We start from the raw sequence: 72,089 nt of genomic DNA on the forward strand, positions 1-72,089 counted from the left end.
TGTTTCTTTTTCTGCTGAGTTTACATATTACCTCGACTAACCTGTACCCCCGCACATTGACTCAGTACCGGTATCCCCCGTATATAGCCTTGTTATTGTTATTTTATTGTGTTACTTTTTGTTTAACTTTTTACTTTAGTTTATTTAGAAAATATTTGCTTAACTCTATTTCTTGAACTGCGTTGTTGGTTAAGGTCTTGTAAGTAAGCATTTCACGGTAAGGTCTACACCTGTTGTATTCGGTGCATGTGACAAATACAATTAGATTTTATTTTATTTACATTGTACCTGTATGATAAAAGTCTGATACGGAAAAGAAATCACAATGCATTTAGATTAGATTTCATTATGCTGCCTGATTTTCGAACTCTGGTCGTCTAATCAAAAGGTGAACAATTGTGTGAAGGGTAGGAATGGGCGGATTTCTCCATCCCCTTCTTTGGCCATTGTATTGGGCAGTTCAATGGTGAGAAATGTCTCAGTCCCTGGAGAAAAGACGTTGTGCTATCCAGGAACACGAGTACAGGACATCAATAAGCTGATCCCAAAAAAGTGAAACCTGCATCAGGAAATTGAGTCTATTATAGTTCATGTGGGATTCAATGACATTATGAAGGGCAGCTCAGAACAGCTGAATATGGATTTTAAAGAACTGATTGGGTCTCTGCTTGACACCAACCGACTTCCCATAATATCTGGCCCTGTGCCCTCCCTAAATTGTGGCATTGAATGTTTCAGCAGACTTTTAGCCCTCCATAACTGGCTACCTGACTATTGCAGCTCTGTGGATGTAACAATTATTGACAATTTTGATACCTTCTGGAAACAAAGCTTGTTTTATAATGAGGATGGGATCCACCCAAATAATTTGGGCTCCTGGATCCTTTCACAGCATTATCAGGCTGTGTTGAGACAATGACTTATCAGTGACCCAAGCCCAGCTCAGTTAATCCCTACCATTGTGTCGCTGAGTTGTCATAATGGTTCAGCAAATGTACATTATCCCATGGACATTGGTAGACACAATGTAAGTAAGCTCATTTTTGTCCTTCTAACTGCCCTGAATGCCTCTGCTGATCATACAGCTATTGTATGCAGTAATCATGAATTGAAAAATTGGGGAATTGAAAAATTGTATGTTTGAGAGGGATGAGGCAAAAGGAATGGCAAATAAGTCTGGCTGTACAACCGATTGGCAAACGTACCGCGAATGAGAAATCATGTGATTAAACTGAATACAAAGAAGAAGAAACAATACTATGAAACAAAGATAAATTACACAAAGAATTATAGTAAAAAGCTTTGGAGCATCTTAAATGACATTTTAGGCAAAAAGGCAAAGTCAGCTCCATCGTTCATTGAACCAGATGGCTCATTCATCACAAAACCCACTGATATTGCTAATTACTTTAATGATTTTTTCATTGGCAAGATTAGAAAAAACTTAGGCATAACATTCCAGCAACAAACGCTGATACTACACATCCAAGTATATCTGACCAAATTATGAAAGACAAGCGTTATAATTTTGAATTCCGTAAAGTGAGTGTGGAAGAGGTGAAAAAAGTATCATTGTCTATCAACAATGACAAGCACTGGAGTCTGACAACTTGGATGGAAAATTACTGAGGATAATAGCGGACGATATTGCCACTCCTATTTGCCATATCTTCAATCTAAGCCTACTAGAACGTGTGTGCCCTCAGGCCAAGAGGGAAGCAAAAGTAATTTCGCTACCCAAGAATAGTAAAGCCCCCTTTACTGTCTCAAATAGCCGACCAATCAGCCTGTTACCAACCTTTAGTAAACTTTTGTGTTTTGTTTTTTTGACCAGATACAATGGCACCGGAGGGGATGGCTGCCATTTTACGGGCTCCGAACCAACTGTGCTATTTTTATTTATTTTTCGCATTGTTTGTAACTTATTTTGTACATGCTAAATGGCATATTAAATAAAGTTGCTGCTACCGTCTCTTATGACTGAAAAGAGCTTCTGGACATCAGAACAGCGATTACTCACCTCGACTGGACTAAGATTTTTTCTTTAATGAGTCTCTCCGGAGACCAAGCCAAAATCCCTGTCTTTTGCGTGAAGAAAAGGCGGAGATACAGAGGGAGAAGGTCGGGGTGCCTTGTTAGGATTCGTAGGCGAGTGAGTAAATCGGCATTACCATCGGTTCTATTGGCCAACGTGCAATCACTGGAAAACAAACTCGATGATCTACGGTTGAGACTATCTTACCAACGGGACACTAAAAATGGTAATATCTTATGTTTCACAGAGTCGTGGCTGAACGACGACATGGATAACATACAGCCGGCTGGGTTTTCCGTGCATCGGCAAGATAGAACGGCTGCCTCCGGTAAGACAAGGATGGCGGTCTGTGTCTATTTGTCAATAACAGCTGGTGCAAAAATCTAATATTAATGAAGTCTCAAGGTTTTGCACGCCTGAGGTAAAGTATCTCATGATAAGCTGTAGACAACACTATTTACCAAGAGAGTTTTCATTTATGTTTTTCGTAGCTGTCTATTTACCGCCAGAAACCGATGCTGGCACGAAGACCGCACTCAACAACCTGTATAAGGCCATAAGCAAAGAAGAAAATGCTCATCCAGAGGCGGCGCTCCTAGTGGCCAGGGACTTTAATGCAGGGAAATTTAAATCAGTTTGACCTTATTTCTACCAATATGTTACATGTGCAACCAGAGGAAAAAAAACTCTAGACCACCTTTACTCCACACACAGAGACGCGTACAAAGCTCTCCCTCGCCCTCCATTTGGCAAATCTGACCATAACTCTATCCTCCTGATTCCTGCTTAGTAGCAAAAACTAAAGCAGGAAGTACTAGTGACTCGCTCAATACGGAAGTGGTCATATGACGCAGATGCTAAGCTACAGGACTGTTTTGCTAGCACAGACTGGAATATGTTCCAGGATTCTTCCGATATCATTGAAGAGTACACCACATCAATCACTGGCTTCATCAATAAGTGCATCGATGACGTCGTCCCCACAATGACCGTACATACATACCAAAACCAGAAGCCATGGATTATAGGCAACAACCACACTAAGCTAAAGGGTAGAGCTGCCGCATTCAAGGAGCGGGACTCTAACCCGAACGCTTTTAAGAAATCTTGTTGAATGTGGCTGGACTTGCAAACTATTACAGACTACAAATGGAAGCACAGCCGCGAGCTGCCAGTGACACGAGCCTACCAGACGAGCTAAATTACTTCCATGCGAGCTTCGAGGCAAGCAACACTGAAGCATGCATGAGAGCACCAGCTGTTCCGGACGGCTGTGTGATCACGCTCTCCGTAGCCGATGTGAGTAAGACCTTTAAACAGGTCAACATTCACAAGGCCGCAGGGCCAGATGGATTACCAGGACGTGTACTCCGAGCATTCGCTGACTAACAAGTGTTTTTACTGACATTTTCAACCTGTCCCTGAGTCTGTAATACCAACATGTTTCAAGCAGACCACCATAGTCCTGTGCCCAAGAACACCAAGGTAACCTGCTTAAATTACTACCGACCCGTAGCACTCATGTCTGTAGCCATGATGTGCTTTGAAAGACTGGTCATTGCTCACATCAACACCATTATCCCAGAAACCCTAGACCCACTCCAATTTGTATACCACCCCAACTGATCCACAGATGACGCAATCTTTATTGCACTCCACACTGCCCTTTCACACCTGGACAAAAGGAACACCTACGTGAGAATGCTATTCATTGACTACAGCTCAGCGTTCAACACCATAGTGTCCTCTAAGCTCATCACTAAGTTAAGGACCCTGGGACTAAACACCTCCCTCTGCAACTGGATCCTGGACTTCCCGACGGGCCGCCCCCAGGTGGTAAGGGTAGATAACAACACATCTGTCACGCTGATCATAAACACGGGGGCCCCTCAGGGGTGCGTGCTCAGTCCCCTCCTGTACTCCCTGTTCACCCACGACTGAATGGCCTAGCACGATTAACACCATCATTAAGTTTGCCGACGACACAACAGTGGTAGGCCTGATCACCGACAATGATGAGACAGCCTATAGGGAGGAAGTCCTCCCTATAGACCTGGCAGTGTGGTACCAGGATAACAACCTTTCTCTCAACGTGATGAAGACAAAGGAGATGATCGTGGACTACAGGAAAAGTATGGTTGAGCACGCCCCCATTCTCATCGACGGGGCTGTAGTGGAGCAGGTTGAGAGCTTCAAGTTCCTTGGTGTCCACATCACCAACGAACTGTCATGGTCCAAACACACCAAGACAGTCATGAAGAGGGCACGACAAAGCCTATTCCCCCTCAGGAGGCTAAAAAGATTTGGCATGGGTCCTCAGATCCTCAAAAAGTTATACAGCTGCACCATCGAGAGCATCCTGACTGGTTGCATCACCACCTTGTATGACAACTGCTCGGCCTCCGACCGCAAGTCATTACTGAGAGTAGTGCGTACGGCCCAGTACATCACTGGGGCCAAGCTTCCTGCCATCCAAGACCTCTATACAAGGCGGTGTCAGAGGAAGGCCCTAAAAATTGCCAACGTTTCCAGCCACGCACAGGAAGCTGAACTGGAGCGCCAAGTCTAGATCCAAAAGGCTTCTTAACAGCTTCTACCCCCAAGCCATAAGACTCCTGAACAGCTAACCAAATGGCAACCTGGAATATTTGCATTGACCCCCCCCACCCGTTGGCAGTCCAGGATCCGGTCCACAGTAAAAGCCGGCTGCTCTCCGATGAGGCGCAGCGGGGGAACAGGACAAGGAGGGGAAGCCAGGGGACAGGTGGCGACGGGCTTGAGGAGGGACACATGGAATGTGGAATGCACCCGCATGGTGGGGGGAAGTTGCAGGCGGTAGGCCACTGGGTTGACTCGCCAGACCACTCTGAATGGCACGACGAACCGGGGGGACAGCTTCCTGGACTCCATGCGGAGGGGAAGATCCATCTGTCCCGGGCGAAAGACCGGGGCCGGGCGACGCCTGCGGTTGGCCTGATGTTGAGACCTGACCGAGACCAGCTTAAGCGCCGCCGGTACCTGCCTCCAGGTGCGGCGACAGTGACTGATGTGGGCTTGGACTGACGGGACCTCCGCCTCCTCCTCTTACTCGGGGAATAGGGGGGTGGGGTTGGTAGCCCTATTGGCACTGGAAGGGGGACAGGCCGGTGGATGAGCAGAGAAGGGGTGTTGTGGGCGTACTCCGCCCACGCCAGTTGCTGACTCCACGTAGCTGGGCTGCTGGAGGCGTAGCACCTCAGCATCCCCTCCAGATCCTGGTTGACGCGCCTCGTCTGCCCGTTCGACTAGGAATGGAAGCCGGAAGACAAGCTGATGGAGGCGCCGAGGCAGGTGGCGAACGCCCTCCAGAACCTGGAGGCGAACTGAGGGCCACGATCCGACACCACATCTTGGGGAAGACCATGGAGCCGGAAAACGTGCTGCACCACCAACTTAGCCGTCACCCGGGCCGACGGGAGTTTGGGAAGAAGAATGAAGTGGGCAGCCTTCGAGAACCGGTCCACAATGACCAGGATGACTGTGTATCCATCAGAGGGGGGTAGGGCGGAAATGAAATCCTGCGAGATGTGGGACCAGGGCCACTTGGGGATAGGCAGGGGTCGGAGCAGCCCTGCCGAAGGCTGATGTGAGCTCTTCGTGTGCGTGCACACCGGGCAAGCCCGAGGACTGGGGTTGATGTAAAGTGCCGTTTCAGCGCATCAAATGCGTTCCCCGCTTCTGGGGGCTAGACCAAACGGCATGACTTGGTACTCATAATGCTCACTGGGTGTGTTAAACGCTGTCTTCCCCTCGTCTCCCTTCCGAATCCTCACCAGGTTGTAGGCATTACGTAAGTCCAGCTTGGTGAAGACCCGAGCTCCCTGCACCGACTCGAATGCCGTCGTCATCAGGAGGAGTGGGTAGCGGTTCTTAACCGTGATGTTGTTGAGCGCCCGGTAATCAATGCACGGCCACTGCCCACCGTCATTTTTCCCCAAGAAGAAGAAGCCCGTGCCCGCGGGTGAGGTAGAGGGATGGATGTGACCCTCGACGAGTACCTCGTCGATATACTCCCTCATGGCCAGCGTCTCCGGCCGGGACAAGGAAAACAATCACCCTCGTGTAGGCATGGCGCCCGGCAGGAGATCGATAGTACAGTCGTATGGCCTATGAGGAGGTAGGCCCTTGGCACGCCTCTTACTAAACACCTCCCCCAGATCCCAATACTCCCTCCAGGATGAGCCGCCCCGTGGACCAGTCTATCCGGGGTTTGTGGGCGACCAGCCAGGGGTGCCCGAGGATGACGGGACACTCTGGAGAGTCCACATTGAAAAACAGAATATCCTCCCATAGCCTCCCCGCCACTCGGCCACGCACGGGAACAGTGCGCCGGGTGATGAAGCCCGACCCCAACGGCTGGCCGTCCAGGCCCATGACCGGAACCGGCTTGGAGAGGGAGAGTAACGGAACGCTCCACCCTTGGGCCAGCCCCGCATCCATCAGGTTTCCTGCGGCCCCAGAATCTACCAGTGCATGCGCCCGACGCGCAGTGTGGGCCCACTGAACCCTGACGGGAAGAAAAGTCTGGGAGTCTCTGGAGTTGGGGTTTTGGTTCCGGCTTGCTAGCACCTCTCCCGATATTAGCAAGCCCTCCCGTTTCCCGGCTTCTCCGGGTATGATTCACAGTGGTGACCTGTCTGGCCGCAGTACAGGCAACGTCCCTGGTGCAGACGCCTCTGCCTCTCCATCCTGGACAAGCGCTCTAAACCCAGCTGCATAGCCTCCTCCTGAGGTGTCTCCTCCCTGAATTGGCGGAAAGCCTCCGGGCTGATAGGGGACGCGGAGGTGTGCCTTGCGTCATGACTCTCGTGCACCCTCTCACAACGCCGATTGTCTACCCGCACCGAGATGTTGACGAGGCCGTCCAGTCGCTCAGGCAGCTCCCTGAAAGAGAGTTCATCCTTCATCCCCTCCGATAGCCCCTGAGCGTAAAGGACGACCAGGGCGGCCTCCTCCCAACCTGCCTCTCAAGCCCGGTTCCGGAACTCCACAGAGTAGTCCGCCACCGAACGGTCACCCTACCGACAGGCCGTGAGCCGCCTCCCGGCGTCGTGCCCCGACACCACCCGAGAGGTGTCGAACACCTTGCGTAGCTCCCGGGTGAATAGGTAGGAATCGGAACATGCCGGAGTTTGGCTCTCCCACTCCGCGGTAGCCCAGGAAAGGGCCCGACCCATCAACATAGTGATAATGTAGGCCACCCGGCCCTGCTCTGTCGGGAAGGAGGAGGGTTGTAGGCTGAATATCAGGGAACACTGGGTGAGGAATTCCCTGCAGCCCTTTGGACGTCATCGTACCTCTCTGGAGGTGGTAGGCGGGGTTCCCTCAATGGCTCTGCACGGCGATCGTCACCTGGCGGAGATTCTCAGTGATCTGCTGCAGGCTGCGGTCGTGCTGGTACAGCATGGCTCCCTGCGTTGCCAATGCAGGGAGCCTCCGCTGGGTCCATAGTGGCTCAGTTTTCTGTAAGGGTTGGTGTGAGGTGTGACCCAGGTGCAGTGCAGGTTAGACAGTAGGCAGTAGGCAGAGATGGTGAAACAAGGAACTTTACTGATGGTCCCGAAGCCAGGATACAGAATAACGGACTTTACACAAAAAATATAGGCAGCGCAAATAAGACTCCAAAAAACAGGCAGACAGCCCAAAATACAAAATGCTAAGTATGACTGAAATAATAAATAAACAGGGAGAACACTTCTCACGTACCTGTCCAGACGTCCCGTGATCAGACACTGATTAGTACTGCTTGGCATGGTGAAACTAGCAGAGAAAACTGAGCAAGGGAAAACAGGGAAGTGAGGGTATAAATACACAGGTGAATCAGATAGACACAGGTGACACCAATAGGAAGATGATTAGTCCCGACTGTGAGTGAGGAGGTGCCTAAGGTTGTCGGAGGATGACACCTAGTGGGTCGCTCCGGAACTGCGACCCCCTCCTGTAACAGTAAATATGTGGTAGTAGAGAAATGGCCTGAGGGAACACACTTAATGTGTTGTGAAAAGTGTTATGAAATGTAATGTCTTAATAATAATATGGCATTTAGCAGACACTTTTATCCAAAGCGACTTACAGTCATGTGTGCATACATTTTTACGTATGGGTGGTCCCGGGGATCGAACCCACTACCCTGGTGTTACAAGCGCCATGCTCTACCAATTGAGCTAGAGAAGACCACATGCCTTGGCAGCAGCTAACGGGGATCCTTAATAAATACAAATACAGCGATGGTGATAAGTACTGTTGTGACATTAGCTTCAAACAACTTATGTTCAAGCAAAATATCAGCAATTATTTAACTGGCTAACTGGCTGCTGACTGGTCGAACCCTCTTCTGCCAGGAAGTCCTTCATAAGAATTAGTGACACGTCCAACACATCGCCTTCAAAACAGACTGACTGGAACCTCTGACTGGAAGCAATACAGACACCACCCCCTGGGAGTTTGTGCTGTATCGCCACCATCGCTCTACGACACACACACTCATACTCCCTAGCCATTATCTGGCAGCACCCGCACTCATACCAGTTTGTGTCACCTCTGCTGGCTGAGGTGTCGCAGGCAGCCTATCTGTGTTGCTACTGCTACGAGAACAAACTCTCTGATCTGAGGCAACGATTGGCTCAAACATGAACGGTTTTAGGTTTATTGGCAATTTTGGGGAGTTACAAAACGTTTTGTTCTGCCAGTGACGCAACAATGCCAATATGGCGATTTACAATTACAGTTAGCTGGTGTTCTAAAGCCTATTTTTTCCATTTCCCTTTAACAAGGGCCCCAGGACCAGTGCGAGCAAAATAGCCCCATAACATCAAAGATCCACCACCATATTTTACAGTAGGTATGGGGTTATTTTCTGCTTATGCATTCTCATTTCGACGCCAAACACACCAATGATTACTTGTTATACAAAATCTCTTTCTCTGAGCAATTCTATCAGTAAAAATTGCATACAATATAGCTTGCTATTTCAATCATTTATTTTATATAGCCTGTTTTGCTGATCTTTATCAAGGATGTCAATAATTTTGGACCCCACTGTATTTACATTGCTTGCAGGGAGATATGTTGGCACACTTTCCAATGGGCTAATGGGCTAGACACTAGTTGTCTTATGACTTGCAAAACACATTGCCCTTGGAAGTATATAGGGAAACGTTTTGAGCAATAAAGTATGTTGAACACTGTGCCTAATGATGTTTGTTAGATTGAATGACTGAATTAATGAATGAGCAGTACATGACAGAATAACTTAGCCCCCTCAAGCCAATGTCTCCAAGCTTTCAGGGCTTTGACCACAGCCAACAGCTCCCGGTCCCCCACATCATAGTTGCGCTCTGCCGGGCTGAGCTTCTTCGAAATGAAAGCACAGGGGCGGAGCTTGGGTGGCGTGCCCGAGCGCTGAGAAAGTACAGCGCCTATCCCAGCCTCGGACGCGTCCACCTCAAACGTGAAGGCCAAGGAGGGATCCGGATGAGCCAGCACTGGAGCAGAGGTAAACAGGTCCTTCAGCTGACTAAAAGCCCTGTCCGCCTCAGCTGACCACCGCAGACACACTGGTCCCCCCTTCAGCAACGAGGCAATGGGAGCCGCTACCTGACCAAAGCCCCGGATACCTCCGGTAGTAGTTGGCAAACCCCAAGAATCGCTGCACCTCCTTCACCGTGGTTGGAGTCGGCAAATTGCGCACGGCCGAAATGAGGTCACTCGCCATCCTCACCCCAGACGCGGACATGTGGTACCCTAGGAAGGAGATGGACTCCTGAAAGAACAGGCATTTCTCTGCCTTAGCATACAGGTCATGCTCCAACAGTCTTCCAAGTACTTTACGCACCAGGGACACATGCTCGGCCCTTGTAGTGGAGTATATAAGGATGTCATCAATACACACCACTACCCCTTGTCCGTGCAGGTCCCTGAAAATCTCATCCACAAATGATTGGAAAACTGATGGAGCATTCATTAACCCGTATGGCATGACAAGATACTCATAATGTCCAGAGGTGGTACTAAATGCCGTCTTCCACTCATCTCCCTCCCGGATACGCACTAGGTTGTACGCGCTCCTGAGATCCAATTTTGTGAAGAAGCGTTCCCCGTGCAATGATTCCGTCATACTAGCTATCAGGGGTAATGGATAGCTGTACTTGATGGTAATCTGATTTAAGCCACGGTAATCAATGCACAGGCGTAACCCACCATCTTTCTTCTTCACAAAAAAGAAACTCGAGGAGACAGGTGAAGTGGATGGCCGAATGTATCCCTGTCTCAGAGATTTGGTGACATATGTCTCCATAGCTGCCCTCTCCTCCTGAGACAAAGGATACACGTGACTCCGGGGAAGTGCAGCTCCTACCTGGAGATTTATCGCGCAATCCCCCGGACGATGGGGTGATAATTTAGTCGCCCTCTTTTTACTGAAGGCGATAGCCAAATCGGCATACTCGGCAGGAATGTGCATAGTGGAAACCTGGTTTGGACTTTCCACCGTAGTTGCCCCCAAGCAAACTCCTACACACCTCCCTGAACACTGACCGGACCATCCCTTGAGAGCCCTCTGTTGCCATGAAATCGTGGGGTCATGAATGGTTAACCAGGGAAGTCCCAACACCACAGGATACGCAGGAGAATCAATCAGATAGAGGCTAATCCTCTCCTCATGACCCCCCTGCGTCCTCATGAGAAATGGAGCGGTGACCTCCCTGATTATGCCTGACCCTAACGGGCGACTATCTAATGCAGGCACAGGGAAAGGTTTATCAACAGACACAGTAGGGATCCCTAAACTACGAGCATACTGGCGATCAATAAAATTCCCAGCCGCGCCTGAATCTACTAGTGCCTTATGCTGGGAATGGGGGTAAAACTCTGGAAAAACAATATCAATACATAGATTAGCAACAGGGGGCTCTGGGTGAGTCGGGTGCCTACTCACCTGAGACGGTCGACCAGTGCTCTGCCTGCTGCCTCGACCTCCTGAGGACCCTCCCCAGCACTGACCAGCAGTGTGTCCTCTGCGGCCACAGTTGGTGCAGGGGACGGACCCTCTCCCCGTCTCCCTAACCGCAGCACCTCCGAGCTCCATGGGGGTAGGCTCGGAGGTGCTGGAGGATGGAATGGACGGTCCCCGATCAGAACTTCCGCGGGCTGCCAACAGGTTATCCAACCTGATGGACATGTCCACCAGTTGGTCCATTTTGAGATCGGTGTCCCTGCAGGCCAGTTTACGACGGACGTCCTCCCTTAAGCTGCAACGATAATGGTTGATCAGGGCCCTCTCATTCCATCCTGCACTGGCTGCTAAAGTTCTAAACTCCAGCGCAAACTCCTGCGCACTCCTCATCTCCTGTCGTAGGTGGAACAGACGTAACGGCCAGTTCTCAAGTCTATTCCTCCCCACTCGGCGTTGGCCCATTCAAGCGCCTTCCCCGATAGACAGGAGATTAGGGCGGACACGCTCTCGTATCCAGAGGGCGCCGGGTGAATGGTGGCCTTGTAGAGCTCTACCTGGAGGAGAAATCCCTGGCACCCGGCAAGTGTACCGTCATGGGAACGATGGGAGCGAGAGCCGAATCCCACTGGACCCAGGTGGCGGAGTGGTGACCAGTGTTGTAGGTGGTTGAGTGGTTGGAGATGGTGACGGGATACCACCTCTCTCCCATTGTTCCATCGTCTGGAACACTCGTTCCATGGTGACACCGAGAGTCTGAATCATCATCTCTTGTCGTTGGACTCGTTCCTCCATCGTCTCAGTTAATCCGGCTGTTCCTGCTGACTCCATTGTGGTGCGTGTTTCTGTCATGAATGTCTGTGGAATGCAGTAGGCCAGAGTCAAGCGCAGGACACAGAATGAAATGAAAATCTACTTTACTGTATAGTAAAGAAACAAGCAAATACCTCCAACACAGGGAGGAGCAAACCCGCTCACAAACGACACTCGAAACAAGTAACAAACACGCACAACACACAGTGGGAGCGAACAGGTTAAATAGGGAAGGACATAATACCATAATGGGAAACAGGTGTGCAACACTAGACAACAACCAGATGAACATAGAAACATAAAACATAGATCGGCAGCAGCTAGTATTCCGGTGACGACGAACGCCGAAGCCTGCCTGAACCAGAAGGAAGGGCAGTCTCGGCAGAATCCGTGACACAGGTTCACATGTTTTCATTTGTAAAAAACAACCCTATTTACACTTAAAATGCTCAAATGATGTCTTGTGCATATAGTAACCTAATCAAAAGTTCAACTTTCTGTCCGAATTCCTTATTTGAGATACAAGCGAAAGTCTGAACCTTTGCGCAAATCTAGTTTTTAATGTCTGTGTTTTTGCATGTACATTGATTGATTAATCTTAAACTACAAATAGTGAACGAGTCTGCACTTCAGGAGAAAGGAGATATTACCACCATGTAATGTGTGGCCAACACTGGATTTAGGAGGATGTAGTGTGTTCCAGTCCAAATGAAAGGGATAACTCACCCCAATTACAGAGCTGCATATTGATTCCCCTACCTTGCAAGTAGTATGGACAAGGTTTGTTTATCTGGCCACTGTCTACACATACTCAGTTTTTTGCATTTGTAGCACATAACCAATGCAAGTCAATATCCCTGATAATCCCATTTTCGCACATCATGTCCAAATCATCTACACAATCAGAACTATTATGTAATTTGGGTAAACTATTCCTTTAATCATGGTCTCTAGATGAATGATATTGTGACACCCACGAGGACCAGGCTTGGCCACCCCTGGTGTAGGTGCTAAGGAATGGGTCTCTCAAGATCCAACCTGGTGGACATAATGCATAAAACATAATACGTAACTGATATATTGTATGCTCTCTTTTCTTTCCAGATCCAACATTGCAGTTGCCAGCATGACCATGCCTGGCTCCACTACGGGCCCCACCCTGGGGTTTGATGACTACACTCTCTACAGCAACCTGTCAGATGACGAGCTGATGCAGCTGGCTATCGAACGCAGCCTTAGTGATCCCCACAATGCCACTTCACTGGGTGAAGCCGGCAAGACCTCCACAGCTCTAGGCAGAAGAACAGTCCAGTGCAGGGTAAATCCACCCGCAACTAGGCCGAACCCATCAAATCCACCAAGGGAGGACCCAAGCCATAGGCCGCCTACTGCCAACCCACCTGACGCGTATGTGCCAGCTGAAAAGACCCATCATTGTTTTTTATGATCCACTTTGGGTTTTGGGCCCCCCTTTACATGAAGTTTAGGCTACAGATAGTTACATGTAATTCAAATTTCTTGGCATAATACATGTAGCACTATAACTGTCCTTATTACGTACCTTATCTGTAGTTACAGTGTACAGCTAAGTAATTATCTGGTCATTACTAAATAGCTATAAAGTCAATACATGGCATAAAGGCAAAGTTTTTCCAGTCAAGGTATGTTCAAGAAAAGCTTTCTCTGATTATTATATGGATCTCGTCAGTAATGTGTGTCTATGGATCACTATACAGACATCTCCTTCAAAGCAAATGTATGTTTCCAGAGTTATACAACTCTGAGAGTGACGGTTTTCTCAAACAAATGACTTGACTCGTGCAGTGTTTACTTACAGATGTAGGATCTTAATTTGATCACTCTTTTGTTGGTGAGAATTCCTGCGTGGCAGGAAATGCAAATGAGCTTTGTGGTTTACATACATTCACTGAAAATCCGCTCTAACACATGGTTATATTAACAGTATTGCACTTTTCATGTAGCCTAATTTTGGCCAGCTAATAGCTTAACCACCGATCAACAACATTGTGGATTAAATGTTCAAATCCTGTTGCTGCAGGATTATTTTGCTGCAACAACACCAGTCAAATTAAGATCCTTCATCTGTAGCTAACTTGACTAATAGTGACTCGATATTTTGTCACAAAAACTTGTAACGTGGTACCAAGGTTTATAAAAAGCTAACTTTTTAGTGGCCTGCAACTGTACATGTTGGATATTAACTATGCACATGCCTTAAACCTACCACTTAGAAATGCTTTCGGAGGAACACTAGAGCAGAGATATGAACTAGGATTGTGATAGTGGACAAGTATTTTAGATGGGTGTACTGTATTGATTGATACAGAGCTGTTCATAGTACACATGTTAGCAATGAGAATTGATTAAGGATTCAAACATTTCACTTTGAAGAAACACACAATATACAATTAGATTAGGGTCCCACCATGTTAGTTTAATTTATTTTATGTACACATTTGCAGCAGTCAGCTCTATGACATTCAACAGAATATATCTCACTGTTCCTGTAGCAGGAGAAGGAAATGTGAAGAAAGAAGGAAATGTGAAGACATTGTGGTGACTCATTTTGTCACTGGCAATGGAAAGTGCATGCTGGCATATCACAGAGGCGATGGCTCGATTCAGTACGTGCCGGAGACAGAGGAGTAAGTGTGTCCTTTCACAGAGTGTATTTAGCAACACATATTGCCTTCACACCAAGACATAAACACTTTAGGATATGTAATAATGTTTGTATAATATGTAATGACATTTGTTGTACTTTGTACATAATTTTTCCTCCTGAAAGGATACAAACCTGCTGGGAAACCTGCTGGGAATTCCACCACTTTTCAACCTCAAATGCATTATCTCCAGCAACGTACCAGAGTTTACATACAGTGTGTGAAAACGATGCATTTCTTTGTTCTGTAGTGTAAAAGATAAGAACAAAGGTCCTACAAATTGCAATTTTATAACTTTAAAAGTGAACAACAGTGCACAACAGTGATTTTCAAAACCTGCAACAAGTTTCTAGCCAGGGGAGGGCATTTTCCTGCTCACCACGTGACCGCGAGTCTTTGAAAATCACTGTATTTAAAAATGTTTTTACTTTGATGACATCATCAAATTTCACTTTTTTATCGTATCTTTTTAACCACAGCGGCATTTTCACATAATTTATGTAGACACTGGTATGGTGCTGGAGATAATAAATATGAGGTTGAAAAGTGGTGAAATTCCCGATTTAAGTAACCAATGTCTTTCCATCACCATAAACCCTAACTAAGGATGTGTGTATTTAGTTTGAATCAACTTTCTAAACTCAAAGTTATCCCCCCCCCAAAAAAATTTGGTTCGAGAATGTTTTGGATTGCCCCTATATTGCGAGATTCTGGCAATTAAGCTGTTTCTCTACTTAGCCAGAGTCAGATGAACTTGTGGATACCATTTTTATGTATCTGTGCATTGTGAAGGATGTTAGAGGTAATTTTCCGAGCCATTGCTAACTAGCATTAGCGCAATGACTGGAAGTCTACAGGTACAGTAGCATACGTTAGCTCTTTTGTAGTTTATGTGGACTAGGGGAAAAGGGCAAGTGGATGATGATGGGTATGTTTGCCTATTAGGGAACAGGACCCTATTGTGAAAGCCATCCTGAATGGTGATGTGACTACGGTACGAGCTATGGCAAGAAACAGGGGGAATAACATACTGCAGCCTGACAAGTATGGATGGATCCCGTTGCACGAGGCTGCATATTATGGCCAAGACCAGTGTGTCAGAATTCTTCTTGGCGGTAAATGCAATTCAATTCTTGTACATTTAGTACAGTCATTCTTTGGATAATTGTTGTTGTCCTTTTTATAAAGACTGGTATATTTATATTTGACAGTCCCATTTAAGATGGTACTTACCTGTTATTTACTGGGAAAGTGTGTGGTGGTAACAATTCACATTTTCTAGCCTCACATCAAAGAATTTAACAATTGATTACAATAGCAGTCCATACCAAATGGTACACCCATTTTACCATGTAATTACCAAGTATTTTACCATTTTACCAAGTAAATGCCAGCTAAATAGCAGACTGTAAAATACAGTATAAAATAAAGTATAGCCTAGTGTTCTTTCCACTTTTCAAGCTCAACCTGGTGTGATTAACAAGTGCGACCTGAAAGGCCGGACCGCTCTCATCTTGGCGGTGGAAAGGGAAAAGGTGGCCTGTGTAGAGGCACTACTGGAGAAGGGGGCTGACCCAGACCTTGCCAACAAGGACAGAGAGAGCCCCCTATACAAAGGTAAAACATTTGCCTTCAAGACCTATTAAGACCTACAATATCTGCCAATCCCTTTGTTATTATCCTTTTACTTTAAACATAGTAAGTCATAGGTTACTGATAGTAAAATGACTTGTTGGGTAGCAAGATCAGTACACGGTGAGAAAAATGTAGCTGAAAAACTTGCCCTTCATGTATTCGAAAGAAAACTGCTGGTATAAGAAACATGGTGGTGGAAGATCCCTCCAGCCCATGCCTGCACCGATCGAATGCTTTTACAGTGGCTTGCAAAAGTATTCACCCCCCTTTGCTTTTTTCCTATTTTGTTGCCTCCCAACCTGGAATTAAAATGGATTTACACATTTGATTTACACAACATGCCTACCACTTTGAAGATGCAAAATATTTTTTATTGTGAAACAAACAAGAAATAAGACAAAAAACAGAAAACTTGAGCGTGCATAACTATTCACCCCCCCAAAGTCAATACTTTGTAGAGCCACCTTTTGCAGCAATTACAGCTGCAAATATCTTGGGGTATGTCTCTATAAGCTTTGCACATCTAGCCACTGGGATTTCTGAACATTCTTCAAGGCAAAACTGCTCCAGCTCCTTCAAGTTGGATGGGTTCCGCTTGTGTACAGCAATCTTTAAGTCATACCACAGATTCTCAATTGGATTTAGGTCTGGGCTTTGACTAGGCCATTCCAAGACATTTAAATGTTTCCCCTTAAACCACTCAAATGTTGCTTTAGCAGTATGCTTAGGGTCATTGTCCTGCGTGGCGCAGTGGTCTAAGGCACTGCATCGCAGTGCTAACTGTGCCACTAGAGATCCTGGTTCGAATCCAGGCTCTGTCGCCGCCGGCCGCGACCAGGAGACTCATGGGCGGCGCACAATTGGCCCAGCGTCGTCCAGGGTAGGGGAGGGAATGGCCGGCAGGGATGTAGCTCAGTTGATAGAGCATGGCGTTTGCAACGCCAGGGTTGTGGGTTCGATTCCCATGGGGGGCCAGTATAAAAAAAAATATGTATTCACTAACTGTAAGTCGCTCTGGATAAGAGCGTCTGCTAAATGACTTAAATGTATAAATGGAAGGTGAACCTCCGTCCCAGTCTCAAATCTCTGGAAGACTGAAACAGTTTTTCCTCAAGAATTTCCCTGTATTTAGCGCCATCCATCATTCCTTCAATTCTGACCAGTTTCCCAGTCCCTGCCGATGAAAAACATCCCCACAGCATGATGCTGCCACCACCATGGGGAAGTTGTTCTCGGGATGATGAGAGGTGTTGTGTTTGCGACAGACATAACGTTTTCCTTGATGGCCAAAAAGCTCAATTTTAGTCTCATCTGACCAGAGTACCTTTTTCCATATGTTTGGGGAGTCTCCCACATGCCTTTTGGCAAACACCAAAACGTGTTTGCATAATTTTTTCTTTAAGCAATGGCTTTTTTTCTGGCCACTCTTCCGTAAATCCCATCTCTGTGGAGTGTACAGCTTAAAGTGGTCCTATGGACAGATACTTCAATCTCCGCTGTGGAGCTTTGCAGCTCTTTCAGGGTTATCTTTGGTCTCTTTGTTGCCTCTGATTAATGCCCTCCTTGCCTGGGCCGTGAGTTTTGGTGGGTGGCCCTCTCTTGGCAGGTTTGTTGTGGTGCCATATTTTTTCCATTTTTAAATAATGGATTTAATGGTGCTCCGTAGGATGTTCAAAGTTTCGGATATTTTTTTATAACCCGACCCTGATCTGTAATTCTCCACAACTTTGTCCCTGACCTGTTTGGAGAGCTCCTTGGTCTTCATGGTGCCGCTTATTTGGTGGTGTCCCTTGCTTAGTGGTGTTGCAGACTCTGGGGCCTTTCAGAACAGGTGTATATATACTGAGATCATGTGACAGATCATGTGACACTTAGATTGCACACAGGTGGACTTTATTTAACTAATTATGTGACTTCTGAAGGTAATTGGTTGCACCAGATCTTATTTAGGGGCTTCATAGCAAAGGGGGTGAATACATATGCACACACCAGTTTCCCGTTATTTATTTTTTTGAATTTTTTGAAACAAGTCATTTTTTTCATTTCACTTCACCAATTTGGACTATTTTGGGTATGTCCATTACATGAAATCCAAATAAAAATCCATTTAAATTACAGGTTGTAATGCAACAAAATAGGAAAAACACCAAGGGGATTAATACTTTTGCAAGGCACTGTACATTTGTGGGGAGCACTAGTGAACAAGGGCACACTTCAGGAGAAAGGAGAGGTTATTGGGAGACAGGGATGGCTTGTTATGAGAAATACAGCTACACCCAAAATCTGCCATTACAGATTGTCTCTCCCAGTATCCTCTCAAGCTGTCTTGAGTACCCCGGGAATACCCCCAAACCGTTGTTTAGGAAACTGTATTCCATGACTAAGACTTTGAAATTCTTCCATTTAACTGCTGTCTGTCAATCTTTGACCCTATTCCACAGCTTGTGAAATGGACAATGCCGAGATTGTGGCCATGCTTCTTAATCATGGTGCTGTGGTGAACAAATACTCCATCCATGGCTGGACAGCTCTCCTAGAGGCTGTGAGCCGCAACAATGTGGAGATCTGTGAGATGTTGGTCCAGAACGGGGCTAATCTCAGCCCAACCAACATGTACGGTTTCACACCCCTGTCTACTGCAGCCCAGAGCGGACATGTGGAAACACTTCGATTTCTTATTAAACACGGTATGGGTATGACTTTCCCCTGGAAAAGCGGGTGAATTCTGTAGGCCAAATGGCATTACACCGAATTGAGACTGTCCCCAAACCACATAGAGCTGTTGTGGAGCTCTAACCATCGATTTTGTGTTGACTTTTCTAACTGTACATTGCACTGAATATGTTCTAGGTGCTGATATCAACAGAGAGGCAAGCGATGGGTCCACAGCTCTGTATGAGGCGGCAAAGAATGGCCATGAGGACATTGTGGAGATTCTTCTTTCTCAGAAAGCTGATGCCAACAAAGCGGGCAAGAAAGGACTTCTGCCACTACATATCGCTGCCCAACAAGGAAATGATGGGTAGGTGCAATTAGCTTACATTGCCTTGATACATGGGAAGACTACAAATCTCCCTGCACAACACCCTTAACACTAGAACCGCTGGCCTTCTCAACCTCCAAGTACTCACTAGAGAACGCACTGTCTGGCATTTTCTTTAGCCTACGTACAGTGAGGGAAAAAAGTATTTGATCCCCTGCTGATTTTGTACGTTTGCCCACTGACAAAGAAATTATCAGTCTATAATTTTAATGGTAGGTTTATTTGAACAGTGAGAGACAGAATAACAACAAAAAAATCCAGAAAAACGCATGCCAAAAATGTTATAAATTGATTTGCATTTTAATGAGGGAAATAAGTATTTGACCCCCTCTCTATCAGAAAGATTTCTGGCTCCCAGGTGTCTTTTATACAGGTAACGAGCTGAGATTAGGAGCACACTCTTAAAGGGAGTGCTCCTAATCTCAGCTTGTTACCTGTATAAAAGACACCTGTCCACAGAAGCAACCAATCAATCAGATTCCAAACTCTCCACCATGGCCAAGACCAAAGAGCTCTCCAAGGATGTCAGGGACAAGATTGTAGACCTACACAAGGTTGGAATGGGCTACAAGACCATCGCCAAGCAGCTTGGTGAGAAGGTGACAACAGTTGGTGCGATTATTCGCAAATGGAAGAAACACAAAAGACCTGTCAATCTCCCTCGACCTGGGGCTCCATGCAAGATCTCACCTCATGGAGTTGCAATGATCATGAGAATGGTGAGGAATCAGCCCAGAACTACACGGGAGGATCTTGTCAATTATCTCAAGGCAGCTGGGACCATAGTCACCAAGAAAACAATTGGTAACACACTACGCCGTGAAGGACTGAAATCCTGCAGCGCCCGCAAGGTCCCCCTGCTCAAGAAAGCACATATGCAGGGCCGTCTGAAGTTTGCCAATGAACATCTGAATGATTCAGAGGAGAACTGGGTGCAAGTGTTGTGGTCAGATGGGACCAAAATCGAGCTCTTTGGCATCAACTCAACTCGCCGTGTTTGGAGGAGGAGGAATGCTGCCTATGACCCCAAGAACACCATCCCCACCGTCAAACATGGAGGTGGAAACATTATGCTTTGGGGGTGTTTTTCTGCTAAGGGGACAGGACAACTTCACCGCATCAAAGGGACGATGGACGGCGCCATGTACAGTCAAATCTTGGGTGAGAACCTCCTTCCCTCAGCCAGGGCTTTGAAAATGGGTCGTGGATGGGTATTCCAGCATGACAATGACCCAAAACACACGGCCAAGGCAACAAAGGAGTGGCTCAAGAAGAAGCACATTAAGGTCCTGGAGTGGCCTAGCCAGTCTCCAGACCTTAATCCCATAGAAAATCTGTGGAGGGAGCTGAAGGTTCGAGTTGCCTCGAAACCTTAATGACTTGGAGAAGATCTGCAAAGAGGAGTGGGACAAAATCCCTCCTGAGATGTGTGCAAACCTGGTGGCCAACTACAAGAAATGTCTGACCTCATAATTTGCAGATAGTTATTGACACATCAACCAGGTTCAAGGGGCAGGCCAATTTGTGACTTGTTTTGGTAATCAGTGGCTGTATTGGGGGGGAGTGGTTTCACCTCTCCTAGGCAATCAGCAATTAGTACAGGGAGGTGTGCTCTCACCTCTGCTAGGCAATTAGCAATTAGTGTTAGTTCTTCAGTCTCCCCTAGTTTCTCAGCGGCAGTTGTAAGCGGCGGTCGTGTCAGTGACAGTTTTGTCGCAAAACTAACACCGTCGCTGAAACAGAGACGGTTCTGCCGAGTTATTCGAGGAAGGCTCCACACCACTCTCTCACTTGAGTATCTCACCTAGTTATTTACAGATTATCTCATTTTGTTTTCTATACCTGTTCGCACCTCTCCCTGTAGGCTTTACAGATGCTTCCCACCCCTTGGCTGCAGCCCTTCTAATTTAGTGTACCCTGCGCGCACAACCCATGTGGAATTCTCTGGCAGCGTTTGGAACTGCCGATCTGCGGTCAAGAATGCTGAGTTAATCTCAGCCTATACTGCCCTTCAGTCCCTTGACTTTTGGCCCTAACGGAGACATGGATCATGTCGTGGAAATTCTAATCAAGTGAGAGAGACATGTCATTTCTTCAAACAATTAATCTTTATTTGATATCGATTAATTATTGCAATAATGGAGCTGGTAAACAACCCACCCATAGGTGATTAGTTGAGAGCCCAACGAACAGGAAATGCTGACGTCTTATATAGTGGCCCTAAAAATGCTTAGTCATGGCTGCTTCCACCCCTCCCCAGCAGATCAGGAGCTACCTTGTTTTCTTCTTGTGGCTATGTGTATCGGGTCATAGCGCACAAACAAGTGATAACATTAGTTCCGTTACTACTCATATCTCCACACAGCTGTGCCCTTGGAAGATAGTAAAAGGATGAACTGAAAAACTGTGGTCACTCTGAGGCTCTTTGTCTTATGCCGTGTGACCAGGTTACTCAGAAGCAACGAGAAATTGAAACAATACAGGTCTATCTGTTCCTCCAGTTTATCTCTATCCCATGTCCTTGACTATACGCCCAGACCAGCTTCAGGGAGCTAGAGAGAACCATCCTTATGAAAAGCACAGCATTATAGTTAAGAAATGTCTCTACTATTGTTAAGCATATTAATGGTTAACTATTCATATTAAACAAATCAGGTAAATACGTGATTTTTCTCCCACATTCCCCTCTTAGAAGATTCAATCTTCTATACAATAATATGACAAATTCACACCATATGTAAAGATACAAATAAAAAAATAGAAACCTTCCAGATGTGACATATGACATGTATATCATCCTTATGAGGAACCTCCCTTTGGGTTACTGAGTCTCAAACCTATTACCTTCTACACATACCATATACAGTTCTAACTTGCCAGTGTCTGCTGATGATTCGGTATAACAAAGATAGCCAAGTGGATTCTTTCTAAGTAAAGCGTTTGCTCCCAGAGTGCGGCTGCTCAGGAGTGAACATCTGGCAATCACAGCGTCTAGGCGTTCAGCCAATATTCCATTCCTACTAAGCCGACCTTGTGAGTAAATTTCTGTCTACAACAGGCGCATTTCTAAGTATGCAACAGGTCAAACATCACTGACCTCAGACATTATTTAAAGACATTTCAAACATTTTGTGTACCAGGTTAACACTTGGTTTTTCAGTATATTTGTTATCAGGATAATTTATATGTGTGCAACCAAAACTCTGGCAATAGAAACTTCAGAAAATGTCAATTGTGTGCCCTTTAAGGGGTATCATTTCTAACCTGTGAAAAATCCACTAACCAAAAAAGAAAACACACAATAAATCAAACACAGTATTAACACCATTAACACATATTAATAACATAAACATTTAATTAGTTTTCCCTTCGCTAAATCTTAATCAGTCCAAATCATTTAAAATGTGAATTCTTACTCTAATTAACTTCACCTTCACTTGGCGCAAAACACTCTTAAGGGAATCATTTAGACAATTAAAAAGTTATACAGAAGTAAACTCTTAATCTGTACAAAGAGGACAATCATCATGTTGATGCATCGATCTCAGTCTTCTTAAACAATGGGGTGGCTATTGTTTGCTGGACTCCTGTCCTGAGCCTGCCGTTGGCTCGAGCTGGAGCGGCTGTTATTTAAGTCCTGCCGTGGGACTATGCTGGTATTCCTCAGTTGCATTGTGGCCACTTCTCCCAGGGCCCATACAACAGCTGCAATGAGAAGACTGACAACGAAAGCAACAAATGTATATCTGCTGTCAGTATAAATCATAACAGTTTTATCCTTAGCCAAAAAAAATGCTCTAGTAAGAGCAAACAATTCTGCAGCCTGAGCTGACAGATGGGGTGGTATTCTAGCACTTTCTAAGGTAGTGGCAGCCGTGGTTATTGCGTAAGCCACTAATGGTTTTTCTTGAGGTGATTTTTGAGCGGAACCATCAACAAATCATTCCAAATCAGCGTTCATTAAAGGCACATCCGATAAATCGGGGTGTGGCTTACAGACCTGGTCAACTAGGACAGCACAATCATGGGGCTCACCTTCATCGTCAGTTGGTAGGGACATGGCACATTGACATTGCTACCGCTCTGAGGCAACACACCAACCCTCTCACCATACTGTCAAGTCTCTTAGAGTAGTATGCAACGGGCCACTGCTTCCCACTTCCTGTATAAGGACAGACGACATAAAACGTTCTTCTTTTTTTTTCAAACACCAATAGATTCAATGGTTTAGAATGATCCGGCAAACCTAAACAAGGAGAAAAGGTTAGCAACTGTGTCATATTTTGTCGACTGCCTGCAAACCGTCAGGAGTCCACTTTATCTTGTCCTTCATCGCCATCTTGTGGCCAATGTGTGATATCAGAAAATGGTTGAGTGATTTCCGCTGTTCCTGTAAGTGTCAACATGTGTTAAACAGTTCAAACAGTTCATCATTATGCAATCATTCATTCACAATCATTCTGTTATTGTGTGCATCCATATATTAATTAATGGGGTTCCCCTCTTTATTTGTTTAGTTCTCTAACGGTATCTACATTTCTTAACAGCAGTCAAATGCTCTTAGATCAATCAGTTAACTAATTCCAGGCCTATTTTAAATTACATTTGGTTCACTTAAATTCAATTCCAAAGATCAGTCAACACAATTCTCACTACTTAAAACTCTGTTCCCGAAAGTACAGATATTCTTACTACACGTATCAACTCACTTGAAAACCAGGAATCGATTACATCAAGAACACTTTTTCAATGTTGTACACAGGCCTTCTCTACACAAGGCTAAAAGCATTCACTTTTAAAATTTAGAATTCTAAAGTCTTCACCGGTAGTGCTGTGAAAGCAAAGGTTTAGCGGTTACAACACTGCTACAACTAGCAGGCAGACAGAAAATTGTATTGTTGGAAATCAGTGATGACTCCTTCAGTCAGTAGCTTAGTTATAATTTTGTAAACCTACAGTCTGCAAAATAAATCACATCTAAAGCAACTTTAAACAACTACAACCCGCTAACAGCAGTAAATGCTTTTCAAGCAGTGCATTTCTCTTACAAAAACAATCATCAAAATAAATCACATAACAACGTAGTTTGATTGGGAACCACAGGGGCACGAGCAAACACAGCATCATTCACAGGCCTTGAACCTTGTTCAAAACGCCATTCCCCTGAGGCTTTTCTTACTGGCAAGATAGGGGTACTGCAAGGTGACTCTGGACACAGGACTAACGCTCTGTGCTCTAACAGTGAGGCATGTACAGGTGTGATACCCGCAATAGCCTCTTTACTGAGTGGATACTGTGCTCTGGAAAGGTGCCTGGTATCTTTGGGAGTGACTACAAGGGGCTCAGCCCCCTTCATCCTGCCAAAATCATACTTATCCCTTGCCCGTAGGCAATCAGGGACCTCTCAAGAGGGGCGGGTCCTCACTCAAAAACATGATATTGGTGACAAAGGAGGGCTGATCAAGTCAATGCACACCCCTCTCAACTGCTGTGTCCCAGTTCAGGGGGTAACAATATGTCAGTGTGCTGGGTGAATAAGTTGACCCGTCTGAACACATCTCCCAATCAACAGCATTGACCGGGCCCTTCATCCAAACACCAGTATCCTCCAACTCAACTCTACATGATTTTGCCAGGGACACATGTGGTGCACTATCTTCAAACATGTGGAGCTCTTTCTGTGCAGGGGTTAGGTTAACCCCCAAATCCCAGAAATCCCTGCTGCAATACAACCCTTCACACTGGATAGATACTGGCGATACACTTTCTAACAGCCATTTGTTCTCATATCTAAGGTCTCTTGTCAATGGTGAGAAATGGGAGGTGCAAGGTAAGCCTGCTTCAGACATGAAACTGCCCTCGTGACCCCAATGGGTTTTGGCCCATTGAGAAAACACAAGCTATATTGGGAACCTCACTTATCAACATCCCATGTATAATGCCAGTCACAAAACTCAGACATTAACATCAATTGCTCCCCCTCTTCCTCCTCCTCCTCATGAATAACGGTTAAACCGGTTGGGCCACATGTTATGTTGATGCCCAGTTTACACAGGAGGTCCCTGCCCATCAGATTGACAGGACAATGGTCAGAGTAGAGAAATCAATGCTGACGCTTCTCCTCACAAAAGGAGACAGGCAGAGGCATAGTTACATGCTCTCTGAATGGGAGGCCTGAAGCCCCTACAGTTTTGACTGTTTCACTAGACATGGGAGGTTTTGTCATAGCCTTTACAGTTCATCACAGACATCGTAGCTCCGGTATCAACAATAAATATTATTGACTCACCATTGATGCAAGCCTCCACTGTTGGCTCGATTCGAGGAAGGGTATGGCTCTTTAAAAACAAATGTTCTAGTTGCTCTAACAATTCTAACTCAACTACTACTTCCCCCTCCGCCCGTCAATATTCCCCTGCCTCCTCCTCTCCTGGATTGTACAGGGTTGTCTGTGCAGGCGGCCCCAGGCTGCCAGGCCCCAGGCTGGCCTCAGCCTTGAGGGCCCCCTTGTGGGCCCCATTGTTGCTGAGGGGCCCGCTTTTGGGGTGGCCCTGGCCATTGGTTGGTTGGCGGCTGCCATGGCTGTTGAGCAGGGGGATACTACAGTCCTTGTCCTCCCGCTGGGCCTCCCTCTCGAGGGGCCCCCCTTGGGGCTCCTCTACCTCTTGATCCGCCTCTGCCTCTTCCCCTCTGCTGCTGGGCAGTTTGAGTGCAGCTTGCGGCTCAATGGCCTTGTTTTCGACAGTTGTAGCAGATTCTTCCACCACTCACACCCCCTCCAGTAGCTGCTAGTGCGGCCCCCTGGTAGAATGTCAAGTGAGCAGCTTGTAGTTTCTGAGTCTTATCGTCATCTGGGCTGGTTGGGGGAGCGCCCTCGAGGAACGGGTTGCGACTCTTTCTCTCCGCTTGTCTGGCTCCCCCAGCCGCACCCTTCCTCTGTGGTCAGGGACGTCATTCCCACCGCCAGCATGGCCAGCCCCAGAGAGCAGTTTGTCCACCACTGCTGCTACTAGGGGAGATTCATACGTGATGGGAGGCACAGGAGTGAACTGTGGAGTTGGGGGAGGAGGCGCAGTGGGGTGTAGAGCGAGGGCTTCCACTGGGTCTGCTGGATCAGGCGGTGGCGGGGGAGGGAGGTCGACAGCCGCAGCCACAGGCCCAGACAGCACTGGGTAGAGATTGGGAGGAGAAAACTAGGGAGGCGGGAAATCTCTCTCATCGTCTTTTCTGTTCTTTCTCACTATCTCGTCTTTATCTGTTTTTTTTCTCCCTCCTCAGTCTGCTCTACCATATTCTGACGGGGCTGTCCCCGAAATGGGTCCTGTCTCTGTGTATGCCTTTGTCTCTCTTTCCCATTTTCTGAATCTAACCCAGCCTATTTTATCTTTTTGACCTTTTTTAGTCCCTTCATACTCTGTCAGTCTCTCCCTGACTTTGTCTAACATTGTTACACTCAGTGGCCCTGTCAACGGAAAACCACCTTCCCTATCCGTAATTTCACCTGGTCCAGAATGTCCCTTCCCCACTTATCTGCACAAAACCTTCAGGGCCCCTGTGGGGGGATCTGAACACAGTGTCCCTTGTTACCGTGTGCTCCCATGGTTCCTGTTCCACTCACACACTCACAGATAACACAGACACACACACACAGGGGTAGACAAAAAAAGAAAACCGGTTAGCGCTGTTTATGATTTTATATTTTATCCATTTGAACAGGGAAATTCATATCTCCATTAAATATTGCCTAATTAGTGGCACCAGAATGGGGTGCTATCTCCACACGGGGATATCGCCAACTGCAATTACTGTGGTACAGACTTCACTAAGTACTGGCTTCTCTACAGACACTCTGGCTCCTCCAGGGCATACCTGGCTAGCACATTTAAAATAATCTGACTTCACCACTTCTGAGGAACACCCTTCAGACAGAGGTCCTTCATCCATTGGGACTTCACCAAATGTTGGCTTATCTACAGACACTCTGGTCCCCTCGTCCCTACAGAGCGCACCAATCCCCACTGTGATCAATTCAGTGTCAGGACGGCTCTATGTCGCCAGCAACCGACCAGTGGTAGAGTATCTTTGAGTCTGACAGTGCTCTCAGATTACTCTCCTCTGACTCTGCCCTGCTTACGCCTCCAAGGTGCCCCCTCTCACAGGAATACACACTCAGAGCCCACGTACCAGAGGCTATTCTTAAGCTCCATCAGGAGTGTGGCTCCCCTGAGATCCCAATTTGGGGATCCCCTGTACACAGTTTACAGGTGAAGTTACACATCCCATCCTCGTCGCCAAATGTGGTGGATATTTTAAATACTATCAAATGAGGAGAGACAAACTTATCACGAGTTATACTTAAACTAAATCTTTATTCAAATAACTTATCGATTAGGGAGCTGGTCACAACACCCACACACCCAAGTGGGTAGGGTGAGAGCCAAACGAACAGGAAATGCTGACGTCTTATATAGTGGACCTAAAAATGCTTAGTCATGGCTGGTTCCACCCCTCCCCGGCAGATCAGAAGCTACCTTGTTTTCTTCTTGTGGCTGTGTGTATCGGGTCATAGCTCACAAACAAGTAATAATGTTAGTTCCGTTACGACTCATATCTCCACACAGCTGTGCCCTTGGAAGATAGTAAAAGACAGGATGAACTGAAAAACGGTGGTCACTCTGAGGCTCTTTGTCTTATGCTGTGTGATCAGGTTACTCAGAAGCAACGAGAAATTGAAACAATACAGGTCTATCTGTTCCTCAAGTTTATCTCTATCCCATGTCCTTGACTACATGCCCAGACCAGCTGCAGGGAGCAAGAGGGAACCATTCTTATGAAAAGCACAGCATTGGTAGTTAAGAAATGTCTCTACTAATTGTTAACAATTCATATTAAACAAATCAGGTAAATAATTGCTTTTTCTCCCACAATCTCCCCTAAGAACACTGCTACTCCAGCTTCTCTTTCTTTATCTGACTATGTTTTCTCTCATAGTCCGGGAGCATCTAGTCGTCGCGGTGGTGGCACAGGTCTACTAATTTCTCCTAAGTGGAGATTTTCTGTTTCTCCCTCTCTCACCTGTCCATCTCCTCATTTGAATTCCATGCTGTCACTGTCACTTGCCACTCAAGCTTAACATTGTCATCTATCGCCCACCAGGTGCCCTTGGAGAGTTCCTCAATGAGCTTGACACCTTGATAAGCTAATTTCCTGACGATGGCTCACGGCTCTTCGTACTTGGCAACTTCAACTTCCCGACGTCTGCTTTTAATTCATTTCTTTCTAACTCTCTCTTTCCCCTCCTTGCCTCTTTTGACCTCACCCTTTCCCAATCCCCTCCAACTCACAAGGCAGGCAATATGCTTGACCTCATATTTACTAGAGGCTGCTCGCCTACTAATCTCACTGCAACCCCCCTCCAGGTCTCTGATCACTACTTTGTTTCCTTTTCTGTCTCCCTTTCCTCCAACCCTAACCACTCAGCCCCTACCCAGATGGTCATGCGCCATCACAATCTTCACTCTCTCTCTCCCACTACTCTCTCCTCTTCTATCCTATCATCTCTCCCTTCTGCTAAATCTTCTGCATCCTGTCTCCTGATTCTGCCTCTTCGACTCTACTCTCCCCTCTTTCCACATCCTATGACTCGCACTGTCCCCTTTCATCCCAGCCGGCTCTGTCCTCCCTTCCTGCTCCGTGGCTGAGTGACTCATTGCGAGCTTACAGAACAGGGCTGCGGGCAGCTGAGTGAAAATGGAGGAAAACTAAACTTTCAGAGGACCTATCATCCTTTCACTCCTTCCTCTCTACCTTCTCTTCCTCTGTATCCACTGCTAAAGCCAATTTCTACCACTAAATGTCAAGCTTCTGCCTCTAACCCTAGGAAACTCTTTTCCACCTTCTCCTCCCTCCTTAATCCTCCACCCCTCTCCCACCATCCTCCCTTCTCCAGACCATCTCTGGAGACCTTTTCCCATTCCTCACTTCCCTCATCAACTAATCCCTGACCACTGGCTGCATCCCCTCTGACTTCAAAATGGGCCGAGTTGCTCCCCTCCTCAAGAAACCAACACTCAACTCATCTGACGTCAAAAACTATAGACCTGTATCCCTTCTTTCTTTTCTTTCCAAAACACTTGAACATGCTGTCTCTGATTAACTTTCTCGTTATCTCTCTCAGAACGATCTTCTTTACCCTAACCAGTCAGGTTTCAAGACCGGTCACTCAACCAAGACTGCTCTTCTCTGTGTCATGGAGGCTCTCCGCACTGCCGAAGCTGACTCCCTCTCCTCTGTTCTCATCCTCCTAGATCTATCCGCTGCCTTTGACACCGTGAACCATCAGATCCTCCTCTCCACCCTCTCAGGCTGGGTGTCTCAGGCTATGCACACTCTTGGATTGCATCCTACCTGGCAGGCCGATCCTACCAGGTGACGTGGAGAGGATCTGTGTCTGCACCATGTACTCTCACTACTGGTGTCCCCCAGGGCTCGGATCTAGGCCCTCTTCTCTTCTCTCTATACACCAAGTCACTCGGCTCCATCATATCCTCACATGGTCTCTCCTATCATTGCTATGAGGATTACACTCAACTACTTTTCTCCTTCCCCCTTCTGAGACCCACGTGGCGACACGCATCTCTACGTGCCTGGCAGATATCTCAACTTGGATGTCGGCCCACCACCTCAAGCTCAACCTCGACAAGACGGAACTGCTCTTCCTCCCAGAGAAAGCCTACCCGCTCAAAGACCTCTCCATCACGGTTGACAACTCCACAGTGTCACCTTCCCAGAGTGCAAAGAACCTTGGAGTGACCCTGGACAACACCCTGTCATTCTCTGCGAACATCAAAGCAGTGACATGCTCCTGCAGGTTCATGCCCTACAACATCCGTAGAAAGCGGCGCAGGTCCTAATCCAGGCACTTGTCCTCTCCAGTCTGGACAACTGCAACTCGCTGTGGCTGGACTCCCCGCTTGTGCCATCAAACCGCTGAAACTTATCCAGAACGCAGCAGCCCGCCTGGTTTTCAACCTTACCAAGTTCTCCTATGTCATCCCGCTCCTCCGCACACTCCACTGGCTTCCAGTCAAAGCTCGCATCCACTACAAGACAATGGTGCTTGCCTACAGAGCAGCAAGAGGAACTGCCCCTCCCTACCTTCAGGCTATGCTCAAACCCTACACCCCACCTGAGGTCTTTTGGCCCTCCCGCTCAGCCCAGTCCAAGCTCTTCTCTGTCCTGGCATCCCAATGGTGGAACAAGCTTCCCCCTGAAGCTAGGAAAGCAGAGTCCATGCCCATTTTCCGAAAACATCTGAAACCCTACCTCTTCAAACAGTACCTTAAATAATCCTCCTCCCTGAAGTAAGAAGTAAAACAATTTAGGGCCTGATCCGAGTCAGAGATATCTGACACAACCCCCCATTCACACTATCCCTGATCAGACAATAATTGTTGCTCATTGAAATTCCTATAATTTCTCTTTGTAATAATGCAAGGGCGAGATTTAGGTAGCTATATTTACAAAGAGAAATTATAGGACTTTAAAACCTTTTTTTGTTAGAACAGACTATATGGGATTGATTATAATTTGTTTGTAAATTATAATTGTATTTGTTGTGCTGTTTATACTGTTAGAAATGTAGCTTAATTAAATTGATTATTATTATGGTGTTTCAATTCCAAGAAAAACGAAAATGCATTTTACAGTAGCCTATGTAGGCCTCAGGGTTTCCGTTAGGAAAATATGGCGCTGTACAATGTGACTAGTCGGGAGTAGGCCTAGGCTACTAAGCAATTGCTAGTGAAGAGCAACATTTCCACACCCTAATTGTAGGCTAACAAATACCCAAACAGAGATTCAGCGACAAGAAAAATCAGATTTATCAAGACCATCCCCAAGCTTGTCTCAAAGCAGCACAAAACGGTGCTGAAATAGTAGACCACACGCGGGTAGGCTATTGCTTCAAATACTATTATAACAATTGCATGACTTTGTGTGTTTCAGTAAGCAACAATGTGTTGCCTTCAGTTGCATTAGCCTACTTTATTCCAATATTTCTGTCATTCAGTGATATTTTTTCCCATAGTAATTCGTTAAGGATCCATCCAGATGTCGTTAGAAAACTGTGCATGTGGTGGGCTATGCAAATAGATGGGTGAAGTTACATGCCTCGCAAACATCCATTAATACATTTAAAGTCCCTAAACTCGGCAAGAGTCTGTTGTAATAATAATTAATATGCCATTTAGCAGACGCTTTTATCCAAAGCGACTTACAGTCATGCGTGCATCCATTTTTGTGTATGGGTGGTCCCGGGGATCGAACCCACTACCTTGGCGTTACAACCGCCATGCTCTACCAGCTGAGCTACAGAGGACCTGCTGTCCTGCTGATAGCCCATCAAGGGTGGATGGCTTCATTTTACTCAAATGTATTGGAAAGACTGCTAAACCATTTACAGTGCCTTCAGAAAGTATTCAGACCTCTTTACTTTTTCCACATTTTGTTACGTTACAGCCTTATTCTAAAATGGATGAAATAAAATAAAAAATCCTCAGCAATCTACACACAATACCCAATTTCTCCCGAGTGGTGCAGTGGTCTAAGGCACTGCATTGCAGTGCTAGCTGTGCCACTAGAGATCCTGGTTCGAATCCAGGTTCTGTCGTAGCCGGCCGCGACCGGGAGACCCATGGGGCGGCGCACAATTGGTCCAGGGTAGGGGAGGGAATGGCCGGCAGGGACGTAGCTCAGTTGGTAGAGCATGGCGTTTGCAACGCCAGGGTTGTGGGTTTGATTTCCACGGGGGCCAGTATGAAATTAAAAAATTAAAAAACATGTACAGTGGGGGAAAAAAAGTATTTAGTCAGCCACCAATTGTGCAAGTTCTCCCACTTAAAAAGATGAGAGATGCCTGTAATTTTCATCAAAGGTACACGTCAACTATGACAGACAAAATGAGGGGAAAAAATCCAGAAAATCACATTGTAGGATTTTTAATGAATTTATTAGTGGAAAATAAGTATTTGGTCAATAACAAAAGTTTCTCAATACTTTGTTATATACCCTTTGTTGGCAATGACACAGGTCAAACGTTTTCTGTAAGTCTTCACAAGGTTTTCACACACTGTTGCTGGTATTTTGGCCCATTCCTCCATGCAGATCTCCTCTAGAGCAGTGATGTTTTGGGGCTATCGCTGGGCAACACGGACTTTCAACTCCCTCCAAAGATTTTCTATGGGGTTGAGATCTGGAGACTGGCTAGGCCACTCCAGGACCTTGAAATGCTTCTTACGAAGCCAGTCCTTCGTTGCCCGGGCGGTGTGTTTGGGATCATTGTCATGCTGAAAGACCCAGCCACGTTTCATCTTCAATGCCCTTGCTGATGGAAGGAGGTTTTCACTCAAAATCTCACGATACATGGCCCCATTCATTCTTTCCTTTACACGGATCAGTCGTCCTGGTCCCTTTGCAGAAAAACAGCCCAAAAGCATGATGTTTCCACCCCCATGCTTCACAGTAGGTATGGTGTTCTTTGGATGCAACTCAGCATTCTTTGTCCTCCAAACACGACGAGTTGAGTTTTTACCAAAAAGTTCTATTTTTGTTTCATCTGACCATATGACATTCTCCCATTCCTCTTCTGGATCATCCAAATGCACTCTAGCAAACTTCAGACGGGCCTGGACATGTACTGGCTTAAGCAGGGGGACACGTCTTGCACTGCAGGATTTGAGTCCCTGGCGGTGTAGTGTGTTACTGATGGTAGGCTTTGTTACTTTGGTCCCAGCTCTCTGCAGGTCATTCACTAGGTCCCCCCGTGTGGTTCTGGGATTTTTGCTCACCGTTCTTGTGATCATTTTGACCCCACAGGGTGAGATCTTGCGTGGAGCCCCAGATCGAGGGAGATTATCAGTGGTCTTGTATGTCTTCCATTTCCTAATAATTGCTCCCACAGTTGATTTCTTCAAACCAAGCTGCTTTCCTATTGCAGATTCAGTCTTCCCAGCCTGGTGCAGGTCTACCATTTTGTTTCTGGTGTCCTTTGACAGCTCTTTGGTCTTGGCCATAGTGGAGTTTGGAGTGTGACTGTTTGAGGTTGTGGACAGGTGTCTTTTATACTGATAACAAGTTCAAACAGGTGCCATTAATACAGGTAACGAGTGGAGGACAGGGGAGCCTCTTAAAGAAGAAGTTACAGTTCTGTGAGAGCCAGAAATCTTGCTTGTTTGTAGGTGACCAAATACTTATTTTCCACCATAATTTGCAAATAAATTCATAAAAAATCCTACAATGTGATTTTCTGGAGAAAGAAAATCTCAATTTGTCTGTCATAGTTGACGTGTACCTATGATGAAAATTACAGGCCTCTCTCATCTTTTTAAGTGGGAGAACTTGCACAATTGGTGGCTGACTAAATACTTTTTTCCCCCACTGTATGCACTAACTGTAAGTCGCTCTGGATAAGAGCGTCTGCTAAATGACTAAAATTAAAATATAATGACAAAGCCAAAACAGGTTTTTTGCAAATTTATAAAAATCATAAAACAGAAATGCCTTATTTACATAAGTATTCAGACCCTTTGCCATGAGCCTCAAAATTGAGCTCAGGTGCATCCTGTTTCCATTGATCATCCTTAAGATGTTTCTACAACTTGATTGGAGTCCACCTGTGGTAAATTCAATTGATTGAACATGATTTGGAAAGGCACACACCTGTCTATATAAGGTCCCACAGCTGACAGTGCATGTCAGAGCAAAAACCAAGCCATGACATCGAAGGAATTGTCTGTAGCGCTCCGAGACAGGATTGTGTCGAGGCACAGATCTGGGGAAGGGTACTAAAACATTTCTGCAGCATTGAAGGTCCCCAAGAACACAGTGGCCTCCATCATTCTTAAATGGAAGAAGTTTGGAACCACCAAGACTCTTCCTAGAGCTGGCCGCCCGGCCAAACTGAGCAATCGTGGGGGGAAAGGGCCTTGGTCAGGGAGGTGACCAAGAACCCGATGGTCACTCTGACAGAGCTCTAGAGTTCCTCTGTGGAGATGGGAGAACCTTCCAGAAGGACAACCATCTCTGCAGCACTCCACCAATCAGGCCTTATGGTAGAGTGGCCAGACGGAAGCCACTCCTCAGTAAAAGGCAAATGACAGCCCGCTTGGAGTTTGCCAAAAGCACCTAAAGACTCTCAGACCATTAGTAACAAGATTCTCTGGTCTGATGAAACCAAGATTGAACTATTTGGCCTGAATACCAAGCGTCATGTCTGGAGGAATCCTGGCACAATCCCTATGGTGAAGCATGGTGGTGGCAGCATCATGCTGTGGGGATGCTTTTCAGCGGCAAGGACTGGGAGACTAGTCAGGATCGAGGCAAAGATGTAGTGAATGGAGTGAAAGTGCACTATACTGTAAGGCTTCCGTCTGGCCACTCTACCATAAAGGCCTGATTTTAGGCATATTATGTGAATTAGAGCATGACAAACAGGTGCTGTTAGATTACAATATAATTGATCTGCCAGTTTGGAACAGTGTACACAATACTAAATGAAGTATAATTAATACCAGAGAGTCTGTTCTAATGCAAAGTTTAAAAACAGCCGGATTTGTGAAATTGCTTTATCCGACATTTTGCGCTTGCATGAGGCTTGGTGATCACAGAATCAGTAGGATATTAAACAAACACTCAAATAGGCAACAGAAGCAGGAACAGCATAGGGCTGAGTGACTCACTCATTCCTGGCTTTCATTCAAAATAAGTTATATTATAATGCAGGGTTAAAGACACATTCTTTCTGATTGTCTTTAGCATGCAGTCTCTCCTCTTGCTACAGCAAATTTTGTTTGAATTATGTGGATTATAATAAATTAATATATTTGTAGGGGTTGATACAGTTTTCGTTAGGGCAAATCTGGTCTGTGATATTGAGTTAGAAATAGAAAACTTTAGAGTACTTAAGCATCGAATGCATTGCAAGTTTGCCCTTTTTTGGCCATTAGGCTACACTTTACAATAGGACTCAACTCTGACTGCATGTATCGGTAGTCTAAACTGTGGCACAAATTGGGGGATTTGTCACACCTAGCCAAGCTATTAGACTACCCTTTTGTAAATGAATGGAGGTGTGAATGTTTCAGTCAGTCTCTCTCCTATCGCACTAGAGTCTTGAATCAGGCAAAAGAAATCAGCTGGCGGGTGGTCCTGGAGTTGAGAGAGAACTTGGGTAAATACAATGATGCAATTACACTTGACATGTGGACTGAAAATCAACCAATGTCAGCCTTTAAATGCTTTGTTATCCAAATGTTGAAAGTGCGTGTGGGCGACGGAGAGAAACAAAATGGTGCACTTTGAGGCCATGTGGGGGAGAGTGATGCGGGCGCTGGAGATGGGGGTGTGAGCAGGTGGGTCTAGGCAGGTGTGATGTAGTTGTTGTTTGTATGTTTTGTATTGTCTAAAAATATAAAATAAAATCTTACAAGAAAATTAAATAAGGAAAAATGACAAGCTTGCAACATGCATTTGATTATTCATTATGAATAGGATTTATTTCATTTATTTCATTTAAATTCTTCATTGTAACCACAATGTCACAAATAATTGAACGCACACAACATGAGCAGATTAACTTGGTCAAAACATTTCTTTATTAAAGACTATCAGAAAGAATGTTGGTACTTATTTATTTTGATCCAAAGCCACGAAGGAGTGAGTCACTCAGCTTTATGCTGACAAATATAGCTTTATGCTGTGAAATAGCCTTCTAAATAGGCCAAGCCTTAACTAATATATTAAATAGCCTTCTAAATAGGCCAAGCCTAAACGAATATATTAAATAGCCTAAACAAACTAAATAAATAAAGTAGCTCAGGTCTTGAAAATATGGACAACCTTTTTCCCCTCCCTATCCTCGCTGGACTCTCTTTCATTCAGTTTCTTCTTCACATCAGCAAAAAAGGACTCCGTGTTTCAGAAACCCACTTCATATAGAGGGGCTATCACTCTTTCACACTGTGGTGAGTAAAGCCAGTTTGTTATTTAGAATTATTTATTTCTGTTTTTAGAGGGAGAGAAACCAAAAGCCCACCGTGCCTGTTTTTTGATAAATTGTCAGTCCACATGTCAAGTGTAATTGCGCCATTGTATTTACCCAAGTTCTCTCTCAACTCCGGGACCACCCACCAGCTATTTTTTTTGGTTGTTGCCTGATGCAGGACTCTAGTGCCAGAGAAGCGAGACTCTCGGACTGAAACATTCACACCTCCATTCATTTACGAAAGATAGTCAATTTTCGCCTAGAATGACATACTCAAATCTAACTGCCTGTAGCTCAGGACCTGAAGCAAGGATATGCATATTCTTGATACCATTTGAAAGGAAACACTTTGAAGTTTGTGGAAATGGGAAATTAATGTAGGAGAATACAACACATTAGATCTGCTAAAAGATCATGCAAACAAAAAAACATGCGTTATTTTTGTAAAAAAAGAAATATCATCTTTGAAAAGGTGTGGAACCAGTGACAGCAGGGGTTCAAACTGTAGAACCCAGTTTCCTACATTTGAATATAAAAATGAATTTTATCAAACAAAACTATGCTACATTTTATCTCTGGGACCCTTAGGATGACAAATCAGAGCAAGATTACTGAATGTAAGTACATTATTTACCTTCAGAGATGAATGTATCAAACCAGTTGCCTTGATATGTTTTTTGTTGTTAAGCACTCTCCTCAAACAATAGCATGGTATTTTTTCACTGTAATAGCTACTGTAGATTGGACAGTGCAGTTAGATTAACACAAATGTAAGCTTTCTGCCCATATAAGACATGTCTATGTCCTGGAAAGTATGCTGTTACTTACAACAGTCATGCTAATCACATTAGCGCACGTTAGCTCAACCTTCCCATATACGGGACACCGATCCTGTTGAGGTTAGACTACCGATAGATCAGCGTTCTAACTCCCTCTTGTGATAGTGTGGTGCAATGACAGAATGACGCAATTTACCAAAATCTGCCACCCTCTACCACAAACGGTCGCGGCATAAGCTTGAAACGTTTAATTGAGGAACCACTGTATCTGAGAATGGTGGGAATCCAGCTGCCTTCTGAAAGGTAGTAAAATCTCTGAAACAAAACTCCATCCCTTTATTACCCCAGCAGGTTATGACAGCCATTACAGATAAGATGGACATTTTGCCTCAGCAATTAACATTTTTGGGTGATCTTAATCTGGATTGGTTGATGCCAGCTACTGATAGGCTGAAAAATATCTGCATTGAGCTAAGTCTAACTAAGTTGATAACTGAACCAACCCGCTCCCCAGCTTTAAACATTACCCCAGCAGGTTAGGACAGCCTCTGGTCCCATTACAGAGGAGATGGACATTTGTGGTGCTTTTAATAACCACTTTGCCTCAGCGGGCCACCTATTTGATAAGATAGCTTCTGTAAACTCTGATTCCAGCAGAGGGAGTCCTTTACTCACCTCGAGCCAGGTTGCAGAGAAGGATACGTTCCCAGATGCACATTCCTCATTTTCAATTCAACCATTTGATGTCTATGATGTACTAAGTGCCTTATTGAAGATCAATGTAAAAATAAAAATCACTTATTGCAGAATCACTAGCCTATATTTTTAGCTTGACAATTGTTTCTGGGGTTATCCCTAAGATCTGGAAATCAGCAGAAGTCCTCCCCCTACACAAAGGCAGATATCCTTCTGACTTGGATAACTACCATCCAATTTCCAAGCTATCTTGCCTTGCCAAAGTCTCTCAGCTTAGAACATGTTTAACTTCTCATTCTATTCTTAATGAGCACCAATCTGGTTTTAGACCTGGACATAGCACTGTTTCAGTGGCTACACTTGTCTTAGATGAGATTATGTGCCATCTTATTTATAATATAATATGCCATTTAGCAGACGCTTTTATCCAAAGCGACTTACAGTCATGTGTGCATAAATTTTTACGTATGGGTGGTCCCGGGGATCAAACACACTACCCTGGCGTTGCAAGCGCCATGCTCTACCAATTGAGCTACAGAAGGTATTTGATACGGTTGACCATTGTCTGAAATAGGCCTAGATCAGGCATTTTGCAGTTGGTTAAATAACTATCTAATGGACGGTATCAAATCTAGTTTCCTCAATATTATGAAAGGTGTGGATGGATTTTGGGCCATGTTCTCTCCACTATTTATATAAATAATATTGGTCTATCTGTTAAAACCTGTAGCATTCATCTCTACGCGGATCATACAGTTATTTACTCCTGTGCCCCCTCAGTACAGCAGGCCATTCATGACCTTCGGCATGGTTTTTACTCAATTCAAAAATCACTTAATGATCTTAAACTAGTGCTAAATGCTAATAAAACCAAGTTTATGTTGTTCTCTAGGTCTCGTAATATTGACCCTGAGGACCTGCGTATTTGCTCATTGAAGGGAGCCCAAATTGAGCAAGTTCCCCATCATAAGTACTTGGGTATTTGTATTGACGATAAGCTCTCTTTAAAACACACATTGAAAAACTGACAAAAAAGCTGAGAATTAAGATTGGTTTCTTTTATAGAAATAAATCCTGCCTCACTTGGGAAAGTTGAAGGACGGTTGTTCAAGCAAAGCTTCTCCCAGTACTTCATTATGGTGATATAATCAAAATTACATCCCTGCGTAGGCCTCTGCTTTAAAATAGCACTGCATTTTATCACTGGAGACAATTTTTGTACACAACACTGCATTTTGTATAGTTCTGTTGGCTGGGAGTGTCTGACTACCATAAGGGCCCAGCATTGGCTACTTTTTGTATATAAAGTGGTTCTTCAGAGACTCCCCCACTACCTCAGCTCACGTATTAACTGGAGATCCAGCCATTTTCAGACCCGCTCTCAGGACTGGCTGGTTCTGGAGGTCCCGCGGATCTCCACTGACCTGGGGGAAAATGTTTTTAGTTTTTATGCCCCCAGCTCATAGAATAGCCTTCAGGCCATCTTGAAATTAGACTCGCTTGTCTCCATTGGACAGTTTAGATCGAGTTTAAGGGGGGTGATATGTGAGAGTTGTTTGTTTTGATTAATCTATTTATTGTTGAATTTATTGTATTGATATATTATTGTATGTTCATGTTCACAGGGCGCACTTGCAAATGAGACCCTGGTCTCAATGGCGACCTACCCTGTATAAATAAAAGTTACATAATAAAACAAAACAAAACAAAAATGATCAGACTGAAACATGCGATGAGAAGTGATCGGGTAAAATATGAAGCGAGTAAACGGAGACAGCTTTGGGTGAAATACAGTGAGCTCCAAAAGTATTGGGACAGTGACACATTTTTTTTTGTTTTGGCTCTGTACTTCATCACTTTGGATTTGAAATTATACAATGAATATGAGGTTAAAGTGCATATTGTCAGCTTTAATTTTAGGGTGTTGCCTTGGCTGCCTTCTTGGCAGTAGTAGCTGCTTTCTTGGTGTTCACAATTCTTCATCATCATTACACTATTGTTCTAAATTCAATCACCCTCTTCACCCTCATCATTCAGGTCATTCAAATGTAATTGTAAAGGCAAGTGCACGATTATCAGTTTCTATCTTGTATTCATCCATTGACGGCATTAATTCAGTGAGGAGAGAGACACATCAGCGCCAGGGTACCAACACTCAACATGTTCAACCCCTCCATTATCTCAGCCAATCATGGCTAGCCAGGAAGGATCCTGTCTTTCTCAGAAATAATTCACACATCTTGACTTTTTCCACATTTTGTTGCGTTACAGCCTGAATTTAAAATTGAATAAATTGAGATGTTTTGTCACTGGCCAACACACAATACCCCATAATGTCAAAGTGGAATAATTTTTTTAGACATTTTTACAAATTAATTAAAAATGAAAAGCTGAAATGTCTTGAGTCAATAAGTATTCTCAACCCCTTGGTTATGACAAGCCTAAAAAAGTTCAGGGGGTAAGAATGTGCTTAACAAGTCACATAATAACTTGCATGGACTCACTCTGTGTGCAATAATAGTGTTGAACATGATTTTTACCCCACACATACAATTATTTGTGTGGTCACTCTGTTGAGCCGTGATCTTCAAACACAGATTCAACCGTAAAGACCAGGAAGATTTACAATGCCTCACAAAGAAGAGTGCCGATTGGTAGATGCGTTAAAAAAAAAATCTGGCATTGAATATCCCGTTCAGCAGGGTGAAGTTATTAATTACACTTTGGATATTGTATCAATACACCCAGTCACTACAAAGATACAGGCGTCCTTCCTAACTCAGTTGCCGGAGAGGAAGGAAACCGCTCAGTGATTTCACCATGAGGCCAATGGTGACTTTAAAACAGTAAACAAGTTTAATGGCTGTGATAGGAGAAAACTGAGGATGGATTGTACTTACTCCACAATACTAATCTAATTGACAGAGTGAAAAGAAGGAAGCCTGTACAGAATACAAATATTCCAAAAAATGTATCCTGTTTGCAACAATGCACTAAAGAAATACTGCAAAAAATGTGGCAAAGCAATTTGGTGGCTGCATCATGTTATGGGTATGCTTGTAATCATTAAGGACTGGAGTCTTTCAGTAATAAAATGAAATGGAATGGAGCACAGGCAAAATCCCCCAAAAAATTACCTGGTTCAATCTGCTTTCCACCAGACACTGGGAGATTAATTTACCTTTCAGTAGGACAATAACCTAAAATACAAGGCCAAATCTACACCGGAGTTGCTTACCAAGAAGACAGTGAATGTTCCTAAGTGGCAAAATTACAGTTTTGACTTGCATCTACATGAAAATCTATGGCAAGACCTTAAAATGGTTGTCTAGCAATGATCAACAATAAATTTGACAGTGCTTGAAGAATTTTGAAAATAATAATGGGCAAATGTTGCACAATCCAGGTGTGGAAAGCTCTTAGACGTACCCAGAAAGACTCACAGCTGTAATCGCTGCCAAAGGTGCTTTAGTAATTTCTGTATTTCATTTTCAATAAATTTGCAAACATTTCTAAAAACATGTTTTCACTTTGTCATTATGAGGTATTGTGTTTGGAAGGGTAGGATAAAATTTTTATTAAATGCATTTTGAATTCAGGCTGTAACACAACAAACTGTGGAATAAGTCAAGGGGTATGAATCATTTATGAAGGCACTGTAGATCAGTACTTTCTCCTTGGCTGAAATAGGATCATAATTTATTCACATTTCTATTCATATTTACGGATTCCATACGACTTTGTAATTAAGGCACATGAAAGTTCACATGTTCAAGAAGGCATTTCTGCACACAAATATTTTTTTATATATACTGAACAAAAATATAAACGCAACATGTAAGGTGTTGATCCCATGTTTCATGAGCTGAAATAAAAGATCCCAGAAATTGTCCATGTGCACAAAAAGCATATTTCTCTCAAAATGTGTGCACAAATTTGTTTATATCCCTGTTAGTGAGCATTTCTCCTTTGCCAAGATAATCCATCCACCTGACAGGTGTGGCATATCAAGAAGCTGATTAAACAGCATGGTCATTACACAGATGCACCTTGTGCTGGGGACAATAAAAGGCCACTCTAAAATGTGTAGTTTTGTCGCACAACACAATGCCACAGATGTCCCAAGTTTTGAGGGAGTGTGCGATTGGCATGATGACTGCAGGAATGTCCACCAGAGCTGTTGCCAGATAATTGAATGTTCATTTCACTACCATAAGCCGCTTCCAATGTCATATTTTAGAGAATTTGGCAGTATGTCCAACCGGCCTCACAACTGCAGACCGCGTGTAACCACGCCAGCCAAGGACCTCCACATCCGGCTTCTTCACCTGCGGGATCGTCTGAGCCCAGCCACCCGGACAGCTTATGAAACTATGGGTTTGCACAACCGAAGAATTTCTGCACAAACTGTCAGAAACTGTCTCAGGGAAGCTCATCTGTGTGCTCGTTGTCCTCAACAGGGTTTTGACCAGACTGCAGTTTGGCGTCGTAACCGACTACAGTGGGCAAATATTCACCTTCGATGGCCACTGGCACGCTGGAGAAGTGTGCTCAACACGGATTAATCAAAATGTAGCTGGCCATACAGGATCTTCTGCGGCAAGCGCTCCTGAGACATTCTAATGACATGCCCAAGCCAGCGTAGTTAGTGTTGGGTGACCATGGCCTCCATACTCTTATAGTTGGTCTTAGCAAGTATTTCCAGGTGATTCCCAGATTGCGCTGCAGGCATCTTATGTGGAATCGCTCTAGCTGCTTGTTGTAGCGGCTGTAAGTGACCTAGGCTTCACAGCTGTAAAGAAGTGTGGTGATGCAGACGGCTTGATAGGCGCCGACTTTGGTGTGGAGGTGGAGATCCCTGTTTTGGAAGACCCTGTGTCAGAGTTTCACAAAGGCAGCTGATGCTTGCTTGATCCTATTTTAAATTTCGAGGTCGATGCTGCAGTCCTCTGAGAGGATGCTGCCCAGGTATTTGAAAGATGGGACTATTGCCAGTGATTTGTGTTCAATGGTGAAGACAGGCATGGTGGGTGGAGGGCTGGATCGCCATTGGCAGACCACCTCTGTCTTGGTGGTGTTGATAGACAGTCCCATCCTGCTATAGACCCTCACAGCCGCTACAAGGACAGACCGAAGGTCTTCCGGAGTGTGGGCCACAAGAGCACAGTCATCAGCATACTGCAGCTCAAGAACCCGCTCCGTCAAAACCTTGGTGGTTGCTTGGAGCCTCCTGATGTTGAACAGGTTTCCATCCAGCCTGAAGTCCACCGGAACCCCGCTGCTGTCCTCAATCTCCTTGTGGAGAAACTGGGTGACACATAGGAGGAAGATGTTAAAGAGTACAGGTGCCAGTACACACCCTTGCCTCACACCGATGCTTACTCCAAAAGGCCATTTCCCTTGTTCTTATAGATGGTGACAATGTTTGCATCCTGCCACTGTTGGGGGACGATCTCCCAGTCCCAAACCTCCGTGATGTACTGGTGGAGCGTTCTGGTGCAGAAGTAACTACCCTTCTTAAGTAGCTCTGCCAGGATGCTGTCAGCACCAGGAGTCTTGTTGTTCTTGAGGGAACGGATAGCTGATACACCTCTTGGAAGGTTGGCGAATGGCTGAGGTCTTGAATGGGTGGACGGACAGGCAGTTCTTCCAGGATGAAGTGGTCTGTAGGAGAGTGCTGATTGAGTAGTGCTTCAAAGTTGTCAGCCCACCTCATCAGGATGTGGTTTTGGTCCTTCAAGAGAGTCAAACCATCAGCTGTTTTCAGGGGGGTGATGGAGCGACTTCTACGGACATAAATAGGTTTCATTGAGTTGTAGAAATTGTGCATTTCGTTTTTGTCGGCATAAATGTGGATTTCCTGTGCCTTATTCATCCATCATTCGTTCTGCAGAGCACCCAAGGTTTTTTATTTTTTATTTATTTCACCTTTACTTCCTTGTGTGATGCATGCCATTGCTGGCAGAGGGTAGCAGATGTGGGGCTGTTGAGAGTTTCCCTGTGCGCTTTGTGCATATTGTCCAGTAAGGTTGTGATGGTGTCAGAGTTCTCATTGAACCAGTCCTGATGTTTCCTACCTCTGTAGCCAATGGAGTGGGCCGCTGCCTGATAGAGCACTGAGCTAATAGATGCCCACTTCCGGTCCATTGGGTCCTCTGCGCTCAGAAGAGGCTCAGTCTCCCTCAGCCTTTCAGCGAGAGTGCAATGGAACTCGTCCCTTACTGCAGCTTTTTCAAGCCAGGTACAGTGCAGACGCCTCTTACTGGAGTTCTGCAGGCGTTAGGGGGGACGTATTCTCACCTGGAGTTTAGCCAGTATCATACAGTGATCTGTCCAGTATTCTGCACCCCTCATGGCACCTGTCAGCAGGACGTCATTAGTGTCAGAACATCTCACTATGACGTAGTCGATCAGATGCCAGTGTTTGGAGCGTGGATCCATCCATTATGTTTTATATTTGTTATTCTGCTGGAACAAGGTGTTAGTGACAATGAGATCGTGCTCGGCACATAGAGTTAGCAGTCTCATACCGTTCTTATTGACCTGGCCAACATCATGCCTACCCAGCACTCCGCTCCATATCCTGTTGTTCTGTTCTACCCTAGTGTTGAAGTCACCCAGCAGAAAGATCTTGTCATTCCTGGGGATGTGGTGAAGGGCCTCATCTAGTGGCTGGTAGGAGCAGTCCTTTGCCTCATTTTCAGATGGTAAATTTGGTGCGTATGTACTGAGATGAGTAGCATAACGCATCTTGGCTAGGGGATACAGAGAGACATGAGTCTTTCACTTATGTCGACAGGTGTTTCAGTGAGGCTGGGTAAAAGGCTGTCCTTAATTGCCCGTCCCACACAATGCTGATGTTGTCTACCCGGAGGGTAACCTTTCCAGAAGAAGGTATAGCCTTTTCCCTCCTCTTTCAGGGAACCTTCATCTAGGAACCTGTTCTCACTCAGGGCAGCAATGTCAATGTTGTAGCGCCTTAGTTCTGCAGCAATCAAAGCTGTTCTCCGATGGGGTCTATCGCTATTATCGTCAGTGTCCAAAAGAGTTCTAATGTTCCATGTTGCCAGTTTCAGGGAAATTATTTTCTTTAGCATTTTTCGACCGCTGAGTGGAACTCCAAATAGGTGCGGTAGCCTATCCAGGATGGAGTGAGTGGGCAATTTTTAGGCCAACTTTTCTAGGCCTCTCCCCAGCTAGGGTGAGCAGTGTGGCTCTTGAATAGGGCTGCTCAGTCACACAGGGGTAGTCCTGTGCCGCTGGCGTCCAGGGGTCTGATTAAGGGCTCCCGGTGCATTCACTCCTGCCCCCGTCACCAGACACCCCAACGCCACCAGACTTTAGTCCAGTTTCCGGTTGATGGCTTCACCGAGGTCAGTAGTGGATACCTGCGCAAAGGAAGTTATTTAAAGTGCTGCTGAGGGTGTGCAATCCCCAACAGCACTATTTCACTGTAGGAAGGTGAATTCCAGTGGCAAGGGGGGAAACCCAGGATGACCAGTATCTTCCACAGCTGTAGGAGGCTGCCGGATCCCCAGTCTGTCGGCGTTCGCCTACCACGCTGGAGAAGTGTGCTCTGTACCGGCCAGATGGCAGACAGTGTGTATGATATCGTGTGGGTGAGCGGTTTGCTGATGACAACGTTGTGAACAGAGTGCCCCATGGTGGCGGTGGGGTTATGGTATGGGCAGGCATAAGCTACAGACAGCGAAAACAATTGCATTTTATCTATGGCAATTTGAATGCACAGATATACCGTGACAGGATCCTGAGGCCCATTGTCATGCCATTCATCCGCCGCCATCATCTCATGTTTTAGCATGATAATGCACGGCCCCATGTCACAAGGATCTGTAAACAATTCCTGGAAGCTGAAAATGTCCCAGTTCTTCCATGGCCTGCATACTCACCAGACATTTCACCCATTGAGCATGTTTGGGATGCTCTGGATCGACGTGTATGACAGCATGTTCCAGTTCCCGCCAATATCCAGCAACTTCGCACAGCCATTGAAGAGGATTTCAATTGACTGATTTCCTTACATGAACTGTAACTCAGTAAAATCTTTGAAATTGTTTCATATAATACAATTAAGTCAGTGTTGTGTTAAATAAGCGCTTCTTTAACATGTGATTTTAACCCAAGCTTTGCTCAGTAGAAAAACGTTTTTCAGAGTTGTTAAACCCAATATCAATCAAAATCAATCAATCAATCGAAAAAAATATATAAAGCCCTTTTTTACATCAGAAATTGTCACACTGCTATACATATACACAGCCTAAAACCCCAATCACCAAGCAATGCAGATGTAGAAGCACAGTGGCTAAGAAAAAGAAAAATAGGAACCGAGGAAGAAACCTAGAAAGACAGGCACCTAGAAAGAATCCTAGAGAGGAGCCAGGCTCCGAGGAGTGGCCTGTCCTCTTCTGGCTGTGCCGGGTGGAGATTATAAGAGTACATGGCCTTTTAGGCCAGATCGTTCTTCAAACATTCGTATACAAAGAGGATTGGGACAAAATCCCTCCTGAGATGTGTGCAAACCTGGTGGCCAAATACAAGAAACGTCTGACCTCTGTGATTGCCAACAAGGGTTTTGCCACCAAGTACTAAGTCATGTTTTGCAGAGGGGTCAAATACTTATTTCCCTCATTAAAATGCAAATCAATTCATAACATTTTTGACATGCGTTTTTCTGGATTTTTTTGTTGTTATTCTGTCTCTCACTGTTCAAATAAACCTACCAATAAAATTATAGACTGATCATTTCTTTGTCAGTGGGAAAACGTACAAAATCAGCAGTGGATCAAATACTTTTTTCCCTCACTGTATGTTTGTCCTGTGCAGTTGAGGTGCTGTCATTGGCACAGTGACCTGTGCCAAATCGCACAGTGGGAGCTTTGAGCATGAGCAGCCCGTCATTGCACGAAGGCTGTTTTCTTAGAAGTACAGTCTCCTTTATTACAAATTTAAAAGCATAACTCTGCCAAAATTGGTCTGATTGCAACAAGTGATGCATAATTTTGTGGTCAAATTCTGAGTTTTTGCTCCCACAAAGGCTACATCCGTGGGAACCGCTCATGTCATGGCCATCTATGTCATCATGGCCAATAATAATACAATTACTGTACTTTCCCCCACCTTCTTTCTATCCTGTACTCTACCCTACCCCCTAGTTTCAGTTTCTGATTCTACCGACTTCCCTTTCACTTGCACCTTTTCTCCAGGAGTCCGCACCTCAACAGAAATAAGTTAGAAAGGGACTCTCAACCAATGAAAATGCTGCTGTAATCATTCAGTTCGTAGAGCACACGATACGAAATGCTAGGCATGCATACACATTTAGTCGGACGTGTGAAACATATTCTAGACACACTAACACCAAGCTGTGAAGAAATTGTATTGTTCCGCCTAGAATATAAACCCCTTGTGTCCTGCCTTTGTGGTGGGCTTTACTTGTGGAGACTTCGACCCCTAATTCCGGTTGGAGGATTCCCGCAATCAGGAGGGTAATATCCAGGGAGGGAATTCTCCATCTTGGAATATTCCAATTGGGATTTCTGAAAGACGTGGGAACTTTGGGAACGTTTTTGGGGAATTTGCAACCCTAGGTCCCTAATCCTCAACTCTGGGCATCCCCTAATTTCCCCTGTGTGATTTTCTATTTCAGTATCGTGTCGTTGCTGATCAAAGCCACCAGGAAGTCCAGTGTGAAACGCAGTGGCGTCAGTCCCCTCCACCTGGCCGCCGAGTTCAACTGGGACAATGTCCTGGAGGTCCTGATCGAGGCCGGCTACGACGTCAATGCCATGCTGTCGGAGGACCGATCCATGATGTACGAGGACCATCGTAGCACAACGCTCTACTTCGCCGTCGCCAACGGCAACGTGGACGCGACCACCATGCTTCTAGAAGCTGGCGCCAACCCAAACCTGGACACCTTCAACCCGCTACTGGTGGCCGTGAGGCAAGGTAGTATCGAATTGGTAACTTTGCTGGTGGAGCACATGGCCAACGTCAATGCCTACGTCCCCACTCACCCCACCTCATTCCCGGCCACCGTCATGTTCAGTATGAAGTATCTGTCCATGCTGAAGTATCTGATGGACAACGGCTGCGATGCCCTCTCCTGTTTTAGTTGCACTTACAGCAGTGGTACACACCCACCCCTTCAGGAGACCTCTGAGAGAGATGACTTGCGGTACAATACCGATACACACAGAAATACTGGGGAACCTGTTCAGGTAAACAGAATAAGAGTGAAATGTTTAGTATGTGCATGTGTAATATTTTCACGTACAGTGGGGTACATTTTTTTTAGGGATCTCTTGACAAAGATGTGAAAAGAAGACTGTATGAAATAAATAATACAAATACTGAGCTCTATTGTATTTTTGTTTTTTATACTAATACAATTGCTCAGAGAAATACATTTTGTTTAACAAGCAATAAAACAATCTAAAAAAGGATAGGGGTCAAAATGATTGGATCCCCTGTTTTCAATACTCCACCGCCCTCCCCTTGCAAGGATAACAACACTGAGCCTTTTTCCCAAATGTTTTATGAGAATGGAGAACACATTGGGAGGGGTCTTAGACCATTCCTCCGTACAGAAACTTTTCAGATCCCTGATATCCTTCATCTGCGCTTATGGACTGTTCTCTTCAATTCAAACCATAGGTTTTCAATGGGGTTCCTGTCCAGAGACTGAGAGGGCCATTGCAAAATGTTGATTTGCAAAAAACATTTATTTTTGGATTTTTATGTGTGCTTGGGGTTATTGAATTGCTGGAAGATCCACTTTTGGATTCCAATTTCAGCCTCCTGGCAGAAGCAACCAGGTTTATGGCTAAAATGTCCTGATACTCGGTAAAGTTCATGCCGTTGACCTTAACAAGGGAACCAGGACCAGTGGAAGCAAAATTGCCCCATAAGATCTACCACCATATTTTACAGTAGGTATGGGGTTATTTTCTGCATATGCCTCTTTCTTTCGAACACAAAAACCCACCACTGGTGTGCGTGGCCAAATACCTCTATTTTCATGTCATCTGACCATAGCATCGGTTTCAATCCAAGTGCCAATGCCGTTTAGCAAACTCCAGGCATTTACATTTGTTGGATGACATGAAAATAGAGCTCTTTGGCCACACACACCAGTGGTGGGTTTGGCATCAATTTATTTTTTAAGAGGTTTGAATTGAAAAGGCAGTCCATAAGCACAGACGAAGGTTATCAAGGATCTGGAAATTCTGTATGGAGGAATGGTCTAAGATCCCTCCCAATGTGTTCTCCAATGTCATATTTCTTTTTTGAAAAAGTCTGTGTCATTAGGGGAGGGTGCTGGAGTACTGAAAACAGGGGATCAATAATCTTGACTTTATATTTGTAAGATTTTTTTTATTACTTGTAAAAACATATATTTCTCAGAACAATTGTATTAGTATAAAATAATATAATGAAAAAATGTTTGGGAGCATATATAAATATAGCTCAATATTTGTATTATTTGTTCTATATAGTATTTTTTGCTCATCTTTATAAAGGGATCCAATAATGGTGTATCCTATCTATTTTGAGGTCCTACTTTACTTTAATATATATATATATATATTATACACTGCTCAAAAAAATAAAGGGAACACTTAAACAACACAATGTAACTCCAAGTCAATCACACTTCTGTGAAATCAAACTGTCCACTTAGGAAGCAACACTGATTGACAATACATTTCACATGCTGTTGTGCAAATGGAATAGACAACAGGTGGAAATTATAGGCAATTAGCAAGACACCCCCAATAAAGGACTGGTTTTGCAGGTGGTGACCACAGACCACTTCTCAGTTCCTATGCTTCCTGGCTGATGTTTTGGTCACTTTTGAATGCTGGCGGTGCTTTCACTCTAGTGGTAGCATGAGACGGAGTCTACAACCCACACAAGTGGCTCAGGTAGTGCAGCTCATCCAGGATGGCACATCAATGCGAGCTGTGGCAAGAAGGTTTGCTATGTCTGTCAGCATAATGTCCAGAGCATGGAGGCGCTACCAGGAGACAGGCCAGTACATCAGGAGACGTGGAGGAGGCCGTAGGAGGGCAACAACCCAGCAGCAGGACTGCTACCTCCGCCTTTGTGCAAGGAGGAGCAGGAGGAGCACTGCCTGAGCCCTGCAAAATGACCTCCAGCAGGCCACAAATGTGCATGTGTCTGCTCAAATGGTCAGAAACAGACTCCATGAGGGTGGTATGAGGGCCCGACATCCACAGGTGGGGGTTGTGCTTACAGCCCAACACCATGTAGGACGTTTGGCATTTGCCAGAGAACACCAAGATTGGCAAATTCGTTAGGGGAGGAGATCCCTCAGGAGACCATCCGCCACCTCATCAGGAGCATGCCCAGGCGTTGTAGGGAGGTCATACAGGCACGAAGAGGCCACACACACTACTGAGCCTCATTTTGACTTGTTTTAAGGACATTACATCAAAGTTGGATCAGCCTGTAGTGTGGTTTTCCACTTTAATTTTGAGGGTGACTCCAAATCCAGACCTCCATGGGTTGATAAATTTGATTTCCGTTGATAATTTTTGTGTGATTTTGTTGTCAGCACATTCAACTATGTAAAGAAAAAAGTATTTAATAAGATTATTTCATTCATTCAGATCTAGGATGTGTTATTTTAGTGTTCCCTTAATTTTTTTGAGCAGTGTATATATATTTACGTGACTGGTATAGTATTACACTATACCTAGTAGTAATTATACTACAGCCAGGTATAGCAGTTTTAACAAAAACCAATCCTTACCCCCAGGACACCAACGGGTGAAAATAAAGAAAAAGGAGCACTCTGTTTCATAATATGTCCCGTCAATAAATTATCAGATCTATGCAGAAACCGAGTGCTCCTTTTTCTTTATTTTCCTGGATAGTCACCTGTTGAAGTGTCCTTGGGTAAGGAATGTTTTTTGGATTTACTATGTAACAATGTTTATCTACACTGTAATCACCAATGTAACTGTCATGCAGTCATGTTAGCACATAGGTATGTGGGACACTTCTTACACTTCTTGTAAAGTGGGGACCATTGCTGTTTGTGTTTCCATCATTAGTTTTGTGAGATAATCTCTACTCGGGCAATAAGCCGCTGGGCAGGACCCATCATAGACGTACTCCTGGATTATGTTGGGCAGGTGAAACTCTGCTCCAGACTTACTGAACACCTAGATAGCTTCAAGGACTGGGAAGTCATCAAGGAAAAAGCAAGTGAGTGTCTGACTTCCAAACAAACACACGCAGATATGCTCACATACTGTAGATACACAGACACAATTACACATATGTGACTTGTTTCAGGAAACTAGGCGTATCTCGCGCGTCACTACTTCACAGGAGAGCCATTTGAATGTAAACTTTTTTAAACTATCAAAATGCGTTTTTTGGCAGAAATGCCTTCTGGAACATGTGAACTTTCATGTGACTTAATAACAAACGTGTATGCCATCTGTAAATATGAATACAATTGTTAAATTATGAGCCTAGATGGTTTAGCCACAGAAAAAGACAGCAACCTTCCCGCTAGCAATGATTGGCTGAGATAATGAGTGGGCTGGACATGCCGAGAGATGAGTTCGGATTGGTCTGCCATGTAGCACGCTTCTGTCTATAACATGAGTTGGTCAGTATGTGTAGTATCCTTTCTAAGGCAGCTTTTTTGAAAGATATCACGTAGTAGAACTGCATAAGTGTTGCTCTCCACTTTTTGGAGGACCGAATTTTGAATCAGTAGAATTAGAGTATGATAGCTAATGAGATGGAGAAAATTCTAGCGTTTGATTGCAAATATGCAGACAGAGTCAAAAAGAGAACACACAGAAGGCTGTTGTTTAAAACACCTGTCTCCGGATTACATCTTCAAACTAAGGGCAACTGTCACGGATCCCCCCGGTACTGCTGCTCATTCCATTCACCAGTTCCGGAGGTCTATGTCACTGGCTTTCTAGGCGTCACTGACATGGATCATTACCACCATCCCCGGACTGTCTTGTCCCATGTCCGTTGGTCTCGTGAGTACCGTGTATTGTGCTCTTGTTGTTTACGGGTCTCATCCCGTGTATTGTGTAGAGGTTACACCTCACTCTTTGTTTGGGTTACATCCCTTTTGTATATATATACGTGTTTATGTTGGGTGGAGTAAATAAAACCCCTAATACGTATTCCTGCGCCTGTCTTCAAATCATTATACTACGTGACAGCAACCATGGCATCCGTGACAGAGAGGGAGATGCATCCATCCAGGTAAGATAGTCTAGCTAGCTAAGTTTTTAGATATTACACATTTGTAATTTTGTCAGAAAGTTGTTTTAATTTCAAGTTAAAGTGTGCTGGTTTGTGAAGGCAATGGTTTGTGAAAGGAAAAAAAGTTGAGCAAGGCTTGTAAGGAGAACAGAGAAATGTGCAATAGCTCCTCTCTTTCTCGCTCTCTCCTCTCTCTTCTTAACAAACCCTCAAAACTGTGGGCTAACTTGGGGGAGAAAAAATAGTACAGTCAAATTGAACATGGTCAATTCATAAGCACGAATAAGAATGATATATTTTTTCAAATTGAGAAATGTTCTATTGCGTATCGACGAGATGCGCATCATATGCATCAGCGCTATTTTTTAAAACAAGGGATAATTAGTAACGGTTATATTGGGATACGTTTTGAGAGTTCAAAGACAACTTTGGTAGTATTGTAAACCTTAAAATGTGTGGTTTCTTGTAGGCTACAGAATCAGAGAAGGGTTGTTTCTCTGAACCTCAGGTAGTAGGCTCAAGCAAGCCTGTTTCTCTTAGTGCAGCCTGCCCTGCCTGTCTCCCAGACTCTGACCAGCAGCCTATCCTCCTTATTTATGTTCAGAAAACAAATTTGAAGGCCAACAGTGTTGGGGGATAGCACTAATCACGTTTATGCAACCTAATAGTCACACTTAGAGCACTTCCAGAACCAATTCTGTTCCCCATGATGAAAGGTTATGACTGAAAACGTTTGGGAAGCACTGATCTAGCTAATGATTAGCACAAATATAAATGGGCAACCCCTATGCTTCAGCCTATTTGATTATAGCCAGTATGCTGCATGAGTTAGGCTACAGCTGATAATGCTTTTTGCTAAATAACACACCAGCCTGATAATATGGACCAGTATGTGGACCAATGTATATTTTAGGCGGTGTCAGCATCAATTTATTTTCATTCATTTTGGAGTACAAAAGTCACCAGAACTGACTTTCTCACAGTCGTTCAGTTGTGGTTGGGATATATTGACCAAATTATCAAGAAAGTTTTGGATGTATTTTCCCTACAACATTTACCAGAAACAAGCATTTCACAGTTATATATTTAAAAATCTCCAGGGGGAGCATGCCCCCGGACCCCCCTGGAAGGGTGTTGACCCCCCCAATATGCAACACAAAGTTACACCCTTGGCTGCTGGGGTTACTGCTGTGATGAGGGGGGATGCCATGCACGCATGCACAGAAGCCACTGCCCAAACGGGCACTTATTTGGAGTGACTTGTGCACATGTTATATATATATATATATATATATATATATATATATATATATATATATATATATATATATATATACTGTCTAGACTGTATACAAGCATATATTACTACATATCACCGTATATATGTTGCCATTGTCTTCCAGCGCCACCACGTCGACTGATGCAGCTGTGCAGGCTGAAGATCCGCCAGCAAGTTGGAATCCACAGACTGAGGTGCATCAACAAACTGCCCCTCCCACCACGACTGATCAAGTACCTCAACCATGAAGCGCGCAACCAAGAAGAGTTTTGTGAATACTAATGTGTAAAATCATAGTCAAAGTAAGAGACGACAGAGGGAATATAGCACAAAATCGCTTCACATATTCAGTGTTTTTAGTGTGATATTTGAGCAAAGCTAGAGTTCACAATTAAACTTTAAGACCAGACTAAGGTAGACTTATCAAAGTTGGTAAGTGTATGTGCTTGCACTTCACTTCAGACAAACTCCTCATGAGGGTGCCAAATGACTTCACAGAGGACTGATCCATGGATGAAGTTCTGTTGACACCTCCATCCCTCTTGCCCTCTGGCATTGGACTGAACTAATACTGTACCACATAACCCAATCTAGTGCATTATTCATGCAATGTACTGTCCATGTTATGATGGCTCACATTTTACCACATATAATAATCTACAAAGTTATCTATTATCTTGGATTGTTGTCAAATTAGACTATGATCATTCATTGGATTGTGAATTATCACAAACATCCATATGGTAGAGGCAGCTGTTTTAGTCTTGAAACAGGTCTTAGAAGCAAGCTATTCTGTATCCATGACTAAAAACTGCATTGTTCAGTATTATAAACCTAGTATATAATTGCAAAACCTGTCAAGGCAACATAAGCTACTTACAAACAATGTTGATTGACAGATGAACACACAAGCACAGCCCGCCTTTTCTGTAGAATTCATCACTTCTAGCACAGTGGTCCACTCTGTCCAAACTGAGGAACGCCACAGAAGATTACTTTGTTAGCACCTCAGTCTCTCTTTAATAGCTCACAGCTAATTTCAACTGAGTAGCGGCAACTCAAAGGCATAGAGCAGGTGGATCTTTTGAGAAGTGTGTCTTACTCTAACCTAAGACAATATGCTATTTAAAAAAAACATACGCTTTGATTTATTGTTTGTAAATCCTGCTCTATGATTTTCCCCAGTGAATTTTGCAGATGGTTGTATTGGCTAGATTGAGGTGACATTGCTGTTGTTTGGTGTTACTTGAGTGTAAAAAATATCTATCAATTCAAAGTTCACATTTATATGTATGGATTGTTATGTGCAAAATCCTAATTATGCTGCACTAAAGGTAAATGTAGAAATGACAATTATTTTTATGACAAGTCATCTTTGAGCTATAATACAGCCTTCCTTCATCTTCATACCCCAAATAATTGTTGTTGTTGTTTGCACTGCACCTCTTTCCCATTTTCCTAAAATGAAAATTCCACCACTTTTCAGCCTCATATTTAGCACAGTTTCTACATTCTGAAGATTAAAAGATAAGAAGAACGTGTAATTTGATGAATTGCCCTTTATTAAGATATCATAGTTAAAACTGTTTTAGAAACCATAAAAGTAGGCTATAACACCATTTTCTGAAGGAGGTCACTCTCAATAAAAAGGTATCACACAGTAGGCTTTCATGGGGTACTAATACAACCATGCTCCTCCTTTGAGCATAGGTATAATTCACTAACAACATCAGCCTTGTCAAGAATTGGCATATCTGTCTAGTACAATTTCGAAATGAAAAATGATTATGCACACCCAGATGGGCAAAATACGTCGCTGAATTACAGGTTTCTTTTATCGCTTTGGTACTATTTTCACAAGTATGTGGTACATTTTCACAAGTATGTGGTACATTTTCACAAGTATGTGGTACATTTTGACAACTCTTTGTACAAAACCCCAAACTGGTCACACTTGTAACACAGCCGGTCTTTCATTCATAACCTGTCATTGTGCATTCATTTGGATTGTAAACATCTCTCACCACACAACCATTGATTCAAAATAGAAGTTTATTCTGAAATGTAATGAGAACATTGGTTTAATCACCAAAACACAACTTGATATCTTTTCAATTCGTTGTTTTAACTCCCAGTTAATTCAATAGCAAACAATGCAAGATACGTGTTTCAAATTGCCTTTAGAAGAGCTGAAAGTAATATGCTACAGTATTGTAAATTACGGTAGATTACATAGTTTTCACATTAGGCAATACACTTACATTACCCAACAAAATTAAAAGAAAATCTATAATTTCCATAATATCTATCCAACGTGTAATTAAAGGTGTGATCAATGAAGACCCCTTGACTTTTTCCACATTTTGTTATGTGGTGGCCGAACGATGCTGCGATGATGTGTTGATAAGAAATCCGCTGACACTGTACTTTGATTATAAAGGTTTATTATATCAAAGATTTCAGCATCAATTTACAGACTTCTGCAGAATCTGGAGAGCAACAAACCCAATCTCAAATATGATCACTCTCCCCGTCCCTTTGTTCAAACATGGTATATATCCTATGTAACATAAGATGGCGTGTTTGAATAGACCAATCCCTGGCCTCCACATATCCCAATGTCCACTGTTTTAGGGGGCCCCTATAGTAATACTTTCCAGATGTTTCAGAAAAAAAGAGCAAAGTTCATTTAACCAACAATATGAAAACCTCAGCCAAAGCTATTAATGTTCAGATACTAGATATTTCCCCCCTTCGAGACTAATTAAGTCTCGAAAAGAAAAATAATAGGATTATGACAAATCTTGTGTAACTTTAGCAATAAAACCAAGTTTATGGAGTGTGAACACATTTTTATGGAGTGTAAGAGCGAAAACCTGTCTGGCAGCTTTCTTTCCAAATATCCATCAATCAATCAAGACAGTAAAATTCTCTCACAGCCCCTCTGCCTCAGTACTCCAGATCAATTTATAAATTTTTATCAATGCATTTTAAGCTATGGTGCAATCGAATACACATGAAAGCCTCAGAAAACAAAATACAATCAAAAAATGTCCACATTCAGGCTGGGCGACCCATCGGACCCTCCTGTGGATTCTCTCTGTCCCTGCCTAGACCCAATATCCCTAAGCGTCAAAGAAAAAACCAAAACATCTGAGGTCCCCACATGTACCCAACAACAGAAAACATAATTATTCAAAACATTTATACAGAAAGAATATGACACAAATTATGTACAGTGGGGAAAAAAAGTATTTAGTCAGCCACCAATTGTGCAAGTTCTCCCACTTAAAAAGATGAGAGGCCTGTAATTTTCATCATAGGTACACGTCAACTATGACAGACAAATTGAGAAAAGAAAATCCAGAAAATCACATTGTAGGATTTTTAATGAATTTATTTGCAAATTATGGTGGAAAATAAGTATTTGGTCACCTACAAACAAGCAAGATTTCTGGCTCTCACAGACCTGTAACTTCTTCTTTAAGAGGCTCCTCTGTCCTCCACTCGTTACCTGTATTAATGGCACCTGTTTGAACTTGTTATCAGTATAAAAGACACCTATCCACAACCTCAAACAGTCACACTCCAAACTCCACTATGGCCAAGACCAAAGAGCTGTCAAAGGACACCAGAAACAACATTGTAGACCTGCACCAGGCAGGGAAGACTGAATCTGCAATAGGTAAGCAGCTTGGTTTGAAGAAATCAACTGTGGGAGCAATTATTAGGAAATGGAAGACATACAAGACCACTGATAATCTCCCTCGACTGGGGCTCCACGCAAAATCTCACCCTGTGGGGTCAAAATGATCACAAGAACGGTGAGCAAAAATCCCAGAACCACACGGGGGGACCTAGTGAATGACCTGCAGAGAGCTGGGACCAAAGTAACAAAGCCTACCATCAGTAACACACTACGCCGCCAGGGACTCAAATCCTGCAGTGCCAGATGTGTCCCCGTGCTTAAGCCAGTACATGTCCAGGCCCGTCTGAAGTTTGCTAGAGTGCATTTGGATGATCCAGAAGAGGATTGGGAGAATGTCATATGGTCAGATGAAACCAAAATAGAACTTTTTGGTAAAAACTCAACTCGTCGTGTTTGGAGGACAAAGAATGCTGAGTTGCATCCAAAGAACACCATACCTACTGTGAAGCATGGGGGTGGAAACATCATGCTTTGGGGCTGTTTTTCTGCAAAGGGACCAGGACGACTGATCCGTGTAAAGGAAAGAATGAATGGGGCCAAGTATCGTGAGATTTTGAGTGAAAACCTCCTTCCATCAGCAAGGGCATTGAAGATGAAACGTGGCTGGGTCTTTCAGCATGACAATGATCCCAAACACACCGCCCGGGCAACGAAGGAGTGGCTTCGTAAGAAGCATTTCAAGGTCCTGGAGTGGCCTAGCCAGTCTCCAGATCTCAACCCCATAGAAAATCTTTGGAGGGAGTTGAAAGTCCGTGTTGCCCAGCGACAGCCCCAAAACATCACTGCTCTAGAGGAGATCTGCATGGAGGAATGGGCCAAAATACCAGCAACAGTGTGTGAAAACCTTGTGAAGACTTACAGATAACGTTTGACCTGTGTCATTGCCAACAAAGGGTATATAACAAAGTATTGAGAAACTTTTGTTATTGACCAAATACTTATTTTCCACCATAATTTGCAAATAAATTCATTAAAAATCCTACAATGTGATTTTCTGGATTTTCTTTTCTCAATTTGTCTGTCATAGTTGACGTGTACCTATGATGAAAATTACAGGCCTCTCTCATCTTTTTAAGTGGGAGAACTTGCACAATTGGTGGCTGACTAAATACTTTTTTCCCCCACTGTATTACACATGCAAATATGTCTATATCTATCATTGCAGACCCTGGAATGTAGTCCACTACACTGCAGCTCCTCAGCAGTGTCGACTTTCAATGCAACGTCGAACATTTCCACACCGTCCTTGTTCAACTTCCTCCAGTCCATTCATATTGTCCATGTTTGAGTATTTGAATCCCACTCTACACATTCCCCATATGCTTCTGGAAGAAAAGAAAACACCAACCAGTATCTTTTGCAAAGCAACACATGAAAATTAAAACATCAATATCAAAAAGAATATATAAAAATGATATATAAAAATGAATCACATTCCATTTCCCCCCTTTGATTCATAAGAAAACACTAAATATCACAAAAATATGCAAAGAAATATGAAAATTATTGCATAATCAGATATTCAAAATTTCCTAGAGTTACTCCAACCCTAGTTTTCGTAACGTTTTGGTCTGACTTTTTTCAAATTAGTGCAAAATCAATTTAACTGATTTATCCACAAAACTCTTTCCCATTATCTGAGGATATTCGATCGGGAAGTCCCCACCTGCTTATGACTTCTTTACACAAAAACTTGGCAACCGACTGAGCGTCTTTTCGCTTGGTTGGACATGCCTCCGGCCATCGTGAAAATCTATCCACAACCACCAGCATGTATCTTTTCCCCAACTGGTTTTATGATATCAACAAAGTCGATAACCAACTCACGCATAGGACCTCTCGGTGTTGTAATGTAACCAGGAAGAACAGTCACACCTCTGCGAACATTATTTTTCAGACAGATTGTGCACCTGCCTATGACATAGTCAACCTGTTCAAGCAAATATGGTGCACAAAAACCATACTCCTTTGTGATCTTTCTCCTAACCTCCCCCTTGCAACATGAGCTAACCACTCCTGAATCATCAGACCTAATAGGTCTAGAGGCGCTACTATCAACCCCTCATGGTTTCTCCAAAGACCCATCGCATCTTCGACGGCACCTCAGTCTAGCCATAACTGTTTGTCAATCGTAGAAGCAGCTTCCTGCATCAAAATCACATCCTTAAGCGTAATTTTGTCTTCCAAGTCCACTCCATGAGTGACCAGAAAAACCTTGCCCAGTTTGTTTGCTCCTGTGACGGCTTTTGCAGCTTCATCAGCAGCTTTGTTCCCTTGTGTGACTTTTGACACATCTGTTTTATGAGCTGCACACTTAGCTATCGCTATCTCTTTAGGCTTCATCATAGCATGCAACAGTTTCATTATTTGCGCATGATGTTGTATCGGAGAACCATCCGTTTTCTTAAACCCTCAACCTTTCCACACTGCTCCAAACAAATTACATACACCATGTGCATATGCAGAATCAGTATATATCGTCACTCGCTTTCCTTCTGCTAACAAACACGCTTCTGTTAGCCCCACAAGTTCAGCAAGTTGTGCGGACGCAGGCTGTGGTATTACTTCAGCCTTTTCAACAACAAATCCAGTTCCTTTCTTTAACTACTGCATAGCCAGCACACTATTTATCTCCCACACGATAACAAGACCCATCAGTCCAATACTCCAGTTCTGCCTCACGTAATGGAAGGGCTTGCAAATCTGATCTAAGCCTCAAGTATTTCTCTGCTTCTTGAACACAATCATGTGGCTCACCATCCTCTGAAGTTGGCAAATTCTCGGCTGGATTCACCGTATCACACCTAACTAGGGTGACATCTTCCTGCTCTAAGAGCCTATGATAGTCTCTGAGCCTAGGCATAGTCAATGTATATTTCCATAGTTCAGAAGATTTCTGAGACTATGATGGGTAAGAAATGTTACTGGGTAACCCATCGTAACAGATGATGCTTTGTCATACATTAAATATACTCCCACCATTGCTCTGTAGCACAGTGGTAGCCCTAGTTCTACTTCTGAATAGGCAGTAGAGTAGTAGGAAATAGGTTGAGGATTCGTCCCTGTACCTGTCGGCTGACATAGAACTGCACAAGCATATTTACCTCCAGTAGAAGTAGACACATATAGCAAGACATTCTTAGAGTAGTCTGGTAGTGTGAGTGCTGGTGCCTCTTGTAACCTCTGTTTGATCATTTCAAATGCTACAAGGCCTTCCTGTGTCCAGGAAAGATTGCTATGGAGTTGACCATTCCCAGTATCTTTAACCATAGCTCTCAAAGGTAACCGTTTCTTTTGGCACTTCTACCAGACTGCCGTCTGGCGTACATTTTATTGTACAATTCAATCTACACAATGCATTTCTTCCCAACAATGCAATAGGTGTATGTTCCGATACCAGTATGGGTATTGTAGTTTTCTGATTTTTATAGCAGAGCTCAATTGGTTCCGTAAGAGGAATGAGCTGTTTCACTCCCTCAAATCCGATTGTGCGAATCAGTTGATTGGACATAGGGAGATGTGTAGCATCTTCAGGCCGAACACAGGTGAAAGCAGCTCCGCTGTCCACCATCACTTCCAATGGTCGGTTGTTTACTTTCACCTCAATTGTTGGGTTTTTTTCCGGTCCTGATGCTACCAGCTGACACCCCCCTTTCGGATCTTCTGGGCACCTCTAGAATCCTGGCTCCGGGCCCCTATAACGGTTCACCGGTCCTCCAAATGATCTTGACTGGCCCCTGTATCTTCCTCTGAAATTTCCTCTGGTGTTTGCTCCTGGCCCATTAAACTCACGGGCAAAGTGACCAACCTGTCCACTATTATAACACACTTCTGAAGATTGCTGGAAGTATGGCTTAAATCTTCCTCCTCTTCCTCTTCCTAAGCCTTCTCGTCCTCTTCCTCTCCAATTCTGTGTCTGTCCAGAAACTGGCTATGGATATGAAACAACTGGTCCCACTAGTGATGGCTGGGACAATTGCGGTTGGACCTGGTTCGGTTGAAGCTGTAGCAGTGATTGTTGATTTTGTGAACACTGATTCTGCATAACCAAAGCCTGTTACTTCTCCGTCTTTTTATTCTCCACAAGTTGTATTTGATTGAGTTTTCTGAGAATTTCTTGGTCTTGTTCTTTCTGGTTGTGTTCCTTTTTCCTGTATAGATCCACTTGATGGGCTATAGGATCTGTATCGACACCTTTTGCCATGCTTCCAAGTCCAACCACCTCTGCCAGTTTGCTCCTTACTGGTGAGGGCAGCCCCATCTGCAATTTAGCTTGCAAAATTGACTGCTCTATTTGACTCACATCTGGATCATTTCCGGTAATATTTCTCCACACTTGATGAGCTCTTGACACATAGGCTCTCGGATTTTCTTGTTGTCCTAGTGGGTCAATCAGAATGTTGTCAGGATGCACATTTGTTGGAAACGTATCTTTCAGTGCTCTCCACAGCCGATTTCTACTTGCAGCTAACAACTCAGGATCATTCACCGCAGTCCCCATATATCGATTAAGTCCAGCTCTCTGAAAAATGTATTCCATACCTGGAATCCCAAGGAGATTAGCCAAAAGTCTCTTAATGTCTCCTATGGCAGACTGTGTTCCCACCGTAATTTCTTCCAACTTTGAAATTCAAGGATATGTTCCATCCTGAAGAGTAGGCAGCTTCTCAAGCATATCTTTTAAAAAAAATGTAAATGTTTTAGTCATTTAGCAGACGCTCTTATCCAGAGCAACTTACAGTTAGTGAATGCATACGTTTTTTTTTTTTCATACTGGCCCCCCATGGGAAACGAACCCACATCCCTGCCGGCCAAACCCTCCCCTACCTTGGACAACGCTGGACCAATTGTGGGCCGCCCACGGGTCTCCCGGTTGCGGCCGGCTGCGACAGAGCCTGGACTTGAACCAGGATCTCTAGTGGCACAGCTAGCACTGCGATGCAGTGCCTTAGACCACTGTGCCACTCGGGAGCTTATCTGACATATCGGTATTCTGCAAAGGCTTATACTCCAAAGGCTTATACTCCAGGTTCTGTCCTCGAATTATCACTGGCATCATCTTCTTACTTGTGCTCCTTTTTCTTGGCCGCAATGTATACCTCCTCTCCAATTTTTGGGATTCTTTTTTCAGCAGTTTTTCCTTCTGTATCTTCAGCTTCTTGAGTTGTTCTTCCAATTCTCTTACTTCTTCTAAATTATTCGCCTTATCCAAGCATGATATGCATCGATCCATATCTCTTTCTATTTATTCTGTGCTAGTCAGTGTAGGATAAAATCCTCTTGAACATGAAGCACCTTTAATCTACAAATCTTCATCGCTGTCTCCATCTTCACTTTCATTAGAGGTCGAATCTCTTGTATCCTTCTTCTTCCAACTTCCATCACCCCTTCTTTCCGCTCTGACCAACCTCCGTCTGATCACAGGGTCATATCCACCCATGATCTCTTCTGAATCACTCTGATCATCATCATCATCATCTTCAAATTCCATCCTCCTGAACCTCACTCTACCCTTAGTCTCCAGACATGTCGTTTTCTTCTTACTTTTGGAGTTTGGATTAATCTTTATGGTCGTTTCTGCTTGTCCTCTTTCTATAATTCATTCATTTTCATCTCTGATGCAATAATCACCCTCCTGAATGATCACTGGAAGCTGAAGATAGACGTCCTTAAACTCTATTTCTTCCTCGTGAGGTGGGGGTCTTTTTGCTGAATCCTTCTGTGAAAAAGGTGTATTGACTTCTGCCATTAGTTTTTCTGTTACCTTCGCCTCTTTTGCCATTTTCTCTATACCTCTGTCTCTTTTATCTTTTGTATCTTTTATCAGTTTTTGTCCCTCATTTTCAAACAACTTAAGAACACCCAGCTCTCTTTGTCTCTTTTCTTTACGTTGTTCCCCTTTTTTCCCCTTCTTTTGATCTGCCTTATATGTGGACACAAGCACTTGCATTATTTTAGTTACGTTTGAGTTAAGAGTCCCTTCCACTGGCCATGGTTGTTCAATGTCAGGCCAACGTTTATGCCATTTTCCAGATAACCTTGCAATACCATTAACTAAAGGGTTACTATTTTGTACTACATCAACAGGAGTAATTACTTTCATAGTTTTGATGTCCTTTTCCCACATTGTAACAACTCTCTTATATTCCTTTATTGTGAATTATTATTATTTTTTATTATTTTAAACTAATTAATTTGTAAACCCAAAAATACTTTAAGCTATGTTGCTTATCTTTCCCTCCTATTTTTTAAATTTTATTATTTAATTTTATTTTATTATTATTATATATTTTTTTTTCTTCTACCAATTATTGATTAGTGGCAATCTTACCACATCCGATAAAGAAAAGTAAAGGAAACTAGTCAACTTCAGAGCAATCAAAAAAGAAAGACCTGTAATCCAGCAACACTACAGCACCCACAAACCAATTGCTTAATAAGCACCCAATCACCTTAATTTTACAGAATAGTCTCAGTGCTGGATTTCCAACACAACTCTAATCAAAACAACCCATGCACAAAAAAACTTCAATGTGCAATTCTCAATCACATCAATTTATCAGTCTGTTGCCAAGTCCCTGTCAAATGGTCACAACATAAAATATTTGAGGCATACACAAACAGATAAATGCCCTTCATATATAATATCCTGTAAGGGAAAGTAAGTTTGTGGATAGAACAGTACTGGCCTTAATTGGACTGGATCCGGGACAGCACACGCTGTCGCGTGACGCACTGGTCAGCACCTCCTCTCTCTCTGTCTCCTCCTTCTCGTTTCTCACACCACAGGATAACAAAAGAAACAGACAACAATTTAGTATTTTATGTACTCACTGGGTTATTTCAACCATACAATACAGATATTAAACTATTGGAATAATCATCATATATGTTTTCTTAGTCAAGCAACAGCCGCTTAACAGACAGAATACTTTATTTGTGTGTACTCAAATCTCCCCCTTTCTTTTTTCAGCTCTAAGTCTGCGTGTCACAGCAGCTCAGTGCAGGCAGGGGAGTGGCATATTCGCTCTGTTTAACTGCAAAATCCTAGAACTCCACACATGCGCAGTTCATTTATTAGTGTGTCTTCAGAGTGAGATGAGTGCTCCCGCAAGCAATTTTTCTCTAAGTCAAACAGCAGACAGACCAGCTGTCTCTCCGTTCTTTCCAGCAAACCACATTTACCACACAGACAACAGTAACACTGAACAAAACGCACAAACCAACACAAAACATAGAACACAAATCCTACTTCGAAGTTACTTAACTTAACTTGAGTCTATTTTCTCTCTCCTCTTTCTTCACCCATTCTACTCCAATCTGCAGATTTATAGTTATTTTCTTATCCATTACAAATCCTCTCTATACAATCATAACGTCCTCCCGGCGGCTCATAGATTTTAACAAATTTGAAAATGTTCTCTCAAATGGAGACTCATAAGGTTTTAACCGTAGTTAACAGATTTCCTTACAAAAAACTAAAACCCCTGTTCTCAACCAAAACATATATATATGTATATATATATCTAACATAAAATCTTATCATAGCATTAGTCGAGCATATAACTCTCTGCACAATCCACACAGCTCAAACACAGCAGAGACATCTTTATTTGCGCACACACACTCTCTTTCTCTCACACACACATGAAAACTATTCAATCAACAAGAATGCATCCATTCATACAATTCCAAAAGCATGCTTCCGCCGCTCCTATTCCTTTATTTTCCTTCCTAAATTTGTGCTACCTTGAGTTGCAGATATTCAATGAGAGGCTACTTCGGACATATACCTCGTCAACTATATACAGAGATGTAACATACAATTGAATGTGTATTCTACAAACTCACAGTCCCTTGGAACTGACCCGAAAATTCACCTATTGACTTCCCAGGATTTGTGCCCATCTAATGATCGCCTCATTTGAGGGCTTCCGTAGATCAGCGCCGTCCTAATTAGTATACCTTTTTCCTTAGTTCCTTGTCCCTTATTCCTTCATTCTATTCCTTTTTCATTTAATTTTATTCAAGCCAAATTTCCCTTAGCCCAGTGTTATCAATTCCTTTTTTCCTTAGATCAATCTTGGTTTCATCCGACCTGAGAATCTTGTTTCTCATGGTCTGAGAGTCCTCTTGGAAGAGTATTGGTAGTTCCAAACTTCTTCCATTTAAGAATGATGGAGGCCACTGTGTTCTTGGTGACATTCAATGCTGCAGACATTTTTTGGTACCCTTCCCCAGATCTATGCCTCGACACAATCCTGTCTCGGAGCTCTACGGTCAATTCCTTCGACCTCATGGCTTGGTTTTTGCTCTGACATGCGCTGTCAACTGTGGGACCTTACATAGACAGGTGTTTGCCTTTCAAAATCATGTCAAATCAATTGAATTTACCACAGGTGCACTCCACTCAAATTGTAGAAACATCTCAAGGATGATCAATGGAAATAGGATGCACCTGAGTTCAATTTCGAGTCACATAGCAAAGGGTCTGAATATTTATCTACAGTGCCTTGAAAAAGTATTCATCCTCCTTGGTGTTTTTCCTATTTTCTTATATTACAACCTGTAATTTAAATAGATTTTTATTTGGATTTCATGTAAAGGACATACACAAAATAGTTCATTGGTGAAGTGAAATGAAACAAATAACTTATTTCAAGAAATTCAAAAAAATAAATAACAGAAAAGTGGTGCGTGCATATGTATTCACCCCCTTTGCTATGAAGCCCCTAAATAAGATCTGGTGCAGCCAATTACCTTCAGAAGTCACATAATTAGTTAAATAAAGTCCACCTTTATGCAATCTAAGTGTCACATGATCTGTCACATGATCTCAGTATATATACACCTGTTCTGAAAGGCCCCAGAGTCTGCAACACCACTAAGCAAGGGGCACACCAAGCAAGCGGCACCATGAAGACCAAGGAGCTCTCCAAACAGGTCAGGGACAAAGTTCAAAGAATATAAAAACCTGCCAAGAGAAGGCCACCCACCAACACTCACGGACCAGGCAAGGAGGGCATTCATCAGAGAGGCAACAAAGGGACCAAAGATAACCCTGAAGGAGCTGCAAAGCTCTACAGCGGAGATTGGAGTATCTGTCCATAGGACCACTTTAAGCTGTACAATCCACAGAGCTGGGATTTACGGAAGAGTGGCCAGAAAAAAGCCATTACTTAAAGAAAAAAATAAGCAAACATGTTTGGTGTTTGCCAAAAGGCATGTGGGAGACCCTGGGGGGGGGGGGGGGGGGGGTGAAAAGTTATGCACGCTTACGTTTTTTAAATCTTATTTCTTGTTGGTTTTACAAAAAAAAGTATTTTGCATCCTCAAAGTGGTAGGCAAGCTGTGTAAATCAAATGATACAAACCCCCCAAAAATCAATTTCAATTCCAGGTTGCAAGGCAACAAAATAGGAAAAATGCCAAGGGGGGTGAATACTTTCGCAACCCACTGTGAATAAGGTATTTCTGTTTTAAATTTTTTATAATGTGCAAACATTTCTAAAAACCTGTTTTCACTTTGCCATTATGGTGTACTGTGTGTAAATTGATGAGGAAAATAATGAATTTAATCAACTTTAGAATAAGGCTGTAACGTTACAAAATGTGGAAAAAGTCAAGTGGTCTGAAGACTTTCCGAATGCACTGTAGGTGTACTGTCTGCAATCAAATGTAAGAAAATAAATTAAACAAATTAAATGAATGAAAATAAAACAAAGTTTGGCACAGATTAATTTGCATCAAGCCTGCCATCAAGCATTTGGCCATAAATTCTCATCCACATCACAGTGAATGTCCTCATTGTTCATGCACCGCAGGAAAAACCTTTTGGCATTGAGAATCTAAGCTTGACAATGGTCTGCATTGATGTCGGCGCATGCCTCATCCATGGCCAGAAGGAGGGTGGCACGCTCATGGGGATGGCAATCGTACACCTTCTATCTCCATGCTGAAAAAATTTCCTCAATAGGGTTGAGCAAAAGAGAGTTTGTGGGCAGGTATATGGTCACGAATCAGTCATCCACATACATAGACACACTGGCTTTACTCAAAGCCAGTGGCATGTCGTTAGTAAAGATTGAAAAAGTAATGGGCCTAGACAGCTGCCCTGGGGAATTATGTTGGAGAGGCTTCCATTAAAGAACACCCTCTGTGTTGTGTTACACAGGTAACTCTTTATCCACAATATAGTAAGGGGTGTAAAGCCATAACACATACAGTGGGGAAAAAAAGTATTTAGTCAGCCACCAATTGTGCAAGTTCTCCCACTTAAAAAGATGAGAGAGGCCTGTCATTTTCATCATAGGTACACGTCAACTATGACAGACAAATTGAGGAAAAAAAATCCAGAAAATCACATTGTAGGATTTTTAATGAATTTATTTGCAAATTATGGTGGAAAATAAGTATTTGGTCACCTACAAACAAGCAAGATTTCTGGCTCTCACAGACCTGTAACTTCTTCTTTAAGAGGCTCCTCTGTCCTCCACTCGTTACCTGTATTAATGGCACCTGTTTGAACTTGTTATCAGTATAAAAGACACCTATCCACAACCTCAAACAGTCACACTCCAAACTCCACTATGGCCAAGACCAAAGAGCTGTCAAAGGACACCAGAAACGAAATTGTAGACCTGCACCAGGCTGGGAAGACTGAATCTGCAATAGGTAAGCAGCTTGGTTTGAAGAAATCAACTGTGGGAGCAATTATTAGGAAATGGAAGACATACAAGACCACTGATAATCTCCCTCGATCTGGGGCTCCACGCAAGATCTCACCCCGTGGGGTCAAAATGATCACAAGAACGGTGAGCAAAAATCCCAGAACCACACGGGGGGACCTAGTGAATGACCTGCAGAGAGCTGCGACCAAAGTAACAAAGCCTACCATCAGTAACACACTACGCCGCCAGAGACTCAAATCCTGCAGTGCCAGACGTGTCCCCCTGCTTAAGCCAGTACATGTCCAGGCCCGTCTGAAGTTTGCTAGAGTGCATTTGGATGATCCAGAAGAGGATTGGGAGAATGTCATATGGTCAGATGAAACCAAAATAGAACTTTTTGGTAAAAACTCAACTCGTCGTGTTTGGAGGACAAAGAATGCTGAGTTGCATCCAAAGAACACCATACCTACTGTGAAGCATGGGGGTGGAAACATCATGCTTTGGGGCTGTTTTCTGCAAAGGGACCAGGACGACTGATCCGTGTAAAGGAAAGAATGAATGGGGCCATGTATTGTGAGATTTTGAGTGAAAACCTCCTTCCATCAGCAAGGGCATTAAAGATGAAACGTGGCTGGGTCTTTCAGCATGACAATGATCCCAAACACACCGCCCGGGCAACGAAGGAGTGGCTTCGTAAGAAGCATTTCAAGGTCCTGGAGTGGCCTAGCCAGTCTCCAGATCTCAACCCCATAGAAAATCTTTGGAGGGAGTTGAAGGTCCGTGTTGCCCAGTGACAGCCCCAAAACATCACTGCTCTAGAGGAGATCTGCATGGAGGAATGGGCCAAAATACCAGCAACAGTGTGTGAAAACCTTGTGAAGACTTACAGAAAACGTTTGACCTGTGTCATTGCCAACAAAGGTTATATAACAAAGTATTGAGAAACTTTAGTTATTGACCAAATACTTATTTTCCACCATAATTAGCAAATAAATTCATTAAAAATCCTACAATGTGATTTTCTGGATTTTTCTTTCTAATTTTGTCTGTCATAGTTGACGTGTACCTATGATGAAAATTACAGGCCTCTCACATCTTTTTAAGTGGGAGAACTTGCACAATTGGTGACTGACTAAATACTTTTTTTCCCCACTGTACGTTTTTCCAGCTGCAGACTATGATCGATAATGTCAAAAGCCGCACTGAAGTCTAACAAAACAGCCACCACAATCTCTCAGCCAATCATCAGTCATTTGTGTAAGTGCTTGTTCACTGTCCTTCCCTATAAGCGTGCTGAAAGTCTGTTGTCGATTTGTTTACTGTAAAATAGCATTGTATCTGGTCAAACACAATTCTTTCCAAAACTTTACTAAGGGTTGGTAGCAGGCTGATTGGTCAGCTATTTGAGCCATTAAAGGGGGCTTTAATCATCAATCAAATGATGTCACAAAGTGCTATACAGAAACCCAGCCTAAAACCCAAACAGCAAGCAATGCAGATGTAGAAGCACAGTGGTTAGGAAAAACTCCCTAGAAAGGCAGGAATCTAGGAAGAAACCTAGTGAGGAATCAGGCTCTGAGGGGTGGCCTGTCCTCTTCTGGCTGTGCCGGGTGGAGATTATAATAGTATATGTCCATTTAAGGCCAGATTGTTCTTCAAGATGTTCAAACATTCATAGATTACCAACAGGGTCAAATAATAATCACAGTGGTTGTAGAGGGTGCAACAGATCAGTACTTCAGGAGTAAATGTCAGTTGGCTTTTAATAGCCGAACATTCAGAGGTTGAGACAGCAGGTGCGGTAGAGAGAGAGAGAGAGAGAGAGAGAGAGAGTAGAAAACAGCAGCTCCGGTACAAGGTTGCACGTCAAGTGAACATGTCAGGGTTCCCTAGCCGCAGGCAGAACAGTTGAAACTGGAGCAGCAGCACGAGCAGGTGGACTGGTGACAGCCAGGAGTAATCAGGCCAGGTAGTCCTGAGACATGGTCCTAGGGCTCAGGTCCTCCAGGAGGGGAGGGAGAGAGGGAGATAGAGAGAATTAGAGGGAGCATACTTAAATTCACACAGGACATCAGATAAGACAGGAGAATTACACCAGATATAACAGACTGACCCTAGCACCCCGGTTCATACACTATTCCAGCATAGATACTGGAGACAGACAGGGATGGGTCGGGGGACACATCCGACGATACCCCCGGACAGGGCCAACCAGGCAGGATATAAACCCACCCACTTTGCCAAAGCAAAGCCCCCACACCACTAGAGGGATATCAACAGACCACAAATGTACTACCTTGAGACAAGGCTGAGTATACTCCACCGCACGAGCCTGAGGCGGTGCAAAACCGGACAGGAAGATCACGTCTGTGACTCAACTCACTCAAGTGATGCACCCCTCCTAGGGATGGCATGGAAGAGCACTAGTAAGCCAGTGACTCAGCCCCCGTAATAGGGTCAGAGGCAAAGAATCCCAGTGGAGAGAGGGGTGCCGGCCAGGCAGAGACAGAAAGGGCGGTTCGTCGCTCCAGTGCCTTGTCATTCACCTTCGCACCCCTGGGTCAGACTACACTCAATCATAGGACCTACTGAAGAGATGAGTCTTCAGTAAAGACTTAAAGGTCGAGACCGAGTCTGTGTCTCTCACATGGATAGACAGACCACTCCATAAAAATGTAGCTCTATAGAAAGCCCTGCCTCCAGCTGTTTGCTTAAAATTCTAGGGACAATAAGGAGGCCTGCGTCTTGTGACCGTAGCGTATGTGTAGGTATGTACGGCAGGACCAAATCGGAGAGATAGGCAGGAGCAAGCCCATGTAATGCTTTGTAGATTAGCAGTAAAACCTTGAAATCAGCACTAGCCTTAACAGGAAGCCAATGTAGAGAGGCTAGCACTGGAGTAATATGATCAAATTTTTTGGTACTAGTCAGGATTCTAGCAGCTGTGTTTAGCACTAATGGAAGTTTATTTAGTGCTTAATCTGGGTAGCCGGAGAGTAGAGCATTGCAGTAGTCTAATCTAGAAGTGACAAAAGCATGGATTAGCTTTTCTGCATCATTTTTGAACAAAACGTTTCTGGTTTTTCCAATGTTACGAAGATGAAAAAAAGCTCTCCTTGAAATATTCTTGATATGTTTGTCAAAAGAGAGATCAGGGTCCAGAGTAACGCTGTGGTCCTTCACAGTTTTCTTTAAGACGACTGTACAACCATCAAGATTAATTGTCAGATCCAACAGCAGATCTCTTATTCTTAGGACATAGAACTAGCATCTCTGTTTTGTCCAAGTTTAAAAGTAAAACATTTGCCGCCATCCACTTCCTTATGTCTGAAACACAGGCTTCCAGGGTAAGATATAACCAGGCAAGAACTTGTCCATGTAGACCAATTAGGGTTTCTAATCTCTCCAAAAGAATGTGGTGATCGATGGTGTCAAAAGCTGCACTAAGGTCTAGGAGCACGAGGACAGGTACAGAGCCTTGGTCTGTCTATTAAAAGGTTATTTACAACCTTCACAAGTGCAGTCTCAGTGCTGTGATGGGGTCTAAAACCAGACTGAATGATTTTGTATACATTATTTGTCTTCAGGAAGGCAGTGAGTTGCAGCGCAACAGCATTTTCTAACATTTTTGAGGAATGGGAGATTCGATATAGGCCAATAGTTTGTTACATTTTCCAGGTCAAGGTTTAGCTTTTTCAAGAGAGGCTTTATTACTGCCACTTTTAGTGAGTTTGGTACACATCTGGTGGATAGGGATCCATTTATTATGTTCAACATAGGAGGGCCAAGCACAGGAAGTAGCTCTTTCAGTAGTTTAGTTGGATTAGGGTCCATTATGCAGCTTGATGGTTGAGAGGCCATTACTATTTTCATGAATATGTCAAGAGATACAGATAAAAAAAACTTGAGTGTCTCCATTGACCCTAGGTCCTGGCAGTTCTGTGCAGACTCGGGACAACTGAGCTTTGGAAAAATATGCAGATTCAAAGTGGAGTCCGTAATTTTCTTTCTAATGATCATGATCTTTTCATCGAAGAAGTTCATGAATTTATCACTGCTGAAGTGAAAGCTATCCTTTTTTGTTGAATGCTACTTTTTAGTTAGCTTTGCCACAGTATCAAAACTACATTTTGGATTGTTCTTATTCTCCTTAAATAGGTTGAAAAAATAGGATGATAGAGCAGCAGTGAGGGCTCTTCAATATTGCATGGTACTTTCAATTAGGTGGTTAACCGATTTTTGCACTCCGACATCCTTGGGTATGTGGAGGGAGTCTGGAAGGGCATCTAGGAATCTTTGGGTTGTCCAAGAATTTATAGCACGGCTTTTAATGATCCTTGGTTGGGGTCTGCGCAGATTATTTGGTTGCGATTACAAACGTAATAAAATGGTGGTCCGATAGTCCAGGATTATGTGGAAAAACAAATA

General features: G+C 43.9%; 1 protein-coding gene across 1 annotated transcript; it reads left to right on the top strand.

The window, feature by feature from the left end:
- Window positions 1-12,969: 12,969 nt before the first annotated feature.
- Window positions 12,970-53,565, top strand: LOC311106439 (ankyrin repeat and SOCS box protein 2-like; the record flags this gene model as incomplete). Its single annotated transcript, XM_084148774.1, has 9 exons — window positions 12,970-13,244; window positions 14,369-14,503; window positions 15,467-15,636; window positions 15,983-16,138; window positions 18,598-18,843; window positions 19,007-19,178; window positions 47,383-47,956; window positions 50,819-50,972; window positions 53,408-53,565. The coding sequence occupies 9 exons, from the start codon at window positions 12,970-12,972 to the stop codon at window positions 53,563-53,565; spliced, it is 2,040 nt and encodes a 679-aa protein (XP_084004900.1).
- Between the last annotated feature and the right edge of the window lie 18,524 nt (window positions 53,566-72,089).

The sequence above is a fragment of the Coregonus lavaretus genome (assembly GCF_964263955.1).
Source record: "Coregonus lavaretus genome assembly, chromosome: 31".
Classification (NCBI taxonomy): Eukaryota; Metazoa; Chordata; class Actinopteri; order Salmoniformes; family Salmonidae; genus Coregonus; species Coregonus lavaretus.